At 45.7% G+C, this 67,453-nt stretch overlaps 1 long non-coding RNA gene and 1 other non-coding gene across 3 annotated transcripts; one reads left to right on the top strand and one right to left on the bottom strand.

Moving 5' to 3' along the window:
• The first annotated feature begins 25,141 nt into the window (after positions 1-25,141).
• On the top strand, positions 25,142-41,436 carry LOC119923306. Of its 2 annotated transcripts, XR_005448815.1 has the most exons (4): positions 27,144-27,168; positions 28,955-29,029; positions 39,613-39,679; positions 41,314-41,436. It is a non-coding gene; the product is annotated as an uncharacterized LOC119923306 (long non-coding RNA). The 2 variants fall into 2 exon arrangements; XR_005448816.1 differs by lacking the exons at positions 27,144-27,168; positions 28,955-29,029 and adding an exon at positions 25,142-25,260.
• A 5,555-nt stretch (positions 41,437-46,991) lies between these two features.
• On the bottom strand, positions 46,992-47,129 carry LOC119923311. The gene has a single exon (XR_005448819.1). It is a non-coding gene; the product is annotated as a small nucleolar RNA SNORA7 (small nucleolar RNA).
• Between the last annotated feature and the right edge of the window lie 20,324 nt (positions 47,130-67,453).

A 67,453-nucleotide genomic window follows, 5' to 3' on the forward strand; every position in this document is an offset into this window, starting at 1 on the left:
AGACTGAGAGAGTTGGAGTCCGGCAGATGTGCAGGGGGAGCGAGTTCCAGGCAGGATGTGATCAAGGGACAGCGGCAGGAAAAAAACAAAGTACAGTGAATTGATTATCTTCGGAACTAACAGCCTGATTGAAAGCCTGTAATCCAAGGCTAAGGGGGTTCTGGGTTTCTGCCTGATGCTTGACAATAGGGGCTGGGACTAAACGACCTCTCTACAAGTCTGGCCAACCGCACCTCCAATGTGCTTGGATTCAAAATGATTGATTCCCAACTTCCCACTTTGAATGGAAATAATTCATTAACTGGAGTTCCATGAAATCATTAAGCCATAACTGTAACTTGGATAGAAAGTTTCCAAGTGGGAGATAAGGTTTATTCCTTCTTTGGAGACTTTTCACACTCCCACTGCAGACAAGTCAGGGTAATAACAGCCCCAGGGGAAAATGAACTCACCCCACCTCCTCCCTATAACTGCTGCCCTGAAGGGAACCCTACAGTCATTCAACACTCCGGGCCCTACATGCCACAGTTCTGCAGAAGTGCCAACCAGCCCAGGTGAGTGCCACAACCTGCACAGGGAGCAAGAGGAAGGTTTGTGAATGGACTCTCAGTAGCTGAGTTGCCACCTTGTTGGCTTTCCCTACAACTTCTCTACCCACCCGTTCTGTCATTGCTCAGTGAAAAGAGCCCGGGCTTTGGGGTCAGAGGTCGTGGGTTCAAATCCCAGCTCTGCCAATTGTCAGCTGTGCGACTTTGAGCAAGCCACTTCACTTCTCTGTGTCTCAGTTACCTCATCTGTAAAATGAGGATTAAGACCGTGAGCCCCCTTTGGGACAACCCGATCATCTTGTAACCTCCCCAGCGCTTAGAACAGCGCTTTGCACAGAGTGAGTGTTTAATAAATGCCGTCATTATTATTATTATCATTATTACTTTGCCCCTCATTTTTTCTACAATCTGCCCATCAGATATTAATTTCATTTTCTTCCTTCCTCCTTGCCTCTTTATGGATACAGGATAATCACATTAGACACGGGCACAGTTCCGGTTGGGGCTCAGAGTTGAAGTGGCAGAGAGCGGGTATCTTATGCCCATTTTACTGAAGTAGAAGCTAAGACTCGGGGGGCTAGATGAGAAGCAGCATCGCAAGGGGGAAAGAGCACAGGCCTGGGAGTTCTACTCCCAGCTCTATAACCTGCCTGCTGGGTGACTGAGGGCAAGTCTCTTTGCATCTCTATGATTCAGTTTCCTCATCTGTAAAATGGGGATTCAAAACCTGTTCTCCCTCCCACTTAGACTGTAAGCCTCAGATGAGACAGGGTCTGTGTCTTCCCTGATTAAATTGTACCTACCTTAGTGCTTAATACAGTGCTTGGCAGATAGTAAGTGTTTAACAAATAATAATGATAATATTAACAATAATTGTGACATTCCATAGGTCACAAAGCAAGCCGGTGGCGGAGCTGTGGGAGAATCTGGGTCTCCTGTTTCACATTTCTTTCCACTTCCAAGAACCTGCTCAACGTTCTACTTTATCTCTTCTCTAATCATTTTTTTTCTTATTTTGTGTTTCTTTTCTTCCTTTATGATAATAATACTAATGATGGTGTTTGTTGAGCACTTACTATGTTCCATGCACTGTTCTAAGTGCTGGCCACTGTACTAAACACTCTATATTTTCTTTAACTTATCTCATCTTTTCTTTTTCCTCCTATTTCTCCTTTTTTCCCATTTTTCTTTTCTTTTCTCATGAGTTTTCTCCCACTTTCCTTTTCGTTACTATCCTCCCACTTCACAACCTCACAGTCACAGCCCAGCAGCCCATTCCACAAAACCAACGGGTTTCTCCCGACAACTCTTATCCCACTGAGCTGTCTCAGACACAGTGATAACGACTGTGACATTTATTAAGTTCTTACTATGTGCCAAGAATTGTGCTAAGCACTGGGATAGATTTTCTGTACTTCCCAAGCAGCTAGTACAGTGGCCACTTAATACTACTACTACTACTACTACTACTACTACTACTACAGCTGCTTAGTATAGTGCTCGGAATACCGTAAGCACTCAATACTTATTGATCACTTCATTTATATAGGCGCCTGAAGATTGCTGGAGACAAGTTCCCCAATTCCTGAAGTAATTTTAAGGGGTATCTTCCCTTCTGGGATCCTGAAGTATTTGCCTTGGTACTCTAATTTGCTGCCCATATAGAATTTAGATATGTAAATTTTGTTTTAGAGACTGAAAAGTTTAAAAGGTGTCTCCCAGATCTGATGGACAGAGACAGTGCAAGCCTATTATTCTGTTTCTATAATGCTTACATTTCATTATTTACCATTGTTGTGGGAGGACCCTGACCAACTTTCTTGTATTCTAGCCTTGGCTCAGCCACTGCCCTGCTGTTGGCCCACTGGGATGAGCACTGGGATTTAGGAGACTTTTGTTCTAATCCTGGCCCTGCAAGTAGGGAAATATTTATGGGGCTAAGCCATCAGTGGTAAAGATTAATGACCAAAGAACCACCTAGGACATTTCATGAGCTGCTGTAAGCTCCCTGTAGGGAGGGCAATGTGTCCACCAACTCTGTTGTATTATACTCTCTCAAGCCTGCTCCCAATAAGCATTCGTGGCTCAGTGGAAAGAGCACGGGTTTAGGGGTCAGAGGTCATGGGTTCTAATCCTGGCTCCGCTGCTTGTCAGCTGGGTGACTCTGGGCAATTCACTTAACTTCTCTGTGCCTCAGTTACCTCATCTGTAAAATGGGGATTAAAGACTGAGCTCCAAATGGGTCAACCCGTTTACCTCGTATCTCCCTCAGCGCTTAGAACAGTGCTTGACACATAGTAAGCGCTCAACAAATACCATCATCAGCATTCAATAAATACCATTTATTGATTGTCGGTCTTGTCAACCAATCAGAAAGCCGAAAAAAATAGCACAACAGCTATTAAGCAGTGTGGCTCAGTGGAAAGAACATGGGCTTGGGAGTCAGCGGTCATGAGTTTTAATCCTTGCTCTGCCACGTGTCTGCTGTGTGACCTTGGGCAAGTCACTTAACTTCTCTGAGCCTTAGTTCCCTCATCTGCAAAATGGGGATTAAGACTGTGAGCCCCACGTGGGACAACTTGATCACCTTGTATCCCCCCCAGGACTTAGAATGGTGCTTTGCACATAGTAAGCGCTTAACAAATTCCATTATTATTATTATTAATGTAATTGCTGAATTGTGATGCTATCACAAAACAGTGGCTCCACACTGTGATTTTCTTGGTTGTAAATGGGTCCTGTGCATAAGCAAATTTTGTGCTTACTTCATAATGTGTTACCCCCCCTCCCCTACTTCCTTACAGACTTTCTGGACTTTGCTCCAGTGGGGACATAAATGACAGAGACAAGAGGGCATGAGTGACACCGCACAAAGCCCTAGAGCTATGACCAAATCCTTCCCTCAGCTCCTCAGTACTGAGGTCCCTGGAAAAAGCCTCCCTTCATTTTCAATTGGAGACTCAATAAGTTTGCCTGTGGGGTGATGTTCATTAAGGCATTTAATCTTTTCCAATCTCAATATACCCATCTGAAAAATGAGGATCAATCAATCATATGTATTGGGCACTTACTGTGTGCACAGCACTGTATTAAGTGCTTGAGTGCGTACAGTATAGCAGAATTGGTAAGTGCATTCCCTGCCCACAGTGTGCTTACAGTGTAGAGCGGAAGAAGACATGAATATAAATTAATATGATTATGAATATGTACATAAGAGCTGAGGATGGGATAAATATCAAGTGCTTAAAGAGTGTAGATCAAAGTAAATTTTACTGGGGACACTCCTATGATTAATGTATCTGATCTAATTATCTTGTATGTACCCCAAGCAGCATGGCTCAGAGCACAGGCTTTGGAGTCAGAGGCCATGGGTTCAAAACCCGGCTCCGCCAATTGTTGGCTGTGTGACTTTGGGCAGGTCACTTTACTTCTCTGTGCCTCAGTTACCTCATCTGTAAAATGGGGATTAAGACTATGAGCCCCCCATGGGACAACCTGATCACCTTGTAAACTTCCCAGCATTTAGAACAGTGCTTTGCTAATAGTAAGTGCTTAATAAATGCCATCATCATTGTTATTATTATTATCACCCCAGTGCTTAGCACATGGTAAGCACTTAATAAACACTACTCATTACTAATAATGAGGCGTTGTCAGTCAAAGTTATTTTTTGAGCACATACTGGGTGAAGAACACTGTACTAAGGCTTTGGGAGAGTATAACAGAGTAAGTAGTCATGATCCTTCTGTCAGGGAGTTTACAGTTTCATGAAAGTGCCTTGAAAAATAAACAAAGAATTCTAGGCAGACTCAGTGTTGATTTTTTTTTTCAAAAAACAACAACTTCGACTTTTTCTTCAGGGAGCTTAGGTCTCTGTGGCTGACAAGACGTTTTTAAAGATGTTTACGAGTGACCTGGTCTTTGGCATTTTCTTCCTCTCTCAGACGACCATTGGCATCGTGGACAACTCGATCGCACTCACGATGTATGTCAGAGTCTTCCTATCTCAACCCCATCAGAAGAAGCCCACAGACCTGATCTTCGTCCACTTAAGCTTAACCAACACAGTGGTGCTCCTCAGCTGTGGTATCCCGGAGGTAATGGTCACCTTTGGAATGAAGAATGTTTTGGATGACCTAGGGTGCAAGATGGTCCTGTATATGAATCGGGTGTACCGGGGTCTTTCCATCTGCACGTCCTGTCTCCTGAGCGTGTTCCAGGCTGTCACCATCAGTCCAAGCACTTCCCCCTGGGCCAAGCTCAAGCATAGAGCCCCCCAACTGCATCCTTCCTTCTTTCCTCTTCTTCTGGGTCCTCAATATGCTGATCTACATCAGAGTGATCATAGCAAATCAAGCCATCAGAAACGTCACCCTATCAGGGATTGTTTATGCTTCCAAACATTGTTTCAATAGTGCTGGAGTAAACAGTGAACTCAGTCATTTTTATCAGTGCCATGACTCTCCGGGACCTCTTTTTTGTGGGTCTTATGAGCTGGGCCAGTGGCTACGTGGTGACTGTGCTCTACCGACACCGTAAACAAGTCCAGCACATCCGCTGTAGCAGCCGCTCCCCTAAACCCTCCATGGAGACCAGAGCCATGCGGACCATCCTGCTCCTCGTCACCTGCTTTGTTGGCTTTTATTGGCTTAAATGCATCATCACTTTGTATTTGACAAACGTGGTTGTAAAAGACCTGTATTTGGAAGGCATCAAGACCTTTTTCTCTGCCTGTTACCCCAGTTCACCTTCTAAATGTGTAGGGAAAGCTGGGATTATTTAGTAGAGGATGTTTGAGTGTGTGAGAAATTTGCATGCCTGTGGATCTGGTTTTCTCGTCACAGCCCCTTTCCTAGATTGCAGTACCTCCCTTGCCTCATGAGTTCAAGTCACAGATGAGGTGGGAGAAATTCAGATTCAGGTGCGATGGGAGGGAGTCAGACATGGCAGTCCCCTTCCGGGCTTTCTTCATCCTGCCATTGTCTGCCCCTCTCTTCTCCTTCAACCCCTTCCTCCTCATCATTCTATCTTGGTTCATCCCCCTCTCTGTAGAGAAGCAGCGTGGCTCAGTGGAAAGAGCACGGCCTTTGGAGTCAGAGGTCAGGGGTTCAAATCCCAGCTCCACCAGTTGTCAACTGTGTGACTTTGGGCAGGTCACTTCACTTCTCTGGGCCTCAGTTGCCTCAACTGGAAAATGGGGATTAAGACTGTGAGCCCCCCATGGGACAACCTGATCACCTTGTAACCTCCCCAGCGCTTAGAACAGTGCTTTGCACATAGTTAGCGCTTAATAAATGCCATTGTTATTATTATCATTATTATTACACTGTACTAGTATGTAAACCTCTTTCAGAAAATTATCTGTTCTACCTAAACATTCTCTGACTTCAGTGCAAATGCCTTTCTCCTTTGGTTTACAGAGACAAGAGTGTTCATCTGTCCCTAGTAATGTGACAAGCAGTGTGGCCTAGAAGAAAGAGCACAGGAGGCCTGGGATTCAGAGGAGGACCTGGGTTCTAATCATGCCTCTGCGAATTCATTCATTCATTCAGTCAATCATATTTATTGAGCGCTTACTGTGTGCAGAGCAATGTACTAAGCGCTTGGGAAGTACAAGTTGGCAACATATAGAGATGGTCCCTACCCAACAACGGGCTCACAGTCTAGCAACTGCTTGCTTTGTCACCTTAGGCAGGTCATTCAATTTCTCTGGGCCTCGGTTTCCATGTCTGCAAAACAGGGATTCAATGCCTGTTCTCCCTTCTACTCGGACTGTAAGCCCCATGAAGGACAAAGACTGTAATCTGATTAACATGTATCTATCCCAGTTCTTAGAAGAATGCTCTGAACAAAGTAAGCACATACCAAATATAATAATGATAATACTTGCCAAGTGTAGGAATCATGCCAACAAGACAATAAAGAAGTAGAATTTCACTTAGGGGTTGTTGATGGTGTTTTACTGAAGCACTTCATTGTCCAAACAGCTGACATAGCAGATTGAGTATTGACTCCCCGCTCATCCCCATCAGCCACTGATCTCTGCTTCAGCTAGTCAATCAATCAATCAATCAATCAATCATATTTATTGAACGCTTACTGTGTGCACAGCACTGTACTAAGCACTTGGGAAGTACAAGTTGGCAACATATAGAGACGGTCCCTACCCAACAGTGGGCTCACAGTCTAGAAGGGGGAGACAGACAACAAAACAAAACATATTAACAAAATAAAATAAATAGAATAGATATGTACAAGTAAAATATACATATTTTGTAGTCCATGCTATCTACTATGCAGATTGCCAGTCTTGTTGTGAGATAAATAAAAAATCACATTCAACTTGAGCTAGATTCTACTCTCTATTACCCCTTGAAGAGCCCATTGACCCTAGGACTTCTCTGTCCTGGATACCATTAATAAAAGAATGAACAAGCAATAATCTCAGCTGATTTGAGGATTTATCTGGGTACGTGATCCTATGACCCTTCCAAAAAATGATAAACTTCTGGGAAGTAAATCATTGGCATATGATTTATCCTGCACCCTCCTCTTGTCCCCCCAGACAAGAACTCTTTGGTGGGGAAATCTGCCAGTTAAGCGGTCACCATGATCTGATGGGGTAAAATCTGCTACAGAGAAATGAATCCCTCAGGAGATGTGGGATATGCCTCTTTGAATTCCCAACCACCTGCCCCTGACCTGTGCATCTTCCTCAGCCTAGATTGTCCTCTGTGGGTGGGGAGGGGGAGAGAAGTGGTTGTGGAGCACAGGGGGTCCCAGTGGAGGTGAGGAGAAGTGATTCCCTTTGGGAAATTTGAGGCATGTTGCTCTGAGTCCCCACCCTGTCCTTGACCTGGCTGAACCCCCACACCCACCTCTGTCTCCTACCTTAACTGGCAGAACGAAAAACAACCTCTAGCATTCTTGAGAAATGTAATAGTCACCAATTTAAACTTCCTCGAAGTTGGCCAATCTCGGAGGAATTTGTCAAACAGGAGAATTTCTGTCCAGAATGTTGGATTGACTTTATGGTACCATTCATCGGCCTCTACCCATGGGACTAAAACACATGGCCTCTTGACAGTCACTTCTGGATCTAGGATTCTGTAAGAGCCCGAATTCTGAGCGTGCAACTCTGATGGAGCTTCATAACATTTTACATCCAGATTGACACTCAACATTCATTAGGAGCTTGCTTAATGGCTTAATTAATTGAATGTACAATACAATTTGGAGAAGCATCTCTAATAGGAGGGAGGTTTGTGCTTTCAGTGGAGGCATCTCAGACTCCCAGTCCAGGGAGTGTCAAAGTGACAGCAAGTGAGGCAGTAACCATCACACTGCGGGGAGATGACCTCACACCACCTCATCCTTATAACTGCTGCTCTAAACCAGCTCATTCAGATACAGACAACGCAATCCTTCATCATTCAGCACAGCAGGGTCATAGTCATTCAGTCAGCCAGTCAGTTGTATTTATTGAGCGCTTACTGTGTGCAGAGCACTGTACTAAGCACTTGTGAAGTACAATTCGGCCACTGGTAGAGAAAGTCCCTACCCACCAATGGACTCACAGGCTAGAAGGGGGAGACAGACAAAACAACAAAACAAGTTGACAGATGTCAGTACCATTAAAATAGATAAATAGAACTATAGATATATATACATCATTAATAAAATAGAGTAATAATTATGTACAAATATACACAAGTGCTGTGTGCTTGACTATGTGCCAGCACTGAACTAAGTGCTTTGGTGGATATTCGGTGGATAATCTGTTCAGACATAGTTCAAACATGGTGGAAGTCCCAAAATTGTCACCCCATTTCCCTCAACATAAAAAATATGCACCATTTTAAAATGTTGCTGGTGTATTGTGAGAACTGATGATTTTGGTATGATTTGCAGAGTGTGAGTCGAGTACTTTCTGTGAACATTTACTAAAGGGAGTAATACTGTGAGCCCCACGTGGGACAGGGACAATTTGCAACTTGATTGTGTTGTATCTACCCCCGTGCTTAGTACAGTGCTTGGCACACAGTAAGCATTTAACGAATACCATTTTTAAAAATCATGGAGTTTTGCCTTAATTTTAGCTACTGGTAAACATGCTCTGATTAGCATTCACAGGGGTACCAGTGTTGAACAAATGTGCTATTTCAGTTCTACTTAGTAATAACTTAACCTTTTAATCCAGTCTGTTTCCCTTGGATTTTATATTTTCTATTATCCTGTCCATCATAGCATATTTGCATTGGTATCTATATATCCTGCATTTTTAATGCATTGTTCCTGCTACTTCTTTCTGGTTCCCATATACCCTTTCTGATGATAAATACATGCAAAATAATTTTATTCTTTCAGTAGAAACAGATTTTTCCAAAGGAATCATTGTGACTGACACTGCTGCAACATTGTTTGTAATTAGATGATTTTTCTAGTCAGACTGCAACATCATGTTTTCTTACTGGATCCACCTCATCCAAATTCAGATGTGTTTCAGATGGTTGAGAGTGAGCATATAAGTGGCACCAAGATTATATGAGGCCAAAATGGGAAAAAGATGGACTTATGAAATGTTTATACCTATCACGTTCTGAGAAAGATAAAACTGTTGGCTCATACAAATATGGTTCTGGGGGAAAACAAAATTCAAGGAATGTCCAATACAGTTCTAGGGCACAGGTGAAAGCAGGAGAATAATGACACTATTGAGGGTGAAGAAAATATTCTGGGGCAATACAAATCATGTAGCACATCAGCCAACATAAATTAAAAATGTGGCAATAATCATTAAAGCATTATTAAATGTCTACTCATTAACACCTGAAGCCAGGTTGGAGGGATGGAGAAGGCAGGTAGGATTTCTGGCTTTTGAAGGAGTTGATGGGGCAGGATGAAGCTGGGCAGGTGGGAGAAATAGAACCTGAAACAGCCATCATCTCAGGAATATTCAAATAGAATCATTGTTATTTATTGAACTTCCTCTTCTTTATTATTTCTCCCCCCATCAGATTGGAGAAAGTTGGAAGAGAGGATTGAGAGTTAAAGAGAAGAATTGTTGTCTGTACAGCAGAGAGGAGAATGATAGCTGTGTGAGCCAGTGTCCCTCCTGAGTTTGTCCCAGGTCTCTGAAAGAACCTGAGATTGTCCAATCATGGCTGTAAAGGCACAAACCTGGGGCAAAATATCTAGCCTTTTAGCTCTTTGAGGTCGGTCGCCTCTCATCCCCACTAAAATCTCTGCACTGTTTGCACCACAACTCACAAAAAGAAAAAAATGATGCCTCTGGTAGGGAGGACAAGTGAGTGGGGGAGGCTAAGAATTTTTCCTGAGCCTGACTGAGTACATTCCAGCAAAACCGAGAGGAGAGCAAAGGGGGAGAGGCAGAAATAACCCAACAGTTCCCATAAACTCCATGCAGGGCCGATTCCCATGACCCTACCACATCCCCCAACATCCAGTGTCTTGACCCCAGAATCTGCTCTCTTAGTGTTTCTTCTCCAGCACTGGCATCTCCCTGCTAGAGCCTGGCAGAAGCAGAGATTCTCACCTGGCCTAGTCAGCACTCCCTCCACACTCCCCAGAGATGGACCAGTTGTCCCCGCCCAGGAGGGTCCTGCCCGGGGAAGCAATTATGGGGCTGAGGTGGGCTGAGATCATCTCCCCTAGGGCTGCCATTTCAGTGTCACTCACTGTAATGAGGCACAGAGAAATAAAGTGACTGACCCTTGATCATGATCAGCAGTGATCCCTGGGTCCCCAGGCCACAGTGTGGGCCCATGAAGACGCAAGGCCTTTCTGCTTCCATAGATCCCTGTGGAGAACCACAGATTACCTTCTTGTCTAATTCTCTGTCAATACCCCCACTATGAAGGCTCTAGTAGGGAGGAATGTATATACTTTGGAAGAAAGCTTTATCCCATGCAACTGATCCTCTTTATTCCATCAGAGAAAACTGAACATCTGGTATGTCCGGTGAGATAGCAAATTACTGGGGGGATTTATTAGCTCCCTCTTTCTGTGCACAGACATTGTTCTCTACCCCCATATCCAGGCTGAGGGTGTCGAGACTCCATTCCCTGAGCTCAGAGGAGAGAGGGGAGATGTCAAGAGGACAAAGATCATTACTTTTCCTGAAGAAATTAAGGAAAAAATTGGGCACATTTCAGACTTAAAAATCATTTTGAAAAAAGGATCAGACTTTATTGATTCCAGCTGGATTTCTCCACGGACCCTCTCCCTCTCTCAACTTGCACAACTCAACTTTCTTTTGCCCATTTCACAAAGCCCAGAGAACACAGACATCTCTCCCAACGGGAAGGATTTTCATTCCCTTAAATCCACACCTCTAGATCTAGAACCCCTGGAGAATCTAACTAGTGGGAAATAGGGTGAAGTGCCACAGTCAGCTCCATTTACTTTAGACTAACTTCTTGGTTTTTTTCTTGGAATCATAGTTTGCAACTCTTTGACTTTTGAAACCAAACCCCCTATCCTTTAAGCCCCATCCCATCTTGTGCCTCAGCTCTTCCACATCCTCTAAGTACTTGGGTCCTCACAGCGCACTCTCAGAGCATGTATGTAGATATCTGCATATTCTATTGCTTCCTCTTCCCTGAAATTTCTTTTAGTGTCATCATCAATCGTATTTATTGAGCGCTTACTATGTGCAGAGCACTGTGTCAGTCTTCCCCAGTAGGAATCAAACCTATCAATTCTACTATGTTCTCCCAAGTGCTTAGTAAAGTGACCTACACACAGTACGTGCTCAATAAATGTTATCGAGTGACTAGTTTTCAAATCTAAGTTTGGGGGGGAGTAGGTCTGATGACACTATCATTCACTGACCCAACACCTAAATGGCCTAAGCATCACTGTGTTGGTTAAGCAGAAAGAAGGTGTTCCCCTTTCAGAGTGCAATTGACTAACAAACAGAAAACCTTGGTTTATATCATAAGCTTTTATCAGTACCCAATCCATGGTTCTCCCCTATACAGACAGGATTCAGGCACCTTCAATAAATCAACAATCCATCAAAGGTATTTTTTGTTGCTTCTTGTATGGGTAAACAAATTTGCTGCCCACAAGAAGTTCACAGACCACAGGGCTTGACCCATGATCCTCAGTTCTGAAATCGAATCCAACCTCCCAATAGCCTCTTGGTTTTCTCCACCATTCCAATTAAATTGGATTCAATTCCATTATGACGATCTCAGCAGAAGAAGTCAGACTTCCTCACCTTGGAGACCCTTAAAGTCATTTCCCACCTCACATACCTCTCCCTGAATGAAAGTATGGACAACCATTTGTCACTGATGATTTAGTGACGTAGCTGCTTAGAGCAGGGAGCTGGATTAAATGACCTTCTAATATCACTTCCAGGTCTAGGATTCCATGACAATTCCATCTCCCAGTATGCAACTCCAATCAAGCCTCAAAAGGTTTCACAGCCAGATTGAACTTCCAAGTAAATAATTTACTTGATTAATTGTTCAATCAATTACAGTTTTCATCAGGTTGATATAGAGGAGGGTTTCCAACTGAGAGGGAAGATTGTTCCTCCTTTGGGAACATCTAAAACTCTCACTCCCAGTACCACAGCAGCAGCAAGTGACAAAGTAATGAAAACCCTGGAGGAAGATGAGCTCACACAATCTTGCCTCTATAACTGCTGCCCGAGAAGGGTCCCACCATAAAGGGAGAAGACAAGCTCCCACTAGCCCATCGCAGAGGAAGAGTTGACTGTTGCCATCTGCCTCCACGCGTCCGGCGCAGCGGGGAGACGGGCACTCGCAATGAAAGAACGCAGGCCAGGCGAGTCTCAAGGTGGACAAGGAGACTGTTTATTCAGCACACTGTGGAGGATTTTATACAGTGAGGAGCCTCAAGGGAGTCAGGGGACAGGCGGATGACTGCAAGCTTATCAGCAAGGCTGAGCTTATCAGCAAGGCTGAACTTATCAGCAAGATTGAGCTCATCAGCAAGGCTAAGCTTATCAGCAAGGCTGAGCTCATGCCTAGATCTGCACGTTCCCATTCTCAGAACAGCGTCAAGTTATTCATCTAGCAGTCTGACTTCCTTCATTGCTCCTTGTAAGTCTTCCTGTGAGCACAGAAGGCCAGGTGGCCTGGCTTACTACCTAGGCCCAGATGTTAGGTCTGCCACAGTTGACCCAGCCAGGTGAGTGACTCTTGGGTGTCAGACTGAGATGTAGGATGTGAGGGAGCGACAGAGAAAGAAAGGTTTCTTGGTTCAGCAACACTGGGTGATGAGGATTCATTAATTCATTCATTCAATCGTATTTATTGAGCACTTACTGTGTGCAGAGCACTGTACCAAGTGCTTGGGAAGTACAAATCGACAACATATAGAGACGGTCCCTACCCAACAGCGCACTCACAGTCTAGAAGAGGGAGACAGACAACAAAACAAAACAAGTAGACGTGGTAAGGATGTGGTAAGGTTGTGGGAATGGTCCCTAACTGGAGGCTCTGTGTGAGCAGCTGATATTTCAGTGTAGGAACTGTCCTTTCGGTGAAGATCCTTTAGTTGAGATGGGGTGTCTGAGTCCCAAAGCAATGGTCCCTTCATTCTGAGATATCCCCATACTTGCCCAGCTCCCCAGAACAATCCCAGGCATTCTGTAGGAGGGAGTTAAATATAGGCAATAGGGGAATGAGGAGGGGGTGCAGAGAAAGAGTAGAGGATAATGATATTAAGTAAGCAAACCAATACACCTAAAGCCAAACCAAGAGATTTACACCCAATTTCTCAGGTGTTTGATGAAGAGGCATGAGTAGAAAGGTGTTTGAAGAAGAGGTGTGATCAGGAGACTTGAGCAGAATCAGGGAATGTTTTATAATCCATTCAGCAGAGCTTTGGAGATCAGAAAGAAGACTGCTCAGATTATGGAAGGCGGCTGGGAGTTGCAGATGCAGAGGAAGGCAAGATCTCTGGCTCAGAGTTGGGAACTAAAGTGAGATGAGTTAAAAATGCAGTTTCCAGGGAGTGATGAGTGGGAGATGCCATTTATCATGTCTTCTATTTGTCCCAATTTAGCAATCAATGAAGTGTTTCCAATGAAATGTACTGGACTTACACATTAAAGGTAGTAACTCCACTCAGTTATAAAATGAACTAAAGACATGTAACTTTATTTGGTAAGTATTCCTACACCAATATTTCCCCCTCTCTTTTTCATGTGGAAACCTTCCCCAGAAACCACCACACCTGCAAAATGTCAAGAATAATCACTGAGTGATCCAATCCCCTGCAACCCTATGACAGGCTAGTAAAAGGCAGTAAAGCAGCTGAGTAAAATTATTTTTAAATTGGAGAAGATCTGCAGCAGGATCTTCAGGATGGATGCAGCTGGGTTGGTTGCCACGGTGATCTCTCTCCTTTCAGGAATGCTGTCCAAGACAGTCCACACATTTCAGACTTTTCATCTCCCATGCCTTAATGGATCACAAAACTGGCCAACTGGACAGTTGCAAAGTTGGTTTCACAGCTTTCCTCTTGGAATCAGAATTCTAGCTCCTCTCTAGACTTTAGACTGTGGTGGGCAGGGAATGTGTCACTATCTCTGTTGTACTGTATTCTCCTTAACACTTGGTTCAGTGCTCTGCACACGGTAAGCACTCAATAAATACCATTGCTTAATTGATTGATTTGTTTGCTGCCCTGAGTCCTTACAGATAAGGGAAGGTCCCTCAAAGTGGGGAGAGAAGAGTGGGTGGTCTATTCTTTTCTCTCCTTCTCTTTGTCATCCAAATTTACTGTATTTCTTGGTAAGGTCATTTCTGCTTTAACATTTGTTAAATGTTTCTGTTTTTTCACTTTTACTACATAGAGTATCTAAAGTTTTGTTCTTATTTATCTCCTAGTTAAATTAGGAACTCCATGTGGGACAAGGACTCTGTCCAATCTGATCATTTTGTACCTACCCCAGTGCTTAGCACAGTGCTTGGAACATAGTAAGGGTTTAACAAATACCATAATCCTAATTCATAATTCTTTTCCCTTTTTTTCTCAAGATTTTTTCTTCTCAGTCTGCAGCTATTTTGTTAATGTGCCTGTTTCTTCAGGATCTTCATTGAAAAGCAATACCATTCTTAGCACTCATAGCTCCATCTCCAAGCACTTGCTTATTCATTAATCTTAATTCCACAGTAACTATTTTTTTCAGAGCAATGATAATAACAATTGTGGTATTTAAGAAGCACCCACTACGTGCAAAGCAGTGTGGTAGATACAACTGGATCAGGCAGTCTGTCCCACACAGGGCTCACGGTCTCAGAGGTAAGGAGAACAGGTATTTTAATCCCCATTTTAGAGGTGAAGACACTGAGGCAGAATTTAATAATAGTAATAAATAATATTTGTTAAGAACTGGCCCAAAACCTCATAGCAGACTAATAGGATTGTGCTCTATCCACTGTTTTCAGAGTACTGTTTTAAAAACTTGGAAAACTAAGTGAAATTCCCTGGAAAGGCTGACACTACTGGAGGATACAGACACATTGCATTAGTAATAATGATAATGGTATTTAATAAGTACTTACACCACACTAAGCACTGGGGTCGACCAATCCAGAGCAAGCAGGAGAAAAAAAATGAGTACAACAGGTAATAGGAAATTTTCTGCCAATTTTCAGCTGTGTGACTTTGGGCAAGTCACTTAACTTCTCTGGGCCTCAGTTCCCTCATCTGTAAAATGGGGATGAAGACTGTGAGCCCCCCATGGGACAATCTGATCACCTTGTAACCTTCCCCAGGGATTAGAACAGTGCTTTGCACATAGTGAGTGCTTAATAAATGCCATTATTATTATTAATATTATTTGTTAAGTGCTTACTTTGTGCTAAGCGCTGGGGGAGATACAAAGTAATCAGGTTGTCCCATTTGAGGCTCACAGTCTTAATCCCCATTTTCCAGATGAGGTAACTGAGGCCCAGAGAAGTGAAGTGACTTGCCCAAAGTTAGACAGCTGATAAGTGGCGGAGGCAGGATTAGAACCCAGGACCTCTGACTCCCAAGCCCACGCTGTTTCCATTGAGCCACACTGCTGCTCCTTCCTCTCCATCCAAACTGCTACTATGCTGATCCAAGCACTAATTATTTTCTGCCTTGTCTACTGCATTAGCTTCCTTCACCTGACCTCCCTGTCTCCTGTCCCTTCATTCATTTATTTCATTCAATCATATTTACTGAGCGCTTACTGTGTGCGGAGCACTGTGCTAAGCGCTTGGGAAGTTCAAGTCGGCAACATATGGAGACGGTCCCTACCCAACAACGGGCTCACAGTCTAGAAGGGTGAGACAGACAACAAAACCAAACATGTGGACAGGTGTCAAAATCGTCAGAACAAATAGAATTAAAGCTATATGCACATCATTAACAAAATTAATAGAATAGTAAATATGTACAAATATGTTTCTTCTCCAATCAATTCTTCACTCTGTTGCCCAGATCGATTTTCTACAAGACTGCTCAGTTCGCATCTCCTCATTCCTCAAAAACCTCCAAAGGTTGCAGAAACACTTTTACTATCAGCTTTCAAGCAGTCAAACTTCCCTTTATCTTACCTCAATGATCTGTTCCTACAATGCAACTTGCACATTTTGCCTTTCTAATGCCAATGTACTCGCTGTATCTTAGTCTCACCTATTCTCCTGCTGACCACTCTCCCACACCCTCTCTTGGAAGGCAGGGCACCTACTCAAGGCTCACTCTCCCTTCATATCTGACATACTGTCCCCATTTTCAAAGCCCTGCTAAAATCATATTCCCTCCAAGAGGCCTTCCCTGACTAACCCCTCACTTCCCTTTCTCCGTCACCTTTCTATGTGGCCTATGCACTTGGGTCTGTTCTGCTTAAGAAATTTACCGTCCACCCCTCCACCAACACCAGAGCACTTACGTACGCATCCATTTGTAATTTACTTTTACTGTGTCTACCCCTCTATTCTGTGAGTTCATTTTGGACAGGGAGCATGTCTACCAACTTTTTCGTATGATACTCTCCCAAGTGCTTAGTACAGGGTCTGCACAGAATAAGGGCTTACTAAATATCATTGAATGATTGATTGACAGATCACCATTCTCCCTGTCTTCAAAGCCCGACTAAGATGATATGATCATCCTCCAAGAGGCCTTACCTGACTAGTCCCTCATTTCCCCACCCTATTTCCCCTCCCTTCTGTGGCATCTGTACACTTTAGTCTGTACCTTCTGTATCCCTAAGCACTTGGCCATTCACTCCACAACTTATATACACACCTTTTCTCTGCCTTTTCCCTTTCTGCAATGGATTTAATGTCTATCTCCCCCACTAGGGTGTAAGCTTCTTGAGAAGCAGCATGGCTCAGTGGAAAGAGCCCGGGCTTTGGAGTCAGAGGTCAGGGGTTCAAATCCTGGCTCTGCCAATTGTCAGCTGTGTGATTTTGGGCAAGTCACTTCACTTCTCTGGGCCTCAGTTCCCTCATCTGGAAAATGGAGATTTAGACTGTGAGCCCCCTGTGGGACAACCTGATCGCCTTGTAAACTCCCCAGCGCTTAGAACAGTGCTTTGCACATAGCAAGCACTTACTAAATGCCATCATCATTATTATTATTATGTATACCTTCTCTATTGTACTATACTCTCCCAATCACTTAGTACACTGTTATTCACCCAGCAGGAGCTCAATAAATGCCACTGATTAATTGACCTATGTTGGTCATCACCTATATCTTTTGAATCTTTCTTCATCTTTCCTTACAAGTCTCTTGCCAACACCTGCACTGCACCCACCTCAGTCTTAGATTATGAGCCGCTTGATGCCAGGGACCATGTAGTACAGTGCTCTGCACATAGTAAGCGCTCAATAAATACAATTGATGATATCTATACCTTATCTATGTATTTCTTTCACAGTGCTTAGTACAATGCTTTGCACATAATAACGATTATAGTATTTGTTAAGCACTCATTCTGTGTCAAGCACTGTTCTAAGCCCTGGAGATGATAAAAGTTAATCAGGCAAACACAGTCCCTGCCCCATTTGCAACACACAGTCTAAGTAGAAGGGAGAATCCCCGTTTAATAATAGGAATAAATAAATGAATACCCTTAATCTACAGGACATAAAATGAAAAGATAGGTGCAGTTCCATGTATTTTACATCATTTATTTCCCCATCATCTGAGTGATTGAAGATAAGAAAGTGTTAGCTAAGCAAAAAGATGATTTTTCCATTTTTGAGTGAAATGGATAGCTATTCTGAAAACCAAAAGGTTTCCATCACAAACTTTAATTGTGACTGAGCCCTTGGTCCCACCGTCTAAACAGGTAAATGGCACTAGAACCTATGATCATCAATTCTGAGACTGTGCCCAATCACCAAAAGAAATACAGGTAGCCAGGCTCCAAACAATCTGTTCTCTCCATCACTCTTTAGCTCGATCCAATTAAATTATTATATAAAAACAAGCTTAACATAACCCATCCTCCATTATTTTAGTTTCTCCAGTACCCCTCTCCCTTCTCCGACCTAGAAACAATAATGAAAACTGTACTTCCCAAGGGTGTAGTACAGTGCTCTGCACACAGTAAGTACTCAATAAATATGACTGAATGAATGAATGACAAGCACCTGTCCAGGATGGTGTGGTGAAATGCCTGCCTTGAGGTACAGGACTGGACCAAATGACCTCCAGTTGATGTTTTTACCACCAGCAGGAAGGTCCAGCATAATTAGCACGGGCCTGCCTGTGAGAGGATCTGGGTTCAGATGCTGGCTCTGTCATTTGCTAAATGCATGACCATGGGCGAGTCACTTAACTTTTGTGTGCCTCTGTGTCCTCATCTGTAAAAGGACAATTCCTGTTGTCTCTCCTATTTAGACTGTGAACCCCATGTGGGACAATGATTATGCCTGACCTGAGTATCTTGTACCTACTCCAGCGCTTAGTACAGTGCTCTGCACACAGTAAGCACTCAATAAATGCAACTGAAAGAATACTTCAGCACTTATTACAATGCTTAACAAACACCTATTTTAGCTCTAGGATTTCATGACCATCACAACTCTTAGTGTACATCTCTGATCAAGTCTCAGAAAGTCTCAGAAATTACTCCCGATTGACTTCCTTTCTATAATTTGCTTACCTTTGTGTACAATTACTCAATTTACACAGCAGTGGGATTTAGAGGATGATTTTCCTTAGAGAGGGAAGTTTGTCCCCGCTCTGGGGACATCTCAGTTCTCCCACTATAGATGGTGTCAAAGCAGCGGCAGGTGACACAGTAATCACAACCCTGGAGGGAAGTGAGCTCACACCATCTCATCCTTTTAATTGCTGCCCCGTCTGGGCCCCACCAGGAACAGACAAGACAAGGTCCCCATTACCATAGGCTGAGGGAGAGAAGACGGAACCATGTGAGTGACTGGTGGCTGTTGGGCTCTCAGCAGGGATGCGAGGGAGAAGCCAAGTGGGATGGCATTCATGGTTCGGGGCACTGAGCGGTCGGGCTGAGGCAATATCGTCACAAAGGCCCCTACCTGGCATCTTTGTGAGAGCAGTTGAGGGTTCAGGATTCGTCTGGTGATTTCTGTTCATGAAGCCGGAGTGACTTTGCTCTTCCCCACTCCCAGCTCCACAGCACCTATGTACATATTACCAATTGTATTTATCTGTTTTGATGCCTGTCTCCCCCATTCTAGACTGTGAGTCTGTTGTGGCCAGGGAATGTGACTGTTTATTGCTGTATTGTGCTCTCCCAAGAGCTTAGTACAGTGCTCTACACACGGTGAGTGCTCAGGAGAAGCTCAGTGGAAAGAGCATGGGCTGTGGAATCAGAGGTCATGGGTTCAAACCCCAGCTCTGCCAATTAGCTGTGTGACTTTGGGCAAGTCACTTAACTTCTCTGTGCCTCAGTTACCTCAAATGTAAAATGGGGATAATAATAATAATAATAATGTTGGTATTTGTTAAGCGCTTACTATGCGCCAAGCACTGTTCTAAGTGCTGGGGTAGATACAAGGTAATCAGGTTGTCCCATGTGGGGCTCACAGTCTTAATCCCCATTTTACATATGAGGGAACTGAGGCCCAGAGAAGTTAAGTGACTTGCCCAAAGTCACACAGCTGACAAGTGGCAGAGCTGTGATTTGAACCCATGACCTCTGACTCCAAAGCCTGTGCTCTTTCCACTGAGCCATGCTGCTTCCCATGTGAGCCCCCTGTGGAACAACCTGATCACCTTGTAACCTCCCCAGTGCTTTGAACAGTGCTTTGCACACAGTAAGTGCTTAATAAATGCCATCATCATTATTATTATTAATAAATATAATTGAATGAATGAAATAATGAATGACTTCCTGGTGTCTATCTGAGGGCTCGAGATTTGTCTATAGCATGTCCTTTTCCTGGTGCATTCAATGAACTCAGTCGGGGGAATCCCACTTTATTAATCTCATTCCTTTAATTAAGGTCACCACTCATATACTGCATCCACTTCTCCAATTCAAAGCCCATTAAAACCATATTAACTCCAAGAGATATTCTCTGACTAAGCAAGACTGCAGAGAAGGAGAGAGATCATGGCTAGAAGATGCAGATTTGGGAATCATCAGCCTAGCAATAGTCAATGAAGCCAAGGGAGTGAATGAGCTCTTCAAGGGAGTGGGTGAAGATAGAGAATAGAAGGGGACCCAGAACTGAGGCCTGAGGGAATCCCACAGTTAGGGGGTGGAAGGCAGAGGAGGAGCCTGTGAATGAGGCAGAGCATGATAGGAGTGCCCAGAAAGATAGGAGGAGAATCAGGAGGGGTGAATGTCAGAAAGGCCAAGGTTAGATAATGTTTCCAGGAAGGGGGTGGACCACAGTGTCAAAAGTACATTCCAGGTCGAGGAAGATTAGAATAGAGTAGAAGCCGTTAATTTAACAGGAAGAAAATGACTGGTGACCTTTGAATCTTCCCCTGATGCCCTCAAAATGACCTTCTCTTGTACTTCCCAAGTGCTTAGTACAGTACTCTGCACAGAGTAAGCGCTCAAAAAATATGAATGAATGAATGAATGAATGAACTAAATTCACTCACTCCACTTTCCCTCTGCCAATCTCGGACCACTAACCCACAGCCCTGGATCATCTCCTCAGTACACTTCCTTCACTCCTGTACATGAGCTGTAGATCACTGCTGATTGTCCATTTCAAATGCATCCTCTCCCCTCCTCCACCTGGCAACATTTTCACTCCATCCTTATTGACTCCGGTGCACCTTGCCCTCACCAGTTGTTTCAGATGTGTGACTCCCTTCTGAAGCCTTCTGTCCCCCTGACAGCCCACCATCTCTTTCCCCCAGTGATCTGGCCCTATCCTTCATCGATAAAATTGAAACCATCAAGCATCATCTCCCTAAAATCTCCCTTGCTCTTTTCCAGTTCCTCCGGCCTTCTGCCCATTCTTCGAGTTTCCTACCTTTCCCAGGAGTTTCTCAAGAGATCTCCCACTGACTCTCAGAATCTACCCCCTCCACTCTCCTCACCTTATAAAAACACTTGTCCCCTCTCTTCTTCCCTCCCTGACCACCAACTTCAACCATTTACTTTACAGTGGCTTCTTCCCCACTGCTTTTACACATTTTCATGTATTCCCTAGCCTAAAAATACCCCTCTCTTGACCCCAAGGCCCCTGCAGTTATCACTCTATCTCCTTTCAACCATCCCTCTCCAAATTTCTTGAGGGAGTTGACCCCCTGCAATGTGGCTTCTGTCCCCTTTGCTCCTCCAAAACTGTGCTCTAGACTCGTATTTACTGCACAGAAGGCAGCAATGGTAAACCACTTCTGCATTCTTACCAAGAAAACACTATGGATACGCTACCAGAACAATTGCAGTTGGAGAGAGGGGCGTTCTGAGAATGATGCGCCCGTGGTGTCACTGTGCATCAGAAATGATTTGGTGGCATAAGACAAGACTGCGATTGTTATAGGATTATTTGGGTAATGTTAGAAGAATGTTCAGCGCTGCAGAAATCCCATAAAAGATAAAGCAAACCTATCCCCAAGATCTTAAAAAGGGACAGGAGGATGGGTTCTCACAGAATTGTGTTGAAGGAGAAAAAGGCAGGAAAGAGAGGCCAAAGTCTCAACTCGGTCAGCCCAACGTCTTGGTTTTGTGTCACCCCAACCATGCCCCATGACTTCCCTCAGACACCCTGGACTCAAGGACACATGTGACATCACATGCACGAGAAACAACATGCCCAGTTTTCCTGTATCATCATCATCATCATCATCAATTGCATTTATTGAGCGCTTACTATGTGCAGAGCACTGTACTAAGCGCTTGGGAAGTACAAATTGGCAACATATAGAGACAGTCCTTACCCAACAGTGGGCTCACAGTCTAAAAGGGGGAGACAGAGAACAAAACCAAACATACTAACAAAATAGAATAAATAGAATAGATATATACAAATAAAATGAATAAATAAATAAATACAGTAAAAAATATGTACAAACATATATACATATATACAGGTGCTGTGGGGAAGGGAAGGAGGTAAGATGGGGGGGACGGAGAGGGGGACGAGGGGAAGAGGAAGGAAGGGGCTCAGTCTGGGAAGGCCTCCTGGAGGAGGTGAGCTCTCAGCAGGGCCTTGAAGGGAGAAAGAGAGCCAGCTTGGCGGATGGGCAGAGGGAGGGCATTCCAGGCCCGGGGGATGACGTGGGCCGGGGGTCGATGGCGGGACAGGCGAGAGCGAGGTACGGTGAGGAGATAAGCAGTGGAGGAGCGGAGGGTGTGGACTGGGCTGTAGAAGGAGAGAAGGGAGGTGAGGTAGGAGGGGGCGAGGTGATGGAGAGCCTTGAAGCCCAGGGTGAGGAGTTTCTGCCTGATGCACAGATTGATTGGTAGCCACTGGAGCTTTTTGAGGAGGGGAGTGATATGCCCAGAGCATTTCTGGACAAAGATAATCGGGGCAGCAGCATGAAGTACGTTATATCCATGTTCCATTATCCAATCCTTGACCTCAGTGGGTAAAAAGGAAACAGGCTCCTCGACCCATGAACATCAGGTCTAGGGTAGAATCTGTCCTGCCAAAAGAATCAACGGGCTAACATTCCACAGCCAGCAGTAAGGTATCTCTCCCAAAAGCTCATCAACCGTATTCACTGCAATGCTGAGATTAAAAGCACACTGAACATCAACCACAGTCCATCTCTTTGTCCATCCAGTCATCTACAGCAACATGGGCCATGCCCTGACCTAGAAAATGTAATGAAAGTGTGAACAGATGTCTTTCCTGGAGATTGTTCCAAATAACTTCTAAAAGTCACTCCTGGGTCTTATGTTCCAAGACAATCACAACTCCTACTGCGCACCTCTTTTCAAGGCCCCCAAGTGTATCCTTCCAAACCTACACTTGCTAATCACCAATTCATTTAATGAATTCTTAAATGAATCAATTCAACCATAACTGCGATTTGGAAGACGGTTTCTACCAAGGAGGGAAGTTTTTTCCTACTTTGGAGACGTTGTACACTCCACGTGCAGATAGTGTCCCCGCAACAGCGGGTGATGCAATAATGGCAGCTCTGGGTGGAGATGAGCTCACACCACCCCTTCCCTATAACTGCTGCCTGGGCTGGGAAGCACCAGGAACAGACAAGACAGACCCACTCGTGGCACAGCGTGGTGGCAGAACAGATTCGTCCAGGTGAGTGAGGCTCTGATGCCAGAAGGGAAGAAAGAAGCAGAGCAGGAAGGAGAACTGCCTGGGTTGGAGGATTCTGGGGATTTGGGGGGTGTTCGTGTTAGGGAACAGAAGGGTGAGCAACTGATTTCTCAGCCTGTCTCCATGGCCTGCTTCCCAGGGATTCCTCAATCTACATCTTCAGCTCTAACCACTTTCCTTCTCTACAGTCTCCCATTTTTTCCTGCACTCAGGACATCTCTTCTTGGATGTCCCACTGACACCTTTAAGTGTCAAAAATAGAACTTCTCACCTCCCCACCCAAATCCTGTCCTCCCCCAGACTTTCCCATCACTATAAGCAGCACCACTATCCTGTCTGTCTCACAAACCCATAACCTTGGCCTTACACTCATCTCTCATTCCACCCACATATTCATTCTGTCACCAAATCCCTTCAGTTCTACCTTCGCAACACCTCTAGAATCCACCTTTTCCTCTCCATCAAAACTGCTACCACGCTGATCCGAGGACTTATATCCCAGTTTTGACTACTGCGTCAGCCTCCTCGCTGTCCTCTCGTCCTCCTTCCTCTCCTCACTTCAATTCCTTTTTTTTATTCCGCTGCCTAGATCATTTTCCTAAAAAAACATTCAGTCCACATTTCCCCACTCCTCAAGAACACCCAGTGGTTGCTCAGTCACCTTCTCCCCAAACAGAAACTCCTAACCGTAAATTTTCAGGCACTCAAAGAATTCTTCCTCTCCTACTTTACCTTGTGGAACTCCTACTAAACCCCAGCCCACACACTTGGCTCCTCTAACACCAACCTACTCTCTGTACCTCGATCTCTCATCTTTCTCACCACCAACCCCTTGCCCCTATCCTCCCTCTCGCTTGGAACTTCCTCCCCTTTCTTATTTGACAGGCCATCATTCTCCCCATCTTCAAAACCCTACAAAAATAATAACTTCTCTAAGAAGCCTTCCCTGAATAAGCCTTAATATCCCCTATTTGCTTTCCATTCTGTCACCTATCCACTTGGATCTGTACCTCTCAAGCACTTAGCTACTCATCTCCACTCCACAGCACTTATGTATATATTCATCTGTCATTTATTTTAATGCCTGCCTCCCCTCTAGTCTGTCCTACCTGCCTATTGAACCTACTCTCCTAAGAAATTTACACATTGCTCTGCACAAGGTAAGCACTAATTACATATTGATTGATTGATTAATTGATTGATTGATCGATTTCTGGCCTGGATATGAAATACTTTTGACCTTCGAGAACTGAGAGCATGGGGATATTGTTAGGGGAAAATAGAGTGAAGAAGTGGGTATAGGGTTATGGGCTGGGGATAGGGTGAATGGCTTGGGGTTTCACCAGTTGCAAGACAGGAGCCGAACACCAAGACTTCTGGATTTTCTTGGTTTTAAGGCACAGCCTAAAAATGATTTAAATGCATTGCATTTAACTAGATTCCTCTCTTTCACCTCTTTCTTTCCTTTTTCTTTACTTTTCCATCAGTCATCCTGTCTTCATTGACTAATTGTGTCTTACCTTTTCTTTCTACCTTCCTTTTTGCTTCTTTTTCCCTTCACTCATATTCATGAAGGGTCTAGAGCCCCCCAAAATAGGAGTTTCTGTTTTAAATACAATTTAGTTCAAATTTTATTCTCCAATCTGATTGGGTTCTATTATATTTTCTTTGTTTTCTGATTTGTCCACTTTGAAGTATTCATTGGGTTACCTGTTATTACTGCTCTCATTAATTATTGAGCATATTGCATCTTGTAACATTTAGGTAGATTACCAGGAGTTTGGATGTTGATTTTCTACTATCGCTGATGAGTAGATTAGACTTTCCCTGGATGGAATGACTTTGCATTTGTTCCCATCCAGGTCTATGTACTACTTTTCAGTCTATTCTCTCCCGGGGTCCTCTTATTTTATATGTACACCTCACTGGTACTTCATCAACTGAAAGAGCTTCATATCAACTGTGACCTTGGAGATTTCACGGTATATTTCTTTTTCTGGGTAATAATAACTGTGGCATTTGGTAATCACATATATGTAAAATGCAGTGTTAAACTCTGGAGTAGATACAAAGAAGCAGCAAAGCAGAGAAGCAGCGTGGCTCAGCGGAAAGAGCCCGGGCTTTGGAGTCAGAGGTCATGGGTTCAAATCCCAGCTCCGCCAATTGTCAGCTGTGTGACTTTGGGCAAGTCACTTAACTTCTCTGTGCCTCAGTTACCTCATCTGTAAAATGGGGATTAAGATTGTGAGCCCCACGTGGGACAACCTGATCACCTTGTATCCCCCCTAGCGCTTAGAACATAGTAAGCGCTTAACAAAAACCATTATTATTATTATTATATAAAATAATGACATCAGACACACTGCCTGTCCCACTAAATTAAGTAAGCGGGAGGACGGGTATTGAATCCACATTTTACAGATGAGGAATCTGAGACACAGAGAAGGTAAATGAATTTCCCAAGGTCAAACAGCAGGCAAGTAGCAGAGCCAGGACCAGAACTCAGGCCTCTCATTTCAAGGTCCATGCTCTTTCCACTAGTTCATGCTGAGTACGGTACTCTCAGAATCTGTGCATTGTTGGATCTCTGATTGATCTTTCTGTGATCATCTCTGCCCATAGTTAGAGGTGTTGTCACCTCTAGAGCTGGTGCCCTGGGTCCACCCCTGGTTCCTGCTGTCTGTTGTCCCTTCGGTCACCATCAGCAGAAACCCCTCCTTGTCAATGGCTGGCCAGAACCCTCCTCCCTTCAACAGGAATCTTTGATGGCTGTAAATTGTTGGATACAAGTTATAAGGCTTTAAAATCAGTTGCTGTGAATGCAGATGATATTCCTGCTCCCCCCCCACCCCCATTCAAAGGGGTTTCTCTATCCAATCCACCATTGACTATCAGGGTATGAATGAACATTAAACACCTCCCTTTTGTGGTGCAAATTGCTTCATTGCCAGGTGGATTACAAGAGAACAGTTTATTTTTCTTCAAGGAGGTTAGATGACAGTCATATCCCATACCCCATCGAGACAACAAGAATGCCATAACTGATCCTCAGAATAAATTCTACTGGGTAAACCATCTGGAGGTCAGAGATTTTGTCTACCAGCTTTACTGTATTGTTCTCTCCCATAGTAAATGCTTAATACAGGGTTCTACACACAATGATTGATTGAATTATTGGAAAGTGAGCAATGGAAAATGAAGCTAGGGTGGTAAGAAGGGAGAGGACAATTGTTTTGATTAGTTGAGAAAGAATTAATTTCTCAGGTCAGGGATCATGTCTACCAACTCTACTGTCCTCTTTTAAACACTTAGTACAGTGTGCTGCACAAAGTGAGTGCTTAATAAATACCACTGATGAGTTGATTGATCAGAAGCTTCACCCAACATGCTGTCAGTACAGAATTCATTCATTCATTCAATTGTATTTATTGAGCGCTTACTGTGTGCAGAGCACTGTACTAAGTGCTTGGGAAGTACAAGTTGGCAACATACAGAGACGGTCCCTACAGCAACAGCGGGCTCACAGTCTAGAATCTTCCCAACATGTTGAGCAAAGAATATATGACAACTTGCTAGGTGCTTCAAATTATAATTTTGGAAGCTAGCAATGATGTATCCTTTGGGGTTTCTCTTTGAAGTTTCCCGAGCTTCACAGATCTGAAGCCATCAAGACGATGCTTTGGAGTGACCCGATCTTCACAATTCTCTTCGTCACTCAGATTGGGATTGGTGTTCCGGGGGAACTCACTGCTGCTCACACTGTATATCACCATCTTCATTCTTCAGCCCTGTTGCAAGAAGCCTATTCACCTGATACTAGCCCTCCTGACTGTGAACAACACAGTGACACTTCTCAACCAGTTGGCCTCATGGAGGGTTCTGGCCTTCAGGTGGGAGAATTCTCTGGATGTGGTGGAATACCAGGTAGTCTAGGACACCAGGAGAGTATCCTGAGGCCTTTCCATCTGCACCACGTGTCTTCTGAGAGTGTTCCAGACTGTCCCCATCAGTCCTGGCACCTCCTGCTGTGCTCCAAATCAAACATCGCATCCCCAAGTATATTCTCCCTTCCCTTCTCTCCTTTTGGGTTCTAAATCTGTTGGTAGAAATTAATGCACTAAAATCCATTACAGCCATGAGAAGGAATGCCACTGTCCCGGTAAATGATACCAGCAGGGAATCGGGTCCCAGTTCACTCCAAGTTGTTTTAAACAAGCTTGTGTCTGTCATGCTCCTCCTTGATCTCTTATTTGTGTTATTTGTGACTGGCCAGTGGCTACATGGTGGTTGTACTACATCAACACCACAAGCAAGTTCAGCACATCCTCAGCACCAGCCTCTCCCCCAAATCCTCCATGGAGAACGGAGCCACCCAGACCATCCCAGCCGCAGGGCTCAGTGGAAAGAGCACTGGCTTGGGAGCCAGAGGTCATGGGTTCTATTCTTTCTTAGTATCTTTCTTAGACATTGGTCCAAATGACCTCTTAAAGCCTCTCTTGGCTCTAAGATTCTAAAACAATCACAACTTCTATAATGCACATCTGATCAAGGCCCCAGTTTACTCTCCCAAACTTATACTCTCCAATCATTAATTCACTCAACTGCTTCATGAATTAAATCAACCATCAGTGTGATTTGGAAGAGGATTTCCATCAAGGAGGGAAGTTTATTCCTACTGTAGAGATGTCTCAGACTCCCCGTGCAGACAGTGTCCCATCTGCAGGAGGTGATGCCATAATGGCAGCTCTTGGGGGAGATGAGCTCAGCACCTCAGCTGTATAACTGTTGGCTGGGCTGGGCATCACCAGGCACAGACAAGACAGACCCCTCAGGACACAGCGCAGTAGTAGACAGACTAGTCCAGATGATTGCCTTTTTATTTGCGACACTCTGATGCCAGAGGAAAGACAGAAGCAGAGCAGGGGGAAGGGTTGCCTATGTTATAGGAGTCTTGGGATTCTGGGATTGTGCATCTGAAGAGGGACTAAAAGGTCTCTATGAGAAGCCGAGTTCTCGGCCTGTCTCCAGTACCTGCTTGAGGATGTCTACCCAATCTATTTCGGCAGCCCTGACCTCCCTCCATCTCTGCAGTCTCAAATTTCCTCCTACCTTCAGGACATCTCTCCTTGGATGTCCTGAGGAACACATGTCCGAAATAGAACTCCTCATTTTCCCTTCTAAATCCTGCCCTTCCTCAGGCTTTCCTCAAGAATTTCCTCCCTGTCTCATAAGTGTGTATCCTTGGCATTATACTAAGCTCATCTCTCTCACTCAACCTGGATGGCCTAGTCGTTAAAGCACAGGCCTTGGAGTTAGAAGGACCCGGGTTATAATCCTGGCTCCACCACTTGTTTGCTATGTGATCCAGGCAGAGAAGCATCATGGCTCAGTGGAAAGAGACTGGGCTTTGGAGTCAGAGGTCGTGGGTTCAAATCCTGGCTCCACCAACTGTCAGCTGTGTGACTTTGGGCAAGTCACTTCACTTCTCTGCACCTCAGTTACCTCATCTGTAAAATGGGGATGAAAACTGTGAGACCTCCGTGGGACAACCTGATCACCTGGTAACCTCCCCAGCGCTTAGAATAGTGCTTTGCACATAGTAAGCGCTTAACAAATACTATTATTATTATTATTATTATTATTATGTAATCTAAGTCACTTCACTTCTCTGATCAGCAGTGATCCTCACATCTCCAAACTCCAGACGTCCTTCAAGGGAGGTGTTAGACACTTCACCTCCACTGAATTCAGGTAACTAGTCAGGTAATAATAATAATAATTTTTGCTAAGCACTTACTATGTGTCAAACACAGTATTAAGCATTGGGGTAGATACAGTGCAACCCAATTGGACACAGTCCCGATTCCATATGGAAATCACAGTCTAAGAAGGAAGGGGAACAGATATTTCATCCCTATTCTACAGATGAAGAAACTGAGGTACAGAAAAGTTAAGTGACTTGCCCAGGTCACAAAGCAGGCAAGGACAGAGCTCTAACTCAGTGTTCTCTTCTTAACTGGGAATGGACCCTCTGCTGCTCTGGCCCAAAACAATTGATCTGTCACAGTGCTGCCATGTTTCTATAGAACACTGGCCTTTATTATCTGATAGGAGAAAGGAGACTTGGACTCACACCAATTGAATTCAAAATGAGGGAGAGAGATCTAAAGTGTCCAGACTCAGTTTTTTGTTTTTTGTTTTTTGTGAGGTGTTCCAGTTATGCTTCCGTTTTGGATCCAGAAGTGTCAACTCTTCAGGATAAACTGCTCCAAGAGTCTGCTTCTTTGCTATGACAGGAGACTTTCCAGACAGTGGAGGGAGGAATGTCACCTGTCCTTGAACTCTGAGTTCATAGGAGGGAGGAGGAGTGAGTGAGAAGGTGGAGGGGAGGAGGGACTTTCCCCTATTAGTTGATCCACTGGAGTATGGAGATCACTGCTGATAATCACCAAAAGGCAAAAGAAGACATAGCCTCCTCCCAGAATTAATACAGGATCATGGAACCTCAACTGATCAACTTTGATATAATTCAAAGGCAGTGTGATGCTGCTGGAGATACAGTGAAAGCTGACAAACTAGGAGACTGGGAACAGGGTGATCCGGGTGGCTCTGGTGTCCACAGAGGATTTGGGGGAGGGGCTGGTGCGATAGATGTGCTGGGCTTGACTCATCTCTCTCATTCAACCCACATATTCAGTCAATACAAGGAGAGAAGTCGGGCTGGAGGGGTAGATTTGGGAATCATCCACAAAGAGATGATAGCTGAAGCCATGAGAGCAAGTTAATTCTTCAGAAGAGTCTCAGTCTGGGAAGGCCTCCTGGAGGAGGTGAGCTCTCAGCAGGGCCTTGAAGGGAGGAAGAGAGCTAGCTTGGAGGATGGGCAGAGGGAGGGCATTCCAGGCCCGGAGGATGACGTTGGCCCGGGGGTTGATGGCGGGACAGGCGAGAACGAGGTAAGGTGAGGAGATTAGCAGCGGAGGAGCAGAGGGTGTGGGCTGGGCTGTAGAAGGAGAAAAGGGAGGTGAGGTAGGAGGGGGCGAGGTGATGGAGAACCTTGAAGCCCAGGGTGAGGAGTTTCTGTCTGATGCGCAGATTGATTGGTAGCCACTGGAGATTTTTGAGGAGGGAGTAATATGCCCAGAGCGTTTCTGGACAAAGATAATCCGGGCAGCAGCATGAAGTATGGATTGAAGTGGAGAGAGACAGGAGGATGGGAGATCAGAGAGAAGGCTGATGCAATAGTCCAGACGGGATAGGATGAGAGCTTGAATGAGCAGGGTAGTGGTATGGATGGAGAGGAAAGGGTGGATCTTGGCAATGCTGCGGAGCTGAGACCGGCAGGTTTTGGTGACAGCTTGGATGTGAGGGGTGAATGAGAGAGTGGAGTCGAGGATGACACTAAGGTTGCGGGCTTGTAAGACGGGAAAGATGGTAGTGCCGTCAACAGAGATGGGAAAGTCAGGGAGAGGACAAGGTTTGGGAGGGAAGACAAGGAGTTCAGTCTTGGACATGTTGAGCTTTAGGTGGCGGGCAGACATCCATATCATCATCATCATCATCAATCGTATTTATTGAGTGCTTACTATGTGCAGAGCACTGTACTAAGCGCTTGGGAAGTACAAATTGGCAACATATAGAGACAATCCCTACCCAACAGTGGGCTAACAGTCTAAAAGGGGGAGACAGAGAACAAAACCAAACATACCAACAAAATAAAATAAATAGGATAGATATGTACAAGTAAAATAAATAAATAAGTAAATAGAGTAATAAATATGTACAAACATATATACATATATACAGGTGCTGTGGAGAAGAGAAAGAGGTAAGATGGGGGGATGGAGAGGGGGACGGGGGGGGAGAAGAAGGAAGGGGCTCAGTCTGGGAAGGCCTCCTGGAGGAGGTGAGCCCTCAGCAGGGCCTTGAAGGAAAAATATGGAATGCTTCACGAATTTGCGTGTCATCTTTGCGCAGGGATCCTTGCGCATCTCCAGATGGAGATGTCCTGAAGGCAGGAGGAGATGCGAGCCTGGAGAGAGGGGAAGAGAGCAGGGGCAGAGATGTAGATCTGGGTGTCATCAGCGTAGAGGTGATAGTTGAACCCGTGGGAGCGAATGAGGTCACCAAGAGGGTGCGTGTAGATTGAGAACAGATGGGGACCAAGCACTGAACCTTGGGGAACCCCCGCAGTAAGAGGATGGGAGGGGGAGGAGGAGTCTGCAAAAGAGACTGAGAAAGAATGACCGGAGAGATAAGAGGAGAACCAGGAGAGGACGGAGTCTGTGAAGCCAAGGTCAGATAGCGTGTTGAGAAGAAGGGGGTGGTCGACAGTGTCGAAGGCAGCTGAGAGGTCGAGGAGTATAGGACAGAGTATGAGCCGTTGGATTTGGCAAGCAGGAGGTCGTTGGTGACCTTTGAGAGGGCAGTTTCCGTGGAATGTAGGGGATGGAAGCCAGACTGGAGGGGGTCGAGGAGAGAGTTGTTGTTGAGGAATTCTAGGCAGCGCGTGTAGACAAGAGTGTGGGTGTAGATGGAGAATAGAAAGAGTTTTAGAACTGAATCTTGAGTTACTCCCAAAGTTAGGGGATGGGAGATAGAGGAGGAACCTATGAAAGAGACTGAGAATAAACAGCCAGAGAGGGAGGAGGAGAACCAGGAGAGGACAGTATCAGTGAAGCCAAGGTGAGACAGTGTTCCCAGGAGAAGGGAGCAGTCCACAGTGTTGAAGAGAGCTGAATCATCAAGGAGGCCATTTGAATCAGCCAATAGGAGGTCATTGGTGACTTTAGAGAGAGGGCAGTACCCTTGGACTGGAGGAAGCAGAGGCCAGACAAAGTTCAGGAGAAGAATTGGACAAGAGAAAGTTTAGGCAGTGGATGTATGCAACTTTCATGAGTAATTTGGGAAAGTATGGTAGGAGAGGGGTGGAACAATAACTGGGGGGTTCTGCGGGCTGAAGGGAGGGGGTTTTAAGATAAGTGATACATGGGCAAGGTTCAAAACAGTGGAGGAGGAGACATTGGCAAGTGAGCGGTTGAAGATCAATCAATCAAGCAGTATTGAGTGCTTACTGTGTGCAGAGCACTGTACTAAGCGCTTGGGAAGTACAAGTTGGCAACATATAGAGACGATCCCTACCCAATAGTGGGCTCACAGTCTAGAAGGGGGAGACAGAGAACAAAACCAAACATATGAACAAAATAAAATAAATAGAATAGATACGTACAAGTAAAATAAATAAATAGAGTAATAAATATGTACAAACATATAGACATATATACAGGTGCTGTGGGGAAGGGAAGGAGGTAAGAAGGGGGGATGGAGAGGGGGATGAGGGGGAGAGGAAGGAGGAGGCTCAGTCTGGGAAGGCCTCCTGGAGGAGGTGAGCTCTCAGTAGGGCCTTGAAGGGAGGAAGAGAGCTAGCTTGGCGGATGTTGGGAGGGAGGACATTCCAGGCCAGGGGAGACCCTGGTGACAATCAGGGAGAGAGGAAAGGAGGGGTGAGTGTTTTAATAAGGTGGGAAGGGAAGGGCTAGGAAGTGCAGGTGGAGATGGCAGCATCTGAGAGGAGGAGGGAGATCGCCACCTGAGGTACTGCTGGTGAGGATGGGAGAGTCAAAGCGGGTCAGAAGGAGGGAGTCATTGGAGAGTAGTAGGGGAGAGTCTAAGAAAAGTGGCCACTGCCGCAAGAAGTGTTTTCATTAGAAATATCTTAAGGAAACCTCTCGACTGGCACCATTTCCACGAGTGGGCCTGTTTCTCTCCATAATGTGTGGGGGATAGTCATTCATTCATTCATTCAATCGTATTTATTGAGCACTTACTGTGTGCAGAGCACTGTACTAAGCACTCGGGAAGTACAAGTTGACAACATATAGAGACGGTCCCTAGCCAACAACGGGCTCAGTCTAGAATGGGGAGACAGACAACACAACAAAACATATTAAGCACTGTTCTAAGTGCTGGGGAGGTTATAAGGTGATCAGGTTGTCCCACGGGGGCCTCGCAGCCTTAATCCCCATTTTCCAGATGAGGGAACTGAGGCCCAGAGAAGTGAAGTGACTTGCCCAAAGTCACACAGCAGACAATTGGCGGAGCTGGGATTTGAACCCACGACCTCTGACTCCAAAGCCCGGGCTCTTTCCACTGAGCAACACTGCTTCTCCAAATCTACACCCAATTCAGTCATATTTACTGAGCACTTAGGATACCTGGGATATCAGTCCCATATTTGCTTCTTCATTTACCCAGAGCAGTGTGTCACTGTCAGTGGCATCTGCTTTGAGTACTCCAAGGCAGCTATGGGTATGCTAATGTGCAAGGTCTGATATACCTGTATTCTAGTCTTAAGCACTGTGGTACTCGCCCCAGCTCTACACTCCTTATGGAAATGTCCTCATAGTCTACTATTTCCTCTTTCTGTAATTTAGCTTAATGTCTCTCTTGCGTTGTAGACTGTAAGCTCCTTGTGGGTAGGGATCACATCTACCAACTCTATCATATTATACCCTCCCAAGAGATTAGTAGTGCTTTGTGCACAGTAAGTGCTCAAAAAATACCATTGATGGACCGACTGAATATAGACTCTTCTCTCTCTTTCTATACATCTATCTTCCTGTATATGCTACTAAATACATACTAGTGAACTAAATTGTTACTAAATTATTACTTGTACATATTTACTATTTATTTTGTTAATGATGCGCATATAGCTTTAATTCTATTTGTTCTGACGATTTTGACACCTGTCTACATGTTTTGTATTGTTGTCTGTCTCCCCCTTCTAGACTGTGAGCCCGTTGTTGGGTAGGGACCGTCTCTATATGTTACCGACTTGTACTTCCCAAGGGCTTAGTACAGTGCTTTGCACACAGTAAGCGCTCAATAAATACGATTGAATGAATGAATGAATGAAATTGTACACTATTTTTCAAATTCTAAAATCATTTCCTCAACCCTCTAAGGATTCAGGTTCAAGGCAGCAGGGGAATATTTTCTTGCCAAATGACCCTGGACAAGTCACTTACCTGCTCTATGCCTCAGTTTCCCCATCTCTTAAGTGGAGATTAAATGCCTGTTTTACCTTCCCCTTACTCTTAGAGCCTCATGAGGATGGAGACTGTGTCTGATCTAAATGTGCACTGTACTTATCCCAGTGCTTAACACAGTGCTTGGCACATAGCAACTCTTAACAAATACCACCCATGTTACTATTCTAGATCTACGATTCTGCAACTAGGAAAACTATACAGGTGTGGACAGCTCTAATGAAAACCTCACAAAACAATTTCCAAAATGACACTTCCAGCTTATTTGATAAACTGTTCAATTAATTAATTCCACCTTGACTGTTATTCAGTAGAGAACTAGCAAATGGGAGAGACTGTATTGCTTGTTTAAGTTATATTCGATTCCCCCTGAGGACAGTGTCCCAGCGATCGCAAGCGACAGAGTGCTAGCCACTCTTCAGGGAGATGAGCTCATGCCACTTCATCCCTATAAACTGCTGCCCTGGCTGGACCCCTTTAGTCATCGCTAAGACAAACTCTTCCATTTGCAGTGCGGTGGGAGTACAGCCCAGGTCAGGTGAGTATCTCTTCGGGAGTCAGGCAGAGGGCCCAGATTAGTCAGTGATCAGCATGTCCGGGGGTGTGATGATTCAGTATACAGGTTCGTGAATGGAGTCTATGGAAATGGTTGAGTTCTTAGCCCTCTCCCTCACCTACTCTTGATGCTGCTGCCTGGCAGAATGGAAGGAATTTCATAGAAGGGAGCTGAAAATCCCAGGTTTCTCCATTTTGGCCCATTGCCGAACCATTCATAATTGTGGCATTTCCCCAACTATTGTTCTCTAAGTGGCCTTTCCTCCTCCCCCAGTTCTCTGCCCCCTAACCCTGACTTAACTTCTTTTGCCCCGGGAAATATGACTTCCAAAGTCTGGGTGAGGAGTGAGGTGGGGCAGGGAGGGAAGGGGGATGAACAAGTTAAAAGCCTCTCTGAGAGGAACCTTTTTGCAAGGTCTCTCTGGGGTTGGATTGAGGTGGTCAGGGGTGTCTTCATCCTCCTCTGGTCACCTCTCCCAGTGTCCCAGCAGATAATGGATAATGAAGCCGAACCAACGGTCCTCCACAGATGCCACAGCTTGGCTCCAACACTACCCCGCAGCCCCATGCCTATACCACCTCATTTCCCCAATCCTTTCCCACCAATTTAGCTACTATAAGGCAACTGGGTCCTGGCCCTAAGTGTGGTATCCTCCATTTCCCATCTCATCTTTGTTTCTCTCTCTTTTTTTATTATGGTATTTGTTAAGCATTTATGTGTGCCAACCATTGTGCTAAGTACTGGGTAGATATAAGGTAATCAAGTGGGACACATCCCACGTGGCGCTGAGAGTCTTAATCTCTGTTGTACAGATGAGGGAACTGCGGCACAGAGAAGTAAAAGTGACTTGCCCTAGATCACAAAGCAGGCTAGTGGTGGATTCAGACTTAGAACCCAGGTCCCTCTGACACCCAGGTCCATGCTCTATCCACTAGGCCATACTGCTTCTCTTCCATCCAAGGGATGTGCTGAATTTAGTGATTCTATTGAAGCAGCATACCCTAGTAATAATAATAATGATGATGATGATGATGGTATTAAGTGCTTAATATGTGCAAAACAGTGTTCTAAGCAAAACAGTGTTCTAAGCGCTGGGGTTGATACAAGGTAATCAGGTTGTCCCACATGGGGCTCACAGTCTAAATCCCCATCTTTCAGATGAGGTAACTGAGGCACGGAGACGTTAAGTGACTTGCCCGAAGTCACACAGCTGACAAGTGGCAGAACCTGGATTAGAACCCATGACCTCTGACTCCCAAGCCCGGGCTCTTTCCACTGAGCCAAGCTGCTTCTCTTCCACAACTGCAGAGAAATTCTCTCCCACCGGACACTGTGAATGGCATCATTCTCTGACACCCGTGATGTGTGGAACTTTGAAAGGGGCACGGGTCGCCCTTCCAAGTGTCATTCATTCAATCGTATTTATTGAGTGCTTAGTGTGTGCAAAGCACTGTACAGAGCGCTTGGGAGAGTACAATATAAAACCAGACACATTCCCTGCCCACAACAATCAATCAATCAATTATATTTATTGAGCACTTACTGTGTGCAGAGCACTGTACTAAACCCTTGGGAAGTACAAGTTGGCAACATATAGAGACAGTCCCTACCCAACAGTGGGCTCACAGTCTAGGAGGGGGAGACAGAGAACAAGCTCCCAGTCTAGCGGGTCAAAACCAAAGAGCTGGGTTCTAATTCTGGCTCTGCCACTTGTCTGTTGTGTGACCTTAGGCAAGCCACTTTTACTTCTCTGTTCCTCAGTTCCCTCATCTGTATGGGGATTTTATGGGGATTAAGAGTGAGCCCTATGTGGAACAGGGACTCTGTCCAACTCGATTATCTTGTATCTACCCCAGTGCTTAGAACAATGCCTGGCACATCATTAGCATTTATCAAATACCATTATTATTATTGTTATTATTGTTAATTCCATGGCATATTAAAAAGGATTAAGCACTTGATATTCACTTCAGCCCCACAGCACATATATACATATTGGCAAGTTTTTCATAATATATATATTGATATTTCTCTCCCCCTCTAGTCTGTAAGCTCCTCGTAGGCAGGGAACATGTCTACCAATTCTGTCGATTGTTCTTTTCCAAGTGCTTTCTGTACAGTGCTCTGCACCCAGTAAATGCTCGGTAAATGCCACTGATTGATTGATTGACTAAATTCATTTGTTGTACCATCATTTGATGAGCTTTCTGCATCACTGATTGCACCTTCTCCCACCCCCTCTGCATGGAACTTGCAGCCCTGGTGCTTCTCCAGCAAGGCTCAAGCTTCCAATGTGTATCGGTGATGGTCCATTTCCCAAACCCCTCTTCACTCTCCCAGCCCACCAGTACTATCCTTCAGATGGAGCCTGGAGCCCTTTCCTCTGCCTGAAAGTCCTGCCATTTCCAAATCTGCCCCGCCACAACTTTTTTTCCCCATTTTACAGATGGAGAAACTGAGGTTCAGAGAGGTTAAATGACTTTCTCAAGATCACACAGAAGGCTAGTGGCAGAGCTGGATTTAGAACCTAAGTCTCTTGGATCCCAGTCCCAGCCTCTTTCCATTAGACCGGGCTGCCTTCTGAGTATAATCCCTTCCACACTGCTTGCATGTGAAGATTGCCCCTTACTGAAGAGATCCATCTTGGACTCCCTTCCTCCCCACCGCTCCCGTTCCAAGGCCATTGCTGTAACTACATCAGTCTGTGTTCTGCAGCTGCATGTGTGCTTGAAGTTTTGTTTCTGCCCGTGTAAATTCAGCAGAATTGAGCCAATAGTAGGTTTAATGCTGGGGATTGGCATAGGAAGTAGAACTAGTGTGCTGGGAAGTACCGCCACTCTTTAAGTCCCTACCTTCCCCTGACCTGGGCATTTGGAGAATGATTCCGGGCTCCTCAGCAGGCCCATTTGACACGGAAGAAGTGATTCCATGTTATGGCTGGCTCGGTGTGTGTCTCTGGACTTGTCTATGTCTCTGTGAATATTCCTGCCTCCGAGGTTCTCGAAGTCTCTGCCCAGTGAGTAGTGGCAGGAAAACTGTTGCTTTTTTTAGTTCTAAAGAAACAATAATCTATCCCCCTGCCTTTTCTTTTGGGGGCAGTGAATAATAAACACTCCAACCTGGATAGGGGGTGACTTTTCCTCACTGCAGTTTTTTAAGGCAGAGAAAAATGACAAGCCCAAATTGCACTTCCCAATTTTCTCCAAATGATAAAAAAAGCCCAAAAACCGAGAGAATAATTTTTCAGTTATCTCTGGAGAAGAAGCAGGGAATCTGACACTTTTTATGGCAGGTGGGTTGACAGAGATAGCAAAACTTCCTGCTCTCATGAGACACAAGACCCTATAATAAGGTCTCAATGAAGAAGAAGATGCTGTTTGCTAAGTCCATGACTTTCAACCTGTCTAGCTGGGTTCCCTCTGAGCAACCAGAAAAGTAAAATGAAATATTAAAGCAGCAACAACAGAGTTATTCAGGGCATACAGATGGAGCATGGGGGTCCCCATAGACCCTCCCAAAATGATGATAGGTTGTTACAGTAACAACCTTACCAGATCCTTGATTCTACTCAACCACTCCCATTCTTTCAAAAGCCCCATTCATTTGACTGTCTTGAGCTTCCTGACACAATCCCTTTTGAACTCCAAATGCCACGCATGAAATCCTTATTCTGGAAGCTCCATCCAGGGAACAGGAAACCAGGGGATAGTTCATGCATCCTACACAGAGAAAATCTGACCAAAGTCCTATGGTACTACCATTTGAAGATAAAGCAAGGAAAAGCAATTCTGCATTTCTTTTGAAGGTCTCTGAGCTGGGCAGCTGGCAGAAATCAGGACGATGCTGTGGAGTGACCTGATCATCATTACATTCTTCCTGGTTCAGACTGGGATTGGGCTCCTGGGGAACTCAATATTGCTCTTGCTCTATGTTGGCATAGTCACGTCTCATCCCGGTCAGAAGAAGCCTGCAGACTTGATCCTCTCCCACCTGACTGTGGCCAACACAGTGATGCTTCTCACACATTCCGTGCCAGGAATGGTGGTAACGTTTGGGATGAACAATATTCTGGATGATGCAGGCTGTCTGATTGTCATCTACATCCGGAGAGTGGCCCGGGGCCTTTCCATCTCCACCACGTGTCTGCTCAGCACGTTTCAGACCATCACCATCAGCCCCAGCACCTCCCGCTGGGCTAAGCTCAGACCCAGAGTCCCCAACTGCATCATCCCTTCCTTCCTCTTCTTCTGGGCCCTCAACCTCTTGATCTACCTTAACATACTGAAAGACATTGCAGTTATGAAAAATGCCACACTTTTGATTAATGGCTACAGTATGAAATTGTGTCCCAATATGGTGCGGGTCCATTTATCCGGTCACATTGCATTCATTAGCATTCCTTATTTCTGAGATCTCTTTTTTGTCTTCCTCATGAGCTGGGCCAGTGTTTACATGATAATCACGCTTCATCAGCACCGAAAGAAAGTGCAGCACGTCCACAGTGCCAGCCTCTCCTCCAGATCTTCCCCAGAGTCCAGAGCCACCCTGACGATTTTACTCCTCATCACCTGCTTTGCTTTCTTTTACTGCCTGAACTGCTGCCTTAACCTTTCCATAAAGTTTGTTGGGGAGGATGCCTTCAGGTTGTATGACCTTGTGACATTTATGAGTTCATGTTACCCTTCCCTTTGTCCATTGGTGCTGATCACCAATGATCCCCGGATTCCCAGACCTCAGTGTGTCCCTGAGATAAGAAGAGGCCACAGACCCCCAACGCACCCCAAGGATGAACAGAAGGTAAGCCCCTGGCCCTATGCTCTGCCCAGTCCCTCACTGTGAAGATGGGTGTCCAAGGGAAGAAGTGGATTCTAGGAGCAGGCTCCCTCCATGTCTCCAAGTTGCTGGTCTCTTGGCTGAGAGCACCAAGGGAGAGGTTTCATTTCTCCATCTCTCTTGTGGAGTGGATTCCCTCCCCAGTCTTCTGAATTCATTATGCAAACCCAGTCATCTTTCCCTCAAAGGAGAAAGAGGACATTGCTCTCAGGAAAAATGGCAGCTGGGTTGTTATTTGTCAATACTAGATCCATTTATCAGCTTGTGCAGAAAAATAGAATCCTTTCCTTTTTTAAAAGAAATCGTATCGTGTCCATGAGATAAGAAGAGGCCACAGACCCCCAAAGTACCCCAAGGATGAACAGAAGGGAAGCCCCGTGCCCTATTCTCTGCCCATTCCCTCGCTGTGAAAATGGCTGTCCAAGGGAAGAAGTGGATTCTAGGAGCAGGTTCCCTTCATGACTCCAAATTGCTGGTCTCTTGGCTGAGAGCACCAAGTGAGAGGGTTCATTTCTCAGTCTCTCTCATGGAATGGATTCCCTCTCCAGTCTTCTGAATTCATTATGAGAACCTTGTCATCTTTCCCTCAAAGGAGAAAGAGGACATTGCTCTCAGGGAAAATGGCAGCTGGGTTGTTATTTGTCAATACTAGATCCATTTATCAGCTTGTGCAGAAAAATAGAATCCTTTCCTTTTTTAAAAGAAATCGTATCTGTTAAGCACTTCCTAGGTTCCAAGCACTGTAGTAAACACTGGGGTAGATACAAGCTAATCAAGTTGGACACAGTGAATGTCCCACGTGGGGCTCACAGTCAATCCCCATTTTACAGATGAGGTAACTTAATAATGATAGTATTTGTTAAGCACTTACTATGTGCCAAGCACTGTTCTAAACACTGGGTAGATATAAGGTAATCAGCCACGTGGGGCTCACAATCTTAATCTCCATTTTACAGATGAGGTAACTGAGGCCTGGAGAAACGAAGTGACTTGCCCAGAGTCATACAGGTGACAAGCGGAGGAACTGGGATTAGAACCCATGACCTCTGACTCCCAAGCCTATGCTCTTTCCACTAAGCCATGCGGCTTCTCAAGCACAGAGAAGTTAAGAGACTTGCCCAAGGTCCCTTAAAAGGACTCAGATTTTCTCAGGGCTCAGAAAGTCCAACTATGAGATGTCAGAGATGACTGCAAATCAGCAAGGATATAACCATTCCAGCCAGTCACTGGAGCACAGGAAAACCAGTATTGTTACAATGAAGGTTATTCCTTCTGCACCCACCGATTGATCTCTACCATTACCTCGATTATCATCATCATCACCTACAACACCATCCTCCTCCTCACTGCCATCACCAATGGTGTCATCATTTTCATCGACATCATCAGTATCAGTATCATCAATGTCATCATCAGTAGCCATACCAAGAATGGCTCAGTGGGCAGAGGGAGGGCAAAGCTGGATGCGATCCCTGGGTGCCTCACACCTCGTGGAATGTGAATTGACTCTGACTTTACTGGAGGTTGAGCAGACCTTTCTTCACTTTCTCCACCTGGTCTTTTAAGCCTTCCTTTTCTCTCCCCTATGTGTCTTACAGGGTACCCATGGGCCTGCTGCTAGCTCCTCCACCCAGAGAGCAAACCACACCAGAATCGCCAGTTCCACTGCTCCTTCAAACAGTGTAAAATGAATAAACACCATTCTGCTCAACTGGGCCTAGGACCGCTCACTGGGCGACCTTAAATGTGATGAATTATTATTATTATTATTATCATCATCATTGTCATTATTATTTTTGCCATTCTAAGTGCTGGGAGAGGTACAGGTTAATCAGATCGGACACAGTCCTGACCCCATATGAGGTTTACAGTCTAAGCATGAGGGAGAGCAGTCATTGAATCCCCAGTTTACAGATAAGGAAACTGAGGCACAGGGAAGGAGAGTGACTTGCCAAAGGTCAAAGAGCAGGCACTGTGTGAATCATTTCACAGTGGGTCTCCTATGGAAAATACATCAACTAAAGGATCATAGACAAGAGAGTAGGATCGACAGAGATGAGAGAGAAAGGAATTTCTGAGAAAAAAAAACATATGTACATATATGCACATATATGTATATGTGTATATATACACATTTGTTAAATGAAATAATTATAAATAGAAGTCACAATTATAATGTACAATTATGGTAATTCTCATATAATTATATTATGCACTAAAATTAAATTTGTAATTTTGAATAGTTATTTAAAGTGAATTTCATATATACACATAACATATGTAGATACATAAACACAAAATAATAATCATAATTATGGTATTTGTTAAGTCCTTACTATGTGCCAAGCACTGTGGTATGTACAAGGTAATCAGGTTCTCCTACATGGGCTCACAGACTTAATCCCCATTTTATAGATGAGGTAGCTGAGGCACAAAGAAGTGAAGTGGCTTGCTCAAGGTCACATAGCAGACAAGTGGTGGGGCCGGGATTAGAACCCATGTCCTCTGACTCCCAAGCCCGTGTTCTTTTCATTAAGCCAGGCTGCTTCTCACTAAATAATGGTACTTGTTAAGCGCTTACTGTGTGCCAAGTACTGTTCTAAGTGCCGGGGTAGATACAGGGTAATCAGGTCCCATGTGGGGCTCACAGTCTTCATCCCCATTTTTCAGGTGAGGGAACCGAGGCACAGAGAAGTGAAGTAGCTTGCCCAACGTCACACAACAGACAAGTGGCGGAGCCGGAATTAGAACCCACGTCCTTTACATCCGAAGCCTGGTCTCTTTCGGCTAAGCCGCACTGCTTCTCTATATACGTGCTGCTTCTCACATAACTATATATATAATGTTTATATACTATATATATGTAGTGTGTACGTTTATGTGCATATGTACACAAACACATAGCACATTCACAGACACGTACACACACACTAATTTAAAGGCAGAATAGAGTTGCACCGGCTTGGGTTGTGTGAGGTTCCTTCACCTTAGACCCTAGTCCAGCTAGTTCTCCTGGATGGTGATGGAGGGCTTATCTCTCAGTGGCCACCCCTTGCTTTCCCCACTTCCCCAGCCCCCCACCAGATTGTGCTGGTCTCTGCTTCCCCCTCAGATAGCACAGTTTTGCAGAGGGCAGGGAGTAGGTGTGTGGGGGACAAAGGTCGATAATGGAGGTAAAAAGAAATGAAACCTCAGGTTATCAGGGGTCATTGCCTCCCTTCCCCTATTTCCAGATGGACTGGAAAGATATTTCTCCCTCCTTTGCTCAACTCTCATCCTCAGCCTCCAGTGCCCTCCCCACCCACCCCACCACACCATCCTCTCCAGAGACACTGTCAGGAAACTCCCAGTTGTAACAGCCTAATCAGGAGTTGCTCAAAGCTCTGAGAACAGTAGGACATAATGTCACCCCAGTTCGTTGCTTTGTCAAGTGGAGATGAGATCATTCTCTTTAATTCTCCTGTCCCAGTCCTTCAGTTGACACGATAATCACAATCATGGAGGGGGGTGAGAACTCATTCCATCCCTTCCCTACAAATTCTGCCCCAGCCTCCCTCCCAAACATTGTGGGCACCAGGTCTGCACTAGCGGTTACCATCTCGGTGAGTGGCTCTTCCTGTCTCAGATTCCTAGGAAGGGTCTGGAAGAGAGTGCCTGAAACTAGAGGGGGAGTTGAAAACCTGGTTGCTAAGACTCTGTGTTGGGCCATTGTACTTATCAAACGTTAATAGCATAATAGCATAATATGCCAAACACCGGGATAGACTCTCTGTATGATGGAGTGTTATATGCCTGCCACCCTGGAGGCGTTGGTTCTAGCACTTAGTTCTGTGTTTCTTCCATTTTTTTGTGGATTAGTTGGGAGTGATACTGGGGGTTGGAGGGCATCCCTCAGGAGATATCGTTGCCCTCAGAGTCTGAATAAAGTACAACGGTGACTCTGAGGAAAAGGGTGGTTGGGGGTCATGGCGAGCAGGGAAAAGGGTATTATTATACTATTATTATTATTATTATTATGGTATTCTCTAAAGTGTTTACTATGGGTCAAGTACTTTTCTAAGTGCCAGAGTGGATACAATTGAATCAGGTTGAACACAGTTCCTGTCCCACGTGGGGCTAACAGACTAAGTAGGAGAGACAACAGGTATTTACAATTTTACAACTGAGGAAACTGAGACCCAGAGTTGATCAAGTAAAGTGACTTGCCCAAGGTCACACAAAAAGCACTTGGCAGAGCCAGGATTAGAACCTAGGTCCTCTGACTCCAGGGTCTTTGCTTTATCCAGTAGGTCATGCTGCTTCTCAAAGGTATTCATTAATTCATTCATCCGATTGTATTTATTGAATGTTTACTGTGTGCAGAGCACTGTACTAAGCACTTGGGAGAGTACAATATCACAATTAACAGACACATTAGAAGTCACTGAGGGTGAAAATGCTGGGATCCAGGGTGCTGACTAGGGTCTTAACCCGACACAGAGAGACCCCCCCCTCCCCACCACACTCCAGCACTCACCCTGTCTAGGATCTAGACACCAGAGAGAGTGTCCTGCAGTCAGCTCAGAGAGCTTGGCTCCTAAAGAGTAGACGCTTAGTGTCAGATCTCCCAGCCTGTTCCTGGCTCTTCCCCACTATAGACATTCCCACTGGTCCAGAGCATGGACAGGCTGATCCTTACCCCTGGGGAGACAGGCCAGAGACCAGTTCAGACTGTGGGATGGAGGCTTTCCTGAATGGACTTCCCCAAATTAGAATCCATTGAGGCCAGAGTTAGAGATGGGCACAGCCGGGAGCCAAAGCTATGGAGTGGGATTCTAGCGATAACATTTGCTGAGCTGGTGGGAGAAGCAGATTTTCCACAGGTGAGGAAGCCCCCATGTCCCCTCCTCACTCTTAGGGCCAAGGGTGCCACTTTTTCATATGCTGCCCTCTAAATGCTCCCCTTCCCTCCCTGGTCTTCCCCATCCCGACTGAAGCCAGTTCACCACCTGAAACCCAACCTGCTTTTTTTTTGCTTTCAATACTGTGTGGCAGTGTGGTCTATCTGGAGCGCTTAGAACAGTGCTTTGCACATAGTAAGCGCTTAATAAATGCCATCATTATTATTATTATTATTATCTGGCAGTCAGAGGACCCGGGTTCTAATCATGGCTCCACCCCTGGCCTGATGTGTGACCTTGAATTAGTCACTTAACATCTCTGGGCTTCAATTTCCTTATCTGTAAAATGGAGCTGTTCTCCATTCCCCTTAGATTGTGAGCCCCGTGTGGTACAGATACTTTGTCTGATGTGATTGTATTGCGATTGTATGTACCCCAGAGCTTAGTACTGTATTAGGCACATTGTGAGCATTTAAAAAAAAACACAATTATTATTTTTACTCTTCCTATTTTCCAACCAGCCCTCCCAGCCTTTGTCAGAGTGGGAGTGAAATGAGGAATCAAGAAATGTGTAAGGATGAATGAAAGATGCATACATGCACATGATAAGGAGGCTTGTGCGCAGGAGCAAAGGAAACAGACTGTGGAAGTGATCCAGAGCTGTGGGTAAGTGTTATGAGATCGACAAAGGGTTAGGGGAGTGAGTGAGTTTAGTGCAGTTGAGAGGGGGGTGTTGAGGACATCAATTTTGTCATTAAAGGAAGGTAGTTTGGGTATGGAGGCTAAATGGGGCGTGATGACTTTAGAAAATTGCATGGGGTCAAAAGATTGGAGGTATCTGTAGAAGACCAAAACAGGTTCGTGGAGAGGAGGTGTGCGGGAAACAAGGCAGATGAGGATATTTTGGTCAGATAGACAGATTTCAGAGTTGGTTAGGGTGGAGATATGAGGAGGTCAAGTATGTGTCCAAGTTGGTGAGTTTTCTTGATGAAAATATGGAAGGTGTTGTGGATGGAGGAGTAGAATTTAAGACTCTTGGGACTCAGAGTTCAGGACACATCCAGAGCCAGAGCAACCACTACAGCAGCCACTACTTTTCCAGGGTTTTTGTGGAGGCCTCAGTCTGCAGTTGATTTTCTCACTGCCACCAGGATGGAGGAAGGCAGGACTGGATGGAGACTCCTCAGTGGCATGGAGAAGAGCCAGTACCAGTTCTTGGGAAGGCAGCAGGGCTGGATGTCCAGTGGTGGAGATGACAAGCACATGACAACAGCTTTTATCCCTGGCCCAGTTGGACAGAGCAGGCTGGGAGTAGGGTCCCTTGGTGGCTGGAGAGAAGGTGGTAGTTAACAGTTGCTTTGCTCAGCCATGGTGGAGACAGGTCAAGAGCACACAGCCATCGATCAATCTATGGTATTTATTAAACATTTACTGTGTACAGAGCACCATACTAAGCACTCTCCCATCAAAAAGCAATCCCGATTCTGCTCCGCCAAATCGCGTCCCTCACCACTTTTTGAGCCTGCTCAACTTAATCTCATCCAGGAAGTTGCCTAGCCTCGCTCTTCTGACCGTCCTCCCTCCAATAATTCTAGCACTCTGTGGACCCTGATGTATAAGGAAAAGGAGTGTTGCCTAGTGGAAAAAGCAATGACTGGGAAGCAGGAGAACTTGTATTTAAATCTCAGTATCACTTGTCAAATACGTGACCTTGGACAAGTCACTTTTTTGCCTCATTTTCCTCATCTATAAAAGAGGGACAGAATACCTGTTCTCACTTTTAGCCCCTCATGGAACAGGGATGGTATCAGATATAATTATCCTGTGTTTGCCCCAGAATTTAGCACAGTATTTGGCATGTAGTAAGTGCTTTGAGTTATAATTTCTTCTAAATGGGATACTGAGCCTTATCTTTAGTATCCTGCTTTAATATCTGTATGCATGTTTCTGTTGCCTGTGTTTTTACGGAGTTCGTGTGAGTTCTGCCTTCTCTTTACTATTCAATTGCCAGCTCTCTTATGGCAGGAGCTGTGATTTCTCCATCCTCTGGTTCCTCCCCACAGTGCCTCCATCCAGTGCTCAATCCATTGGTGCTTAGGACATGTGGCCTGACTGACACAGTTTTCATTTATCTGAACCCCACTGTCTAGTTTCTCTTAAATATGAAGCGCACTTGTCTTATGCTGTTGAGTCGTCTCCAACCCATCGCAGCTCCATGGACACATCTCTCCCAGAATGCCCCTCTTCCATCTGCAGACATTCTTGGAGTATATCCAAAGAGTTTTCTTGGTGAAAATATGAAAGTGGTTTACCATTACCTTCTTCCACGCAGTAAACTCGAGTCTCTGCCTTCGATTCACTCCCACACCTCTGCTACGCAGCATGGGTGAGTTTTGACCTGTGCCAGATTGTCTTCCACTCACTAGCTATTGCCCAAGCTAGGAATGGACTGGGTATGCCTCCGCTTGACTCTTCCTCCCATAGTAGAGACTGGTAGAGTACTGGAAACTCTCCATGTGCGATCCTGAGAGGAGATGAAGCCCACTAGCAGGAGTTAATTCACTACCTTGTTCCATCTCTCTCACTCCCTCTCATGCTCTCTCTCCTTCAAGGGCACTCTGGCGATGATGATCTCAAGAGACATAGCCCAGGCTATCTGCTTCCTCGCCCAGACCGGAGTTGGGGTCATAGGAAATTCCCTCCTGATCACACTCCACATCTCCATGTTTCTTCTGAACCACAAGCCGAAGCCCACGGACCTGATCATCGTTCACCTGGCCCTGGTCCACGCCATGATGCTCCTTACCAGGGGGGTGACCGTGGGGGCATCTCTGCTGGGGCACCGGATCATCCAGAGTGACATCGGGTGTAAGACTTTCGCATATGTGCACCGCGTTTCCCGCGGCCTCTCCATCTGCACCACTGCCCTCCTGAGTGCAGTCCAGGCCGTCACCATCAGTCCCAGGAGCAGTCCCCGGGCCCAGCTCAAAGTCAGCACCCCAAAATGCATCTTGTCGATTTGTGTCGTCTCCTGGTTGGTCAACCCGCTGATTAGCAACAACCTTCTGCTCCAAGTCATCTCTTCCCCCAACGTGACCAGGTGGGGGTCAAGATTCCATGATAATGACTGTTCCATCACCTCCATCCGCACCGCCCTCCAAGGGTTTTGTCTTGCCCTGATGATTCTGCGGGACGGCACCTCTCTGGGGCTCATGAGCCACGCCAGTGCCCACACAGTCCTTTTCCTCTATCGACATGGCCAGCGGGTCCAGTATCTTCACACCTCCAACCTCCCCGGCAAAGCCGCTCCAGAGAGAAGAGTCACCCAGAGCATCCTGCTGCTGTTGAGCCGCTTTGTGACTTTCTACTGTGTGGACCTCCTACTTTCCTGCTTCCTAGGCACATCCTTAAAGAATAGCTTCATACTTAGCAGTGCTAACACGTTTGTGGTCAGTGGCTATGCCACCATCAGCCCCTTTGTGCTGCTCCAAAGCAACCCAGGAATCATTAAGTTCTTGCTTCATTTTTTACCGAAGAAAAGTCCCCACGGCCCCCGGGTGGCCACGACTGTAGGGAGGATTCCTTTTCCTCCCCAGCAGCACCTGTGAAGTTTCAATGGGAGGGAAGAAACAGCTGGATGTAACAGGTGTGAACAGCATCTCTCCCTGTGGAAGGGCTCCTAGACTCTAATCACTAGATTGTAAATTCATTGAGGGCAGGGATGGTGCCTAACAACTCTGTTGTTCTCTCCCAAATGCTTAGTTGTTCTCTCCCTTGAACCCTTAGAAATAGTAGCAATAATATTTATTAAGCCCTTATTGTGTGCAGAGCACTATATTAAGCACTGGGAGGGAATATACAGGTGGAAATTAAACACAGTCCCTGTCCCTTGGGGAGCTCACACTTTGCATGGGCTCTGGAGTTTCTTCTCGTTTAACTAATTCCCACCTACCTTTGCCCATTTCCTCCCCTGGAATTATCAGGACTCCAGTTCATATCCTCAGGGGAGTGATTGATTGACGCTCATCCAAATGGGTTTTTTGCCCCTGGAAGAGTTCCTGAGGAGTAAGCAGTTCCTCTCTTCTAGAAACCTCTGGAATTTGCCCCCTTATATATGGATGGGATGGGTCTCCTGAACTATCACATGAGTTTTGGAGAAATTTGAGCCTCCATAATCCCGTCTCAGTCTTCCAAAGTTTTCATGCTTCATATTCATTTCTTTATAATAATAACAACTATGGAATTTATTAGGAACTTATTATGTGCCAAGAACAGTACTGAGCATTGGTGTGGGGGTGAGATAATTAGATTAGGCACAGCCCTTGAGTCACATGGGGCTCACAGTCTGAGAGGGAGCGAGAACAGGCATACAATCCCCATTTTACAGTTGAGGAAGCAGAGGCAGACAGAAATTTAGGAGACTTGCCCAAGGTCTCACAGCAGGCAAGTGTCATAATAATAATAATAATAATAATAATAATAATAATTGTATTTATTAAGCGCTTACTATGTACAAAGCACCGTTCTAAGCACTGGGGAGGTTACAGGGTGATGAGGTTGTCCCGGGGGGAGGCGGGGCTCACAGTTTTAATCCCCATTTTACAGATGAGGGAACTGAGGCCCAGAGAAGTGAAGTGACTTGCCCAAAGTCACACAGCTGATAAGCGGCAGAGCCAGAATTTGAACCCCTGACCTCTGACTCCAAAGCCCGGGCTCTTTCCACTGAGCTACACTGCTTCTCTAATGTTATCAGGTTGTCTCACGGGGGGCTCACAGTCTTAATCGCCATTTTACAGATGAGGTAACTGAGGCCCAGAGAAGTGAAGTGACTTGCCCAAAGTCACACAGCTGACAACTGGCGGAAAACCAGGATTAGAACTCAGTTCTCTTGAATCCTAGGCCCATGCTCATTTACTAAGCTACTCTTCTTCCATGAATTAGATGATCTAATAAACCAATCCCTTAGGCAGCCTCAGCCTGCTCCACCCCAAATCTCAGTTCAGAGATTAGAGACTTTTTCAAATGGACAAGGTGGATTTTTTTTTAGTCCCATGATCAATGAGGAGGGCACTGCCCGATGCTTAATATGCCTCCAAGGACTCTCTTCACACCCCCGCATCTGGATCACTGTCCTTTGGCAGTGTTGCTTAGTGGAAAGAGCCCGGGCTTGGGAGTCAGAGGTCATGCACGGGTTCTAATCCCACCACCTGTCAGCTGTGTGACCTTGGGCAGGTCACTTATTTCTCTGTGCCTCAGTGACCTCATCTGTCAAATGGGGATGAAGACTGTGAGTCCCACATGGGACAACCTGATTACCTTGTATCTCCCCCAGTGCCTAGAACAGTCCTTGGCATATAATAAGAATTTAACAAATATCAACATTATCATTATTATTATTATAGATACCTCCTTTCTCAAGGTGGGAGAAGGGGAGGTAAGGGAGGGAACGGACTTCTTGGCCAACAGTTTATGAACCTCACTAAGTTGCATGGTGTGGCTGAGTGAAACAATATCACAAGGTTGGGATTCAGAAGACCCGAGTTCTACTCCACGCTCTACCCCATGTCTTCTGTCTGAGCTCAAATTGATAATCATTATGCTATTTGTTGAGCTCTTATTACAGCCAAGCATTTGCTAAAGGCAGAGATAAATACAATGACAGGAGATTGGACACAATCCCTGTCCCACATGAGACTCACAGTCTAAAGGGGAGGGAAATCCGGGATCTTATACCCATTTAAAGGAAAACTGAGGTTCAGAGAAGTTGTGGTCAGGGAATGGGTCTGCTTATTGTTCTATTGTACTCTCCCAAGTGCTTAGTACACTGTTCTGCCCAGAGTAAGTCCTCAAAAAATACAATTAAATGAGTGAACCACCATCTCAGTCACAGTCAATCCTATTATCGAGTGCTTACTGTGTGCAGAATACTGTACTAAGCACTTGGGAGGGTACAATAGAACAATATAAAGGATACATTCCCTGCCCACAACGAACTTAGTCTAGAGGAGGAGGCAGATATTAATATAAATAAATAAAATTACCGATCTGGACATGAGTGCTGTGGGGCTAGGAGGGTAGATGAATAAAGGGAGCAAGTCAGGGTGAGGCAGAAGGGAATGGGAAAAGAGGAAAGAAGGTCTTAGGGAAGGCCTCTTGAAGGAAATGTGCCTTCAATAAAGCTTTGAAGGTGGAGAGAGTCATTGTCTGTGAGATATGAAGAGGGAGGACGGTCCAGGCCAGAGGCAGGATGTGAGCGAGGGGTTGGTGAGGACGTAGATGAGATGGAGGTACAGTGAGGAGGTTGGCATTAAAGGAGTCTGCTACAACTCCTCCCAGCGCCTAACCTCCTCCCGCTCCTACTGCTGCAGGCCCACAGCTAAGCCATCCTGGCTGGCCAAAATGCTCCATACAGACACTGGTCCGATCCCGAACCTCCTTGGATTTTGTGAAGATGTGGTCCAACAGCCATTGTGGGGATCAGAGCAGCAACCAGGGCCTACTGGAACGAGGACAGAGAATCAAGGAGATGTGGGTTCTAGTCCTGGTTCAGCCACTTGCCTGCTGTGTGACCTTAGGCCAGTTGCTTAACTTCTCTGTGGCTCTGTTTTCTCATCTGTAAAATGGGGATAAAATACCTGTTCTTCTCCCTCTTAGATTGTTAGCACCATGGGGAACAGTGACCGAGTCTACCCCAGCACTTAGCACTGTGCTTTAGCACCTAATACAAGTTTAATAAATGTCATTATTATCACCAATAGTTGGGAAATGGTCTCAGTCAACCTCTGACACTTCTTGTCAAAGAAATTTTGAAATGTAATAATAATCATAATTGTATTTGTAAAGTGCTTACTACATACCAAGTACTGTTACTAAGCACTGGGGTAGATAAGATACAATCAGATCATACACAATCCCTGTCCCATTTAGGCTCACAGCTAAAGAAGGAGGGAGTACAAGTTTTTAATCCCCATTTCACAGATAAGGAAATGGGCACAGAGAAATTGTGACGGCAGGCAAGTGATAGCATGGTGTAGCAGATAGAGCATGGGCCTGTCATGGGCTTTTTTTTCTTGATGGCATTTATTAAGCACTGTGCAAAGCACTGTTCTAAGTGCTGGGGAGGTTACAAGGTGATCAGGTTGTCCCACGGGGGGCCGCCAGTCTTAATCCCCATTTTACAGATGAGGTAATTGAGGCACAGAGAAGTTGAGTGGCTTGCCCAAAGTCACACAGCTGACACTTGGCAGAGCCGGGATTTGAACCCCTGACCTCTGACTCCAAAGCCCGTGCTCTTTCCACTGAGCCACGCTGCTTCCCCATGCTGCTTGTCTGCTGTGTGACCTTGGGCAAGTCACGTCACTTCTCTGGGCCTCAGTTACCTCATCTGTAAAATGGGGATCAAGACTGTGAGCTCCATGTGGGACAGGGACCGTGTCCAATCTCATGATCTTGTGTGTACCCCAAATACCATTTAAACAAAACAAAAACATTAGTGTGAGTTCCTTGTGGACCGGGAATAGGTCACTGCCTTGCACTGCACAATTACTACTACCACTATCCATCCTTTCTGGCTGCTCTCTCTTGTCCCTCCTTTAGATTCAGCTGGACTGACGCATATGTGAGAGCGATGACCGAAAAGAGGATCGTTATCATCATCAATCGTATTTATTGAGCGCTTACTATGTGCAGAGCACTGTACTAAGCGCTTGGGAAGTACAAATTGGCAACATATAGAGACAGTCCCTACCCAACAGTGGGCTCACAGTCTAAAAGGGGGAGACAGAGAACAAAACCAAACATACTAACAAAATAAAATAAATAGAATAGATATGTACAAATAAAATAAATAAATAAATAAAGAGTAAAAAATATGTACAAACATATATACATATATACAGGTGCTGTGGGGAAGGGAAGGAGGTAAGATGGGGGGGATGGAGAGGGGGACGAGGGGGAGAGGAAGGAAGGGGCTAAGTCTGGGAAGGCCTCCTGGAGGAGGTGAGCTCTCAGCAGGGCCTTGAAGGGAGGAAGAGAGCTAGCTTGGCGGATGGGCAGAGGGAGGGCATTCCAGGCCCGGGGGATGACGTGGGCCGGGGGTCGATGGCGGGACAGGCGAGAGCGAGGTACGGTGAGGAGATCAGCGGTGGAGGAGCGGAGGGTGCGGACTGGGCTGTAGAAGGAGAGAAGGGAGGTGAGGTAGGAGGGGGCGAGGTGATGGAGAGCCTTGAAGCCCAGGGTGAGGAGTTTCTGCCTGATGCACAGATTGATTGGTAGCCACTGGAGATTTTTGAGGAGGGGAGTGATATGCCCAGAGCGTTTCTGGACAAAGATAATCCGGGCAGCAGCATGAAGTATGGATTGAAGTGGAGAGAGACATGAGGATGGGAGATCAGAGAGAAGGCTGATGCAGTAGTCCAGACGGGATAGGATGAGAGCTTGAATGAGCAGGGTAGCGGTTGGGATGGAGAGGAAAGGGCGGATCTTGGCAATGTTGTGGAGCTGAGACCGGCAGGTTTTGGTCACGGCTTGGATGTGAGGAGTGAATGAGAGAGCGGAGTCGAGGATGACACCAAGGTTGCGGGCTTGTGAGACGGGAAGGATGGTAGTGCCGTCAACAGAGATGGGAAAGTCAGGGAGAGGGCAAGATTTGGGAGGGAAGACAAGGAGTTCAGTCTTCGACATGTTGAGCTTTAGGTGGCGGGCAGACATCCAAATGGAGATGTCCTGAAGGCAGGAGGAGATGCGAGCCTGGAGAGAGGGGGAGAGAGCAGGGGCAGAGATGTAGATCTGGGTGTCATCAGCGTAGAGATGATCGTTGAAGCCGTGGGAGCGAATGAGGTCACCAAGGGAGTGCGTGTAGATCGAGAACAGAAGGGGACCAAGCACTGAACCTTGGGGAACCCCCACAGTGAGGGAATGGGAGGGGGAGGAGGAGCCTGCAAAAGAGACTGAGAAAGAAAGACCGGAGAGGTAAGAGGAGAACCAGGAGAGGACGGAGTCTGTGAAGCCAAGGTCAGATAGCGTGTTGAGAAGAAGGGGGTGGTCCACAGTGTCAAAGGCAGCTGAGAGGTCTAGGAGGATTAGGACAGAGTAGGAGCCGTTGGATTTGGCAAGCAGGAGGTCATTGGTGACCTTTGAGAGGGCAGTTTCCGTGGAATGTAGGGGACGGAAGCCAGACTGGAGGGGGTCGAGGAGAGAGTTGTTGTTGAGGAATTCTAGGCAGCGAGTGTAGACAACTCGTTCAAGGAGTTTGGGAAGGAATGGTAGGAGGGATATGGGACGATAACTAGAAGGTGAGGTGGGGTCAAGAGAGGGTTTTTTTTAGGATGGGAGAGACATGGGCATGTTTGAAGGCAGAGGGGAAAGAACCAGTGGAGAGTGAGCGGTTGAAGATGGACGTTAAGGAGGGGAGAAGGGATGGAGCGAGAGATTTCATGAGATGAGAGGGAATGGGGTCAGAAGCACAGGTGGCCGGAGTAGCACTTGAGAGGAGGGAGGAGAGCTCCTCTGAGGACACTGCTGGGAAGGATGGGAGAGTAGCAGAGAGTGTTGAGAGCCGGGGGGATGGAGAAAGGGGGGAAGAGACTTTGGGGAGGTCGGACCTGATGGATTTAATTTTGTTAATGAAGTAGGAGGCCAGATCGTTGGGGGTGAGGGAAGGAGGAGGGGGAGGAACCGGGGGCCTGAGAAGGGAGTTGAGTGTACGGAAGAGCTGGCGGGGGTGATGGGCATGAGTGTCAAAAAGGGAGGAGAAATAGTTTTGTCTGGCAGAGGAGAGGGCTGAGTTAAGGCAGGAAAGGATAAACTTGAAGTGAACGAGGTTGGCATGGTGTTTAGACTTTCGCCAGCAGCGTTCGGCAGCTCGAGCATAAGAGCGAAGGAGGCGGACAGTGGCAGTGATCCAGGGCTGTGGGTTAGTGGTGCGAGAGCGGCGAAGGGAAAGCGGAGCGAGTGAGTCTAGCTGAGTAGAAAGGGTAGAGTTGAGAGCAGTAATCTGATCATCAAGACTGGGTAGAGAGGATAGAGCGGCGAGGTGGGGTGTGAGGCGCTCCGAAAGATGGGTGGGGTCCAGAGAGCGGAGATCTCTGTGAGGGAGTAATACGGATTTACAGGGGAAAGGAGTGTGAGTGAGGAGGCAGGTGAGAAGATTATGATCAGAGAGAGGGATTTCAGATTTGGTGAGGGTGGACACAGTGCAGCGGTAGGAGATGATGAGGTCGAGGGTATGACCAAGTTGGTGAGTGGGTGAGGTGGGGTGGAGGAAGAGGTTGGCAGCGTCAAGGAGAGATAGAAGGCGGGCGGCAGAGGAGTCGTTAGGGATATCCATGTGGATATTGAAGTGTCCGAGGATCAGAGTGGGCATGGAGAAGGAGAGAAGGAAGGTGAGGAATGGGTCAAAGTCGTTAAAGAAGTTGGAAGTGGGGCCGGGAGGGCGGTAGATGATGGCTACAAGAATCTGGAGGGGGTGGTAGAGGCGAATAATGTGGGCTTCAAAGGAAGGGAAGGAAAGGGAAGGGGGAGGAGGGATAGTGCGAAAGCGACATTGGGGGGCGAGAAGGAAACCGACACCTCCTCCTTTTCCGGTGAGTCTGGGGGAATGGGAGAAGAAGAGGCCTGCACTGCAGAGAGCAGCAGAAGAGACCGTGTCGTCTGGAGACAGCCAAGTTTCAGTTAGGGCGAGGAGGAGTAGAGAGCTGGAAAGGAATAGGTCCAGGATGAAAGGGATCTTACTTAAAACGGTTATCACTCGGTTATCACCGAGTTTGGCACCTGTGCTTTCCCCGATCCTTGCAACAACATATTTTCCAGGTTAGTGTGGTCCTGGAGCATTTTAAGGGCAGCTTCCAGTTTCGCTGACCTGTTCGGAAAGTCTTAAGGGGAGAGGGATTTGATCATCTTCCTTTTCCTTGCTCGCTCAGGTTTTTTTCTTATTTCCGCGGAGTGGAGGTGACAGACAACGCCCTAGTGAATATCTATCCGGTAGGAGAAGATTACTACGCCTGCACGGAGACCAACTTTATCACAAAAGTTAACCCGGAGACTCTGGAGACAATTAAGCAGGTGGAACTTTGTCATTCCAATTCAGCTGAGTGAAAGTATTTAGAATCCAGAATGGAAGGAGCAATAGAGAAAGCCTGTCAGTTTAAAAATGGAAGCATCATGGTGGTGTATTTGGGGTGTTTTCTATTATTATTTTTGAGGGCCATCCTTTTGTAGAGTGGCAGAGGAAATGAAGTTCCAGGCATTTACGAGGCTTGACTTGCTGCTCAAGGGTTTTAGACCTCGAAGGAAACCCGCACCATGCCCCATTGCCCTCCCCATCATCCATTTCCATTTCGAAGGCATTTTCAAGGCTTCCAGGATTCAGGTGAACCATCCACACACCACCTAGCCCAGCCCCCAGGTCTGCGGGTTCTACTTCTGCCTCTTAACATTACCTCTTTGCCTGGTTTCCAACTCTCTCTCTCGATGATTTGAGGTAGGATGATATGTGTTTGGTTTCGAGTCTGCTGAAGGTAGCAGGACTGATGATCTCTAGCTAGCCTTTTCCCCACCCACCTCCCTCTGCTCAGGCCGGCTGTGGCTCTTAATAGAATCTAGTCCACATATTTACTAAATCCCCTTCCGGGAACCCAAGCCACACATTTTTAGAGCCCAGTGACTGGATTTTTCTAGAGCTTTGCCACATTTCCCGATGCTTGCCTCTGGAGCCTAGCTGATATTGGTTTTGGTTTGGTTTTTATCCAAGAGTAGGTCTAGTTAACAACTCGATCAGAGTTTTTCAACCTGTTATTTATTCTTTCTTCAAAGCCCTCTACACTTGTTACATGACCCAATGGGCGGGGCTGTAGAATCACACCAGAAAGGCACGATCAGGGGCTGATTTGTGCATTTGTTTCTTGGTGGAATGCACTGAGAAGCTTGTTCGATTAATTGCTTGGAGACTTCATCTGGTTTCTGAGAGCACTGCCTGGATTGCCAACTTACAGAAAGGGATAGGGAAACTGCCGGTCTGTGATAACACTCCTCAGTCAGGAAGATATTTTGGATTTTATTAAGAATAAACACCAGTCAGTCATTAAATAATATTATAACTCATTTATATTAATGCCTATCTTCCCCCTCTAGATTGTAAGCTCACTGAGAGCAGGGAATGTACCTGCCAACTCTGTTGTACCCTCCCAAGTACTTAATATGGTGCTTTTTTATGGTATTTACTTACCGTGTGCCAGGCACTATACTAAGCGCTGAGGTGGATACAAGCAAATCGGGTTGGACACAGTCCCTGTCCCACGTGGGGCTCACAGTCTTAATCCCCATTTTACAGATGAGGTTACTGAGGCACAGGGAAGTGAAATGACTTGCTCAAGGTCACCCAGCAGACAAGTGGCAGAGCCAGATTAAAAGCCAGGTCCTTCTGATTCCCAGGCCCATGCTCTATCCACTAAGTTACGCTGCCTCTCAGTGCTCTGGGTAGGGACCATATCTCCATGTTGCCAACTTGTACTTCCCAAGTGCTTAGTACAGTGCTCTGCACACAGTAAGCGCTCACTAAATATGATTGAATGAATTGTAAGCACTCAATAAATACTATTGATGATGGTTAGGGTGCTTTGATGTGTCCCATATAATCTGCCTCTCTTCAGGTGGATCTCTGTAACTACATTTCAATCAATGGCATGACAGCTCATCCCCACATAGAAAATGACGGAACCGTCTACAACATAGGCAATTGTTTTGGAAAGAATTTTGCCATTGCTTATAACATCGTGAAGATCCCTCCACTCCAAGCAGGTCTGTATCCCCAACGTGCCGGGACTGCGTCTGGAAAAATTCCCTCTTGGCGTGAGAGGATGGGAACTAAGGGGAAGGATGACTTCTCTGTCCATAGGGTGTGCAAATCCTGGGACTGTTCAGAACTCTGCTTCTTTTTCCTGTAGATTTTTCCCATTTGCTTCCATCACCGCTTCATGGAGAATATTGTCCCTCGAGAATGCAGCTTCTTTTGAGCAGGGATCATGTCGATCAATCAGTCAGTGGTGTTGAGTGCTTACTCCGTGCAGAGCACTGTAATAAGGGCTTGGGGGAATATAATACAACGGAATCAGACACATTCCTCTGCCAATAACGAGCTTCCGTGTCTACCTACTCTGTGGTTGTGAACCCCCACCAGAGGACAGGGACGATTCATGGGTTCTAATCCTGGCTCTGCCACTTGTCTACTGTGTGACCTTGGACAAGTCGCTTCACTTCTCTGTGCCTCAGTTGCCTCATCTGTCAAATGGAGGTTAAGACTGCGAGCCCTATGATGTGGGACAGGAATTGTGTCCGGCCCTATTATCTTGTAAATACCCTAGCACTTAGAACAGTGCCTGGCACATAGTAGGGGTTTAGCAAATACCGTAATTATTAATTATTATTCATTTCCCACTTGCATTTTCTCTCTCAATGCTTAGTACAGTGCTGTGCACACAGTACACACTCAATAAATACTACTGACCGATTGAAATGGCGATTATAGCTCAGATGATATATATGAATGCCACTGACTCAAAATAAATTCTGATCCAAGCAGAAGTTGGAGAAACCTCTTTCTTTTCTCCAGCAGGTAGTCTTAAATCCTGACCTGCTAGTTTTTCCTCCTCATTTCCACCCCGATCCAGTTGCTCTTCTTCAAAGTTTCCCCACTCGCCTTCACATCCTGCTCCTGACCATAAGGCACACTATCAACCCTCTTCCTCCTACCTATCCACCCTCTCTTCTCCTACTACAACCCAGCTCACAGTTGTCATTCCTTCGAGAAGCAGCGTGGCTCAGTGGAAAGAGCACGGGCTGTGGAGTCAGAGGTCAGGAGTTCAAATCCTGGCTCCGCCAATTGTCAGCTGTGTGACTTTGGGCAAGTCACTTCACTTCTCTGGGCCTCAGTGACCTCATCTGTAAAATGGGGATGAAGACTGTGAGCCCCCTGTGGGACAATCTGATCACCTTGTAACCTCCCCAGAGCTTAGAACAGTGCTTTGCACATAGTAAGCATTTAATAAATGCCATTATTATTATTATTACCTATTCACCCTACTTCTCTCTCAACTCTCCAGCCTCCAACTCCTCACTAATGCTCTCCCTCCTCCTTCAAATATGTCGAGTCTCAGCTCTTCCCATCTTCAAAGCCCTTCTGGGCTCTCACCTCCTCCAGGAGACGTACTAGAATTTTTCTCCTCCCTGGATCATGTCTTCCTCACAACCACTCCAACATTTTGTACCTCCTCACAGTATCCCTTGGCAGTTTTGTTCTACCTACAGCCCCTGCCCATTAAGGACACCGTAAATTCTGCTATAGCTGTCTCCTCTACTAATGCTTCTCTCCTCTAAATAATAATAATAATAATAATAATGGTATTTAAGCGCTTACTATGTGCAAAGCACTGTTCTAAGCGCTGGAGAGAAACAGCATGGCTTAGCGGCAAGATCACGGGCTTGGGAGTTAGAGATCCTAGGTTCTAATCCCGTCTCTGCCTCTTATCAGCTGTATGACTTTGGGCAAGTCACTTTACTACTCTGTGCCTCAGTTGCCTCATCTGCAAAATGGGGATAAAGACTGTGAGCCCCACGTGGGACAACCTGAGTACCTTGTATCTAACCCAGTGCTTCGAAAACTGCTTGGCACATAGCACTTAACAAATACCATCATTATTATTATTGTTAGTGTGAGCAGGGATCACATCTTCTTCCTTTAATGTACTCTCCCAAGTGCAAGTGTACAGTGCTTTGCCCACAGCAGGTGTTCATTTATTCATTCATTCAATCGTATTTATTGAGCACTTACTGTGTGCAGAGCACTGTACTAAGCACTTGGGAAGAACAAGTTGGCAACATATAGAGTCAGTCCCTACTCAACAGTGGGCTCACAGTCTACAAGGGGGAGAAAAAACAAAACATATTAACAAAATAAAATAAATAGAATAAATATGTAGAAATAAAATAAATAAATAGAGTAATAAATATGTACAAATATATATATACAGGTGCTGTAGGGAGGGGAAGGAGGTAGGGCGGGGGGCATGGGGAGGGGGAGGAGGGGGCTCAGTCTGGGAAGGCCTCCTGGGAAGGTGTTCAGTAGGGACTCTTAATTGGTTGATTAAATGCGCTAATTCATGGCAGGCTTTCCCATCTTTTAAAAACAACTGTATTTCAGACAAGGAAGATCCAATAAACAAGTCAGAGGTGGTCGTACAATTTCCCTGCAGTGACCGATTCAAGCCATCTTACGTTCACAGGTAACTTGAAGACCTGCTCCAACCTCCAGTGAAAATGAAGTTAATGTTAGACTGGTACCTACCCTGCCTCCCTAGCAAACATATTTGGGCACGGTGTTTTCTTGTGCTCTGTTCAATTGAACAATCTTCTGGTAGGCCCTGTATGGCTTAATTTGACGCATCTGCCAAACTAGCTCTCTTCCTCCCTTGAAAGCCCTACTGGGAGCTCACCTCCTCCAGGAGGCCTTCTCACACTGAGCCCCCTTTATCCTCTCCTTCTCCCCATTGCTCCCCCGGCCCTACCTCCTTTCCCTCCCCACAGCACTTATATATATTTGTACATATTTACTACACTATTTTACTTGTACATATTTACTATTACTATTCTATTAATGATGTGCATATAGCTATAATTATATTTATCCTGATGGTTTTGATACCCGTCCACATGTTTTGTTTTGTTGTCTGTCTCCCCTTTCTAGACTGTGAGCCCGTTGTTGGGTAGGGACCGTCTCTATATGTTGCCAATATGTACTTCCCAAGTGCTTAGTACAGTGCTCTGCACACAGTAAGCGCTCAATAAATACGATTGAATGAATGAACGAATGAATTACTTTGTTGAACATGAGTGTTCAGATTGATTTGTGCCTCAAAGTTGCACCCTCCTTACAGAGAAACATTATGACCTAGTGGCTACACCACGGGCCTGGGAATCAGAAGGACCTGGGTTCTATTCCCTACTCCATCCCTTGTCTGCTGTGTGACCTTGAGCAAGTCATCCCACTTCTCTGTGCCTCAGTTACCTCATCTATAAAATGGGGATTAAGACTGTGAGCCCCAAGTGGGATAGGGTCTGTGTCCAACCTGATTATCTTCTATCTACCCCAGCGCTTAGTATAGTGTCTGAACAAATACCATTAAAAAAAGATGCCTCCTGTTTTCCCCACACAGCTTTGGTTTGACTCCGAACTATATCGTTTTCATGGAGACACCGATCAAAATCAACCTGTTCAAGTTCCTTTCGTCCTGGAGTCTCTGGGGTGCCAACTATATGGATTGCTTTGAGTCCAACGAGACCATGGGGGTAAGTACTACTATCAGATGAGGAGAGGGAAGGGAAACCGTGCATGGGGATAAAAAACTTCCTGCTTTCTAGGTCTGACTCCACGTGGCGGACAAAAAACAAGGCAAGTGCCTCAACCATAAGTACAGGACGTCGTCTTTTAACCTCTTCCATCACATCAACACCTATGAAGACAACGGATTCCTCATCGTGGACCTGTGCTGCTGGAAAGGCTGTGTATGGTCACTTTTAGGGGCACACACTAGGTGCCAGAGGGATCTCAGCTAGACATCGATGCAGTGTGCATAGTGGGTAGAGCCTGGGCCTGGGACTCAGAATAATACTAATAATAATGGCATTTGTTAAGTGCTTACTATGTGCAAAGCACTGTTCTAAGCACTGGGGAGGTTCCAAGGTGATCAGGTTGTCCCATGGGGGGCTCACAGTCTTAATCCCCATTTTACAGATGAGCTAACAGAGGCACAGAGAAGTTAAGTGACTTGCCCAAAGTCACACAGCTGACAGTTGGAAGAGCCAGGATTTGAACCCATGCCCTCTGTCTCCAAAGCCTGTGCTCTTTCCACTGAGCCACGCTGCTTCTCAATTAGAACCCAGAAGGACCTGGGTTCTAATTCTGGCCCTGCTGCTTGTCTGCTGCATGACCTTGGGCAAGTCATTTCACTTCTCTGGGCCTCAGTTTCATCACGTGTAAATTGGGGACTAAGACTGTGAGCCCCACATGGGACAGGGACTGTGTCCAACCTGATGCACTTTTATCCACCCCAGCACTTAGTACAGTGACTGACACACAGTGAGCACTTAAAAAATACCACAATTATCATTATTATTTATTAAGTGCCTACTGTGTACACTGTGCTGTGCTAGGTGCTTGCTGGGGTCAGTTAAGTATGCCGCCACCAAATTCACATCCCTTCCAAGAGAGTGTCCTAGTTTTTAGGGAAGCAAAATCAATCACTGGTATTTGTTGAGCACTTACTCCATGCAGAGCACTGTACTAAGCTCTTGAGAGCATACAGAGCATAGAGAAGCAGCATGGCTCAGTGGAAAGAGCACAGGCTTTGGAGTCAGAGGTCATGGGTTCAAATTTTGGCTCCGCCAATTGTCAGCTGTGCGACTTTGGGCAAGTCACTTAACTTCTCTGGGCCTCAGTTACCTCATCTGTAAAATGGGTATTAAGACTGTGAGCCCCCCATGGAACAACCTGATCCATCCCCCTGTCTTACCTCCTTCCCTTCCCCACAGCACCTGTATATATGTATATATGTTTGTACATATTTATTACTCTATTTATTTATTTATTTATTTTACTTGTACATATCTATTCTAATTATTTTATTTTGTTAATATGTTTGGTTTTGTTCTCTGTCTCCCCCTTCTAGACTGTGAGCCCACTGTTGGGTAGGGACTGTCTCTATATGTTGCCAACTTGTACTTCCCAAGCGTTTAGTACAGTGCTCTGCACACAGTAAGCACTCAATAAATACGATTGATTGATTGATTAATTGTAACCTCCCCAGCGCTTAGAACAGTGCTTTGCACATAGTAAGTGTTAATAAATGCCATCATTATTATTATTATTATACAGTAGTTAGTAGACATGATTCCAGCCCCCAGAGGGGTAGAATATAATTGAGAAAGCACTGGGGGGCTCTGGAAAAATCACCTAGAATCAGTCAATACTATCCCACATGTCAAAAAGGTCCATCCATCAGACAAAGCTGAGCTGGGTTGTGGTAGTTTTGTCTTGATCAATCAATCAGTCTTATTCATTCATTCATTCATATTTGTTGAGCGCTTACTGTGTGCAGAGCACTGTACTAAGCACTTAGCACTGTCACCAAGTGTCCCAAGAGGAACAGAATATGGATGTAATTCTGATATTAGACATAACAGGAATGTCTAATATCTCTTCAGAGAAGATAGGCATTTCCTGAAGATGAACAACTGAGAAAGTGATGATGATGCAATGTTTGCTAAGCATTGTTGTGCCAAACACTGTGCTAAATAATAAATGACATTAAATGATGAGGGTACTTTTATGGCATTTATTAAGCACTTACTATGTGCAAAGCACTGTTCTAAGCGCTGGGGAGGTTACAACGTGATCAGGTTGTTCTACGAGGGGCTCACAATCTTAATCCCCATTTTACAGATGAGGTAACTGAGGCCCAGAGAAGTTAAGTGACTTGCCCCAAGTCACACAGCTGACAATTGGCGGAGTCGGAATTTGAACCCATGAACTCTGACTCCAAAGCCCGTGCTCTTTTCCACTGAGCCACTCTGCTTCTCACTTGTTAAGCTTGTTAAGCACTTACCATGGGCCAAGCCCTGTTCTAAGCACTGGGGTAGATACAAGTTAATCAGTTTGAACACAGTCCCTGTCACACATGGGGCTCACGTTCTTATCCCCATTTCACAGATGAGGTAACTCAGGCCCAGAGAAGTGAAAGGACTTGCTCAAGATTACTTAGTGGACATGTGGCGGAGCCAGGATTAGAAACCAGGTCCTTCTGGCTCCCAGGCCCATGGCTCTATCCACTAAGCCACACTGCTTCCCTAAACCCTGGGGTAAATACCATCCAACCAGTTTAGACACAGTCTATATCTCACCTGGGACTCACGGTCTAGTGTGGCAGGGAAGGAAAACAGATACTTCATCCCATTTTACAGATGAGAAGACTGACACGGCAAAGTTAAGTGATTGCCTAAGGTCATACAGCACGGTAGACCTGGGATCATAACCCAAAGCTTCTAAAACTTCTTGCACTTTAAAACTTCCAAGTAAGTTTTCTTCCCAAGCTGTGCAGAAGGAACCAGCAGTTCCCCCACCTGTAATAGAGAAGCAGGGTGGCATAGTGGAAAGAACACAGACTTGGGAGTCAGAGGTCGTGAGTTCTAATCCCAGCTCCGCCACTTATCAGCTGTGTGACTTTGGGCAAGTCACTTAACTTCTCTGTGCCGGTTATCTCATCTGTAAAATGGACATTAAGACTATGAGCCTCACATGGGACAACCTGATTACCTTGTGTCCACCCTAGCACTTAGAACAGTGTTTTGCACATAGTAAGCGCTTAACAAATGGCATACTTATTATTAATAGAAGTTTCCCTGTTGGGAAGGAAGAATTGAACACCTCCCATTTAAAACGCCAGTGGCCATCGCTTGCCAGTTCCCCATACAGGGCTGTGCTCACTCTCGTCTTTTCTCTCCCTCTGCAGGTTTGAGTTCGTCTACAATTATTTGTACTTACCCAATTTATGCGAGAACTGGGAAGAGGTGAAGAGAAATGCCAAAAAGGCTCCCCAGCCCGAAGTGAGGCGATACATCCTCCCCTTGAATATCACCAAGGTAAGACGGCCCCCAGGGCCATGCCCACTGCAAGGGTCATCTCACCTATAGCACCCTGCCAGGGGAGGCTTCAGGCTGGCCCCTCTTGGCCGGCACAACCCCATGGTGCCCATCATGGGTTCTAATCCCGACTCCGCCGCTTGTCAGCTCTGTGACTTTAGGCAAGTCACCTAACATCTCTGTGCCTGTTACCTCATCTGTAAAATGGGGATGAAGACTGTGAGCCCCACGTGGGACGATCTGATCACCTTGTATCCATCCCAGTGCTTAGAACAGTGCTTCGCACAGAGTAAGCGCTTAACAAACGCCATCATCATTATTATTACTATCTGGGCCCGGAGGTCCGGCAGGGAGGGGGAGCAGCATCTCAGTGGAAAGGGCATGGGCTTGGGAGCCAGCGGTCATGGGTTCTAATTCTAGCTCTGCCACTTGTCAGCTGTGTGACTTTGGGCAAGTCACTTCACTTCTCTGGGCCTCAGCTACCTCATCTGTAAAATGGGGGTTAAGACTGTGAGCCCCACGTGGGACAACCTGATCGATTACCTTGTATCCCCCCCTGTGCTTAGAACAGTGCTTCACACATAGTAAGCACTTAACCAATGCAATTATTATTATTAGGGCCTCATTGGGGTGGGAACAGGGAGGGAGAGATCTGCTGAGGGCATAAAGGACTGGTGTTCCCTAGGAGATGAACCCAGGGAGGTCAGCACAGACAGAAAAGTGCTTTGTTCTCAAGTTTAGGGAAGAGAGCCAGCAGACACCGCTGAGAGCCAGGCTGGACTAGAGCCTTTTCCTTTTGGCTTTCTTCTCTCCAAGCAACAACGGGGTTTTCAGTCGCGTCAGTGGAATCCAGCGTGATTAAGATGTAAGAGAAGCCGTGTCAGGGAGTGGAAAGATGACGGGTCTGGGAGTCGAGAGGACGTGGGTTCTAATTGCGGCTCCACCAAATGTCTGTTGCGTGACCTTAGGCAAGCCACTTAACTTCTCTGGGCCTCAGTGACCTCATCTGTAAAATAGGAATTAAGACTGTGAGCCCCGTGTCGTGTGGGACAGGGACTGTGTCCAACTTGATTACCTTCTATCTAACCCAGTACTTAGTACTGTGCTTGGCACATAGTAAGCACTTAACAGTTACTATAGTTATTATTACTAAATTACAGTGGACCCCATTAAACACTTCAGTGCCGACAGGGTACTGGACACTGTACTAAGCACTGGGGAGAGGGTCAGCTCTCGTCTCAAGCCTGGGAGTCAGAAGGTCATGGGTTCTAATTCAGGCTCTGCCACTTGTCTGCTGTGTGACCTTGGGCAAGTCACTTCACATCTCTGTGTCTCAGTGACCTCATCTGTAAAATTGGGATTGAGACTGTGGAGACCCATGCAGGACAGGGACTGTGCCCAGCCCAATTTGCTTCTATCCACCCCAGCACTTAATACAGTGCCTGGGACACAAGTAAGCGCTAAACAGATGCCACAATTATTATTATTATTATTATTATTATTATTATTATTATTATTATTATTATTATCACAACACCCTAGGACTCTCATTCTGTTTAGCTTTGCCCCTGCCTTATGATTTTGTTGCTTCACCATTTGTGTCCAAAGCTTACCGCTTCCTGCCTTTATTCTTAGAACATGCTACTCGGGACTGGCTTCTGCGTAAATTGTGAGACCCATGTGGGACAGAAACTTTGTCCAACCTGATTAAATTGTATTTACCCCAGCATTTTAAACAGTGCTTGACACATAGTAAGCACTGAAATACCATACTTATAATAATAATAGTAATTATTACTATTATTATGTGATCCTTGAGGCAGGAGGAAGGGACTGGGCTTAATTCTCACTAGCTTGTTTATCCCCAGGGCTTAATTCAGTGCTTTATATGCCAAAAATGCTTAATAAATACTATTATTACTGTTTTATATTTATATATTAATGCACAAACTTATATTTAGTTATGGCAGAGCTGACATTTAGACAAGACAGTAAAGTTGGGTGCCGACAGCCAATCAATCAACCAGATTGAGTGTTTAGTGTTTGCAGAGCACTGTCTTTGAGAGTTTGGGAGAGTAGAACAGTGCTTTGCACATAGTAAGAGCTTAATAAATGCCATTATTATTATTGTTATTATTATTGTTACAGTATAACAGTGTAACAGAGTTGGTAGACATGTTTCCAGCCCATGACAAGCTTATAATCTAGAGGGGGAAACAGACATTAATATAAATATACTATGGATGTGTCGAGGCTAACGCCAGGGTTATAGGCTTGTGAGACAGGAAGAATGGTGATGCCATCCAGAGTGATGGGGAAATCAGAGGGAAAACAGGGTTTGGGTGGGAATACTTTGCTTTGTACATGTTAAGTGGGTGGGACTTAAGGCAGGAGGAAATGCAAGACTGCAGAGAGGGAGAGAGAACAGGGATAGAGATGTCCATCTGGGAATCATCTGCATAGGGGTGGTAGTTGAAGCCATAAGTACAAATGAGCTCTCCAAGGGAGTGCGTATAGATTAGAGAACAGAAGCAGACCCAGAACTGAACCTTGAGGATCTCCAACAGTTAGGGGGTGCGAGACAGGAAAGAAGCCTGCGAAAGAGACTTAGAATGAGTGCCCAGAGAGCTAGGAGGAAAACCAGGAGAGGACAGTGTCATGTGAAGCCAAAGTTGGATAATGTTTCCAGGAGAAGGGGGTGGCCAAAAGTGTCAAAGGCAGCTGAGAAGTCGAGGAGGATTAGAATGGAGTAAAAGCCATTGGATATGGCAAGGAGGAGATCATTCGTGTCCTTTGGAGTGAAGTGGATGGAAGCCAGATTGGAGGGGGTCGAGGATACAATTGGAGGAGAGGAACTTGAGGCAGTGGATGTAGATAACTCGCTCAAGGAGTTTGGAGCTGTGGGGGTCAAGGGAGGGTTTTGTTTTTTTAAGGGGAGATAGGAGTATATTTTGAAAGCAGTGGGGAAGAAGTAATTGGAGAGCGAATAGCTTAAGATGGTGGTCAGGGAGGGGGCAAGTGTTTTAAGGTGCAAAGGGATGGTGTTGGTTACAGGGGGAGGGAGTGGATTTTGAGAGAAGGCATATTTCCTCTTGAGATACTGTGGGGAAAGCTATGAGAGTCGAAGAAGGAGCAGGAGATGGGAGGGGTTGGAGAGGAGCAGGGAAAATTT

This window comes from Tachyglossus aculeatus, unplaced genomic scaffold, assembly GCF_015852505.1.
Source record: "Tachyglossus aculeatus isolate mTacAcu1 unplaced genomic scaffold, mTacAcu1.pri scaffold_170_arrow_ctg1, whole genome shotgun sequence".
Lineage (NCBI taxonomy): Eukaryota > Metazoa > Chordata > Mammalia > Monotremata > Tachyglossidae > Tachyglossus > Tachyglossus aculeatus.